This window comes from Eucyclogobius newberryi, unplaced genomic scaffold, assembly GCF_026437365.1.
Source record: "Eucyclogobius newberryi isolate DKJ021-1_F unplaced genomic scaffold, fEucNew1.0.hap1 SCAF_22, whole genome shotgun sequence".
Taxonomy (NCBI): Eukaryota; Metazoa; Chordata; class Actinopteri; order Gobiiformes; family Gobiidae; genus Eucyclogobius; species Eucyclogobius newberryi.
Genome location: NW_027315857.1, coordinates 22,607,996 through 22,678,903, shown reverse-complemented (window position 1 = coordinate 22,678,903; position 70,908 = coordinate 22,607,996). Strand labels below are relative to the sequence as shown.

The 70,908-nt window shown below is 43.4% G+C and overlaps 5 protein-coding genes across 6 annotated transcripts; 2 read left to right on the top strand and 3 right to left on the bottom strand.

Annotated features, from left to right (window-relative positions):
• The first annotated feature begins 34,722 nt into the window (after positions 1–34,722).
• LOC140371543 (myelin-oligodendrocyte glycoprotein-like) lies at positions 34,723–37,377 on the top strand. Its single transcript, XM_072458714.1, has 3 exons — positions 34,723–34,798; positions 35,662–35,994; positions 37,214–37,377. The coding sequence occupies exons 1-3, from the start codon at positions 34,723–34,725 to the stop codon at positions 37,375–37,377; spliced, it is 573 nt and encodes a 190-aa protein (XP_072314815.1).
• A 1,844-nt stretch (positions 37,378–39,221) lies between these two features.
• LOC140371880 (uncharacterized) lies at positions 39,222–46,877 on the top strand. The gene is made up of 5 exons (XM_072459106.1): positions 39,222–39,312; positions 44,338–44,658; positions 45,372–45,504; positions 45,619–45,830; positions 46,111–46,877. Exons 1-5 carry the CDS (start codon positions 39,240–39,242, stop codon positions 46,392–46,394), a joined length of 1,023 nt encoding a protein of 340 aa, XP_072315207.1. The 5' UTR covers positions 39,222–39,239; the 3' UTR covers positions 46,395–46,877.
• Positions 46,878–50,454: 3,577 nt separating this feature from the next.
• On the bottom strand, positions 50,455–53,249 carry LOC140371746 (ICOS ligand-like). The gene is made up of 3 exons (XM_072458954.1): positions 53,108–53,249; positions 52,447–52,782; positions 50,455–52,374 (listed from the first exon to the last, which is right to left on the bottom strand). Exons 1-3 carry the CDS (start codon positions 53,175–53,177, stop codon positions 52,082–52,084), a joined length of 699 nt encoding a protein of 232 aa, XP_072315055.1. The 5' UTR covers positions 53,178–53,249; the 3' UTR covers positions 50,455–52,081.
• Positions 53,250–57,596: 4,347 nt separating this feature from the next.
• On the bottom strand, positions 57,597–62,635 carry LOC140371463 (stonustoxin subunit beta-like). Its single transcript, XM_072458616.1, has 2 exons — positions 62,571–62,635; positions 57,597–58,616 (listed from the first exon to the last, which is right to left on the bottom strand). The coding sequence occupies exons 1-2, from the start codon at positions 62,590–62,592 to the stop codon at positions 58,033–58,035; spliced, it is 606 nt and encodes a 201-aa protein (XP_072314717.1). The 5' UTR covers positions 62,593–62,635; the 3' UTR covers positions 57,597–58,032.
• An 80-nt stretch (positions 62,636–62,715) lies between these two features.
• On the bottom strand, positions 62,716–68,646 carry LOC140371459 (protein NLRC3-like). Of its 2 annotated transcripts, XM_072458610.1 has the most exons (5): positions 68,552–68,646; positions 63,961–65,782; positions 63,492–63,659; positions 63,139–63,306; positions 62,720–63,072 (listed from the first exon to the last, which is right to left on the bottom strand). In XM_072458610.1, exons 1-5 carry the CDS (start codon positions 68,586–68,588, stop codon positions 62,898–62,900), a joined length of 2,370 nt encoding a protein of 789 aa, XP_072314711.1. In that variant the 5' UTR covers positions 68,589–68,646; the 3' UTR covers positions 62,720–62,897. The 2 variants fall into 2 exon arrangements, with proteins under 2 accessions (XP_072314712.1, XP_072314711.1); XM_072458611.1 differs by lacking the exon at positions 63,139–63,306 and having other exon boundaries at positions 62,716–63,072.
• Positions 68,647–70,908: the final 2,262 nt, after the last annotated feature.

Sequence of the window (70,908 nt, the reverse complement as noted above, 5' to 3'; positions counted from 1 at the left end):
TTATTTCTTATATTTTTAATAGTTTTATGTTTTACGTTATGTTCGGCCCGCGACCCAAATGAGTTTGACACCCCTGTTTTAAAATGTCACATAAACACTTTTCAAAAATAAAAACGCAGAAATGACAATCACTATGAAGAGGCGGGGCTTATCAGTTCTGCTGTTTTGAACACAATGGACCTGTTTCAGATCAATATTGAGGTTTTACAATGAACAATGGAAAATGATGATCTGCTGACAGTTTATTACCAAGTGCCTGGAAAAGCTTAATACATCTCCTTTAATTCCTTCTGCCTCGTGGACACTTAAAGGTGCACTGCGTAACTTTTCTGGTGGAGCGTTTTCCACACGCTCGTCGTCATGGAGATGTTGCTTTGTTTCCTCCGGTTTCCCCTGGCAACCAACGTCAACAAAAACAATAAAATAATAAAATTGCAATCTATTAAATTTTTTAAAAAGTTCTTTCAAATGAGAACACCCGTAGATACAAAAACAACAACAACAATAAATTATTAATAAACAATAGAATATAATAATAAAATGAAAAAAGAATATGAATAAACAGTAAAATAACAAAATAAAACAAAATAATAAAATAAAACACTAAAATATAAATAATGAAATAAAAATAAATAATTCAATTAAAATAAACAATATAATTTAAATAATAGAATAAAAATAAAACAATGTATATTTTATTATCTAATATAATTAAATCAATCAAATAAAAATGAAACAAAGAAATATAAATAATACAATTAAAATAAAAACAATAAAATATAAATTATTTAGTATAAATAAAACAGTACGATATAAATAATAAAAATAAAATAAAACTATAAAATATAAATAAAAGTGAGCTTAAACCACCCTTTTTTGCCGGGTGAAATATCCATCCATTTATTTAGTTCGTGTTTTTAAATAATATCTTAAATGACAAAACAATAAAACCCTCCACTAGAAAAGTCCCATGGTGCACCTTTAACCAAACCCTGAATGAATTATCTTGTTGTCTTGACTACGGCGCTGTTTACTTCCACACTGTTGATGCGTTTGGGTTCTTTTATCCGCTCTCTTTCTCTCAAATATCACTCAGGGAAAACTTTATGACTTTTTCTGTTGCCATGGCAGAAGTCTCAGTCCTTTTGAAACTCTTTGTTTAGGATATAAAAAACAACTTAAAACGGCTTTCTGACCAATATTTGTACAGAAATATTGAGCTTCTTGATTGTATTTGATGTAGATTCATTCATATTTTGGATTTTTTTTACTGTAAAATGTGTCAATTTTTCGACTGTTTTGTGACAATTACATTATTATTATTATTGCACTATTTTTTATTTACCAGGTTTCTTTGTTGAATTTGGAATGAGCTCAACTTCAACACAAAACCAAAGGATTCTGGGAGATTGCTTTTCAAATTGTGACACATTAAGCTCAGTTAATGCTGCGTTTGTGATCATTTTCAGGACTTTTAATTTGTATTTTACTGTAATGAAAGTGTAGCAGGTTGTAAAATGGTGAATACATTCAAAAATTATAATATATTTTTAAAAATGATCCGAGCTGTGTTGTAGCTGAATGTAAATATGAACAAAATAAAATACAATGTTTAATGAAGTTGTCTTATTTATTTTTATAGACATTAAGAACATTTTTTACAATTGTAAAAATATAGCAACATCATCCAAATTGTGGGTTAGAGAAAAAAACAACATACTCATTAATTCAACAATCAAGTATGAAATGGAACAGTGTAAATGGCGATAGCAGCGCCACAGCTGGTAATTATGTGAATTTTTTGAGGGTAATACTAATGATAATAAATAACACAAGAAAATAATGACATTATTCCATTACTCAAATGAGATGCGACTGCTCAGGGCCACCAACGTGAAATCTGATGATGGTTCAGTAGCACTCGGCCGCCTATGACAGGCGAAAGCCACGAAAACTGCAATTACAATCACAAAAAACACGAAAGACCCGATAACCCCGTAACGGCCACGAGCAGAAGGGGTGACCGCAGAAGGGGTGACTGGAGGAGGGGTGACCGCAGAAGGGGTGATCGCAGAATCGGTGACTGCAGGAGGGGTGACTGCAGGAGGGGTGACTGCAGGAGGAGTGACCGCAGGAGGAGTGACCGCAGGAGGGGTGACTGCAGGAGGGGTGATCGCAGAATCGGTGACTGCAGGAGGAGTGACTGGAGGAGGGGTGACTGGAGGAGGGGTGACTGCAGGAGGGGTGACCGCAGCAGTGACCGCCTCCCCACGGATCTTCTCGTCAGGTCCATTGTTCTCTGGAAAACAGTTACAAGTCCACATTAGAAGTGCATCATGAAACTTTTCTAGAGGAGATTTTGCCATCCCCTCTGCTCCTGGAAATGTTATTGTATCACTTGGAATGTTCCACAGTCTGGCATTACATATACTACAGGTAAGATCTGTGGAGAGGCGATACTGAGGATACTAACGTGATCAATGATACACTGCCCAACCGAGCAGAAGGCATTTTTACACATGGATTTTTAGATCCTCCTGCACCCTGTGATTTAAAACAGAAAATGACAAATAAACAGTGTTCTCACCTGGCTCTGTGACGATCACATCGAAGGTTCTTTTAGGCGGCACGTCAAAGATGTTTCCATTTTGACCTCCGCCCTGGATCAGCTTCAACTCGAACGTTCCACTGTCGATAACACTGGAGTTTTTGATGATCATTGAGATGGTGTCAGTAAAATGAACAAATTCTACTCGCCCCGTGTATCTGGGGTCCTGGTTGGAGGAGTCTGAACGGCCGTCCCGGTAAAACAGAACATAATTCCCCTTCAGATCCGTTCTGTTATATAAGATTCCAGTGTTGTCCGTGATCCTCAAGTCTTCAGACGAATAAGTCAAAGTGATGTTCTGCCCGATGTTGGCATGGATCACAACTTTGTCTGGAAAAACAACAGCAGAAAGACGTTTCAGCCTCTCAACAGTAAATAAGGGAAGAATCCTCCAGCTCAGATCGTCCTGACAAAGCTTATGTTATATATATGTCTGTTTAGTCATTCTTTGCTCGATTGCTGACAAGTCATGAGAGACACTCAAGCTCTGCATTTATATCGGAGCTTCTGCCTTTGAATTTGAAATCTGATTCTGCTTTACTCCCTGTTTCTGAATGTTTTTCCCGTCTGATTTTCGTTTTTGAGATTTTCCCAATTTTTTGATGATATTTAAGTTGTGTCATAAAGGAGTATTTACCTGGCTTCTTTGTCATCTTTAAGGCTTTTCTGTTTAAATGACACTTACTGTTTTACTTAAAAAGGATTTACGTTTGGCTCATTCTCTGTGATGTATGTGAGTTCAGGTTTATACTTCTGTGATAAACGGCACTGAAACAGTCAAATGTGACACATTTCACCACAGGGACAATATCTTTTACTTTAATCATTCTAAGAAAGTCTGATTTCAATTTCAACGCTCAGGCTGGCTCCTGAGCCGAACATAACGTAAAAATAAAATGACAAGAAATAAATAGCTAAATATAAAACTATAAGAAATAAATGGCTATATATATTTAGTAATAGTTATATGTGGACACTGCTGCAGATTGAACAGGAATATGAACTTATGACTTGGGTCTTGACTATTCTATTTTAAAATTCAATGGTAAATTCTCCTCTTGAACGGGGCCGAGTTAGAGCCGGAATGGAGCTGCGCCCGCGAGTAGTTCAGGAAGCAGAGCCTTAGCTTAGCTTAGCTTAGCTTAGTTAGCTGAGCTTAGTTTAGCTTATCTGTAGCAGTTTTTGCAATCTCGGTGCAACTTTCCTGCTTAATGAAAAGTCACATAATGGAAATATACAAACTTTTGGAGTGGCCTAGTATTTTAAGTCACTTCTGGCTGATGCAAACACAGAAGACTTACCGACGCTCTGCCACATGTTGCTCGCTGCGCGTTGCAGCCGGAAAGTTTGTTGTGCAGCAGGCAACAGTACAGACTTGTGTAGTGAGTATTCAAAGTACCTGCAGTATACTGCATGTAAGTATACAAATTATCCTTACCTGCCTGGGCTCTTCCCTGGATAGATATCCAAATAAAGGGAAATAACCCGCAGAGAAAGAACTTCGCCATGGTGAAGTTCGCCATTTTTTTTACCGGGGTAACTCTTCCGGCTCACTGTGCGTCACTATAAGAGCCACTCTCGCGTGATTTTAGTCCCCGGATCTAATACCAGCGATGTCCGGTTAGTGCTTTGTAACACCGCATGGTCATTTATGCTGTTGTTTGTTTGTTATTGCAGATCCTTGCGCCTCTTTTCACATTTGGCTAGCTCTGTGACGCGGGTCAAACTATTATTATTTTTGCATGTCATTTTATATCTCATTTACAAGTCAACGTGGCACTTTCCAATCTCTTTACATATGCATAAATTACACATCTCAATAAACTATCACATTCCAGTTCATGAAACTAATACATTTTACTTTTACTGATAAAACAATATTATAAATGGTAAGTGTCTGGTATGTTAACGTAACATATGAACAGTTATTCAGATAACTATAGCATAAAGAACATGCTAACAAGTTTACCAAAGCATCAGTTTTACCACAAATCACTAAATCCATTGAATTCTTCTTCCTCTGTGTCACTTCTAAACAACTCCACAAACTCCAGAGGAAGAGGAAGTGCTGATTCTTCTTCTGCGTCGCTTAGAGCCTAGAGTCTATTATCACATAAGTCGCTCCGGAGTATAAGTATAAATATATATATATATAAGTCGCACCCCGGCAAAAACTTTGACAAAAGGTGCAACTTATAGTCCGGAAAATACGGTATATAGAAGTTCTGACTCACAAGTTTTGAATCTAGCACATTTGTAGCTCGTTTCAAACTATTTTATTTGCATTTCATGGCTAAATTTGATTAATCTGGGGTACACGGTGGCAAAGGCGGTTAGCGCTCTTGCCTCCCAAGAAAGAGATCGTGGGTTCGATTCCCGGACCAGACCAACATCACATGATCTCTCTGGGTGGAGTCAGCATGTCCTCAGGTTCTCCGGCTTCTTCCCACCATCCAAAGATATGCATGTGTTAGGAAAAATTGGTAACTCTAAATTGAGTTAATGTAATGTCTGTAATGTGGGACAAGTTGGCCACTGTCCAGGGTGTACCCCGCCTAAGGCCCGAAGTCACTGGGATAGGCTCCAGTCACCCGCGACCCCGAAAGGGAACAAGCGGTAGAAAATGGATGGATGGATCAATGGAATCTCTAATTTTAAGTAACGATTAAAAAAACCACTAATACTATGAATTAAACTGAAGGAATTTCTGATTATGCATTTTCTTTCTCAATCTACTTTAAATAAATCAATATTTTAATGAATGCAGCTAGACAATAAATAATCAAATAATTGTGACTACTCAACTATGACATTTTTTTTTATATTTTGATGATTGTAATTGTTTTTAGACTGATTAAAAAGCACCAAAAGAGCTTTTTTTTTTTTTTTTTTTAACTAAGACGGCGGTAATTGTAAATCAAAATGTCCAAAAAAAATGCCCTTTCTCTGTAAATATTCTCTTTCTAGAATCCTTCAAACACCATATTTCAACATCTGTTCTTTCATTTCCTGTTCAGAAAAGGAGCCGCACAGCGAGACCATCGTCAAAGAGGAAGAGCCCGACCCGTGGAGCATCTCCGAGGCGCAGACTCTGCCCGCCAAACCCGCCCCGGGCCCAAAGAGCGCACCGCCGCCCTCGCCGCCGCCGCCCACAACCGCCCAGCCCCTCCCCCACGAGCAGAGCCACGGGAAGCTGCCCGGCAACCACAAAACCGAGTCCGAGGACAGCGACGAGGAGTGTCCCATCTGCCGGCGGCTCGAGCAGAAAGAAGAGCTGGAATCAGGTCAAACTTAACTCCGAAAATCAGATAAAATGACGTTCATAACTTTCCTTTCATGAATGTTTGTGTTGATCCCGTTTACTTCACTCTCTTTATGTCAAACTGGCTTTTTCACTCCCATTTTGTGTTAAGATATCACTCATCGTCTAATCTTGCATCCTCTTCCGCCGCCTCAGGGACAGGAAGTGAGATCAGCCGATAAGCGACACGCCAACGCTTCTGAAGACGCTTCAGCGGCCGAAACATGTCAGCAAAGGGGAAAAGAACCGAACTTTGTGGCGTTTTTGAGGTCTTAAACTGCGATCCCTCGTCAAAAACAATACGCGGAGCCGTTTTTAGCTTCATCTACGCTTGTTTCTTTAATCCGGGTCCTCAGAAAACCCTCCGTTTCAAAACTCACCCCTATCGGCGGCGCGACATCGTTCAAACGCCGAGATCTCCCGCTATTCTGTCTCCACTAGTGTTTAGGAACTAGCTTTACGGATAGTTAACAGTTGCTCCAATAAACACCAGGAAGCCTCTTGCCGTTTTGGTTATTTACTGAAGCTTTGACTGTAAAACTGTAACATACAAAAATAGCAGCATATTACAATCATGTTACAACATTTTAATGAACACAACACATGCTCAGCTAGATAAAGATATACATTTTAGGTAAATATGATGTAGAAAAGAACAACATTGGCTTAAATACCCCAATAAAAACGTGTGTCAAATTAGCGCTTAGCTTGATGCTAACATGTATTGAAAATGCCATAGACATGCTAATGCTAATAGCGTCATGTATTTTATCGCAAATTTCACCAATATTCACAACTTTTAGATGATATACAGTAAATAGGTCTACTCCTAACAGTACAATACTTACAGACAGATATATCAAAGGGCCAAATGACAGTTTAGAGGCTCAAACAATCTGGCACGTGACTGTAGACAAGTCAATGAGGAAACTACGGAAGCTCTGAGCAGACAAAAACACATGAACTCAAAACAGATCTTTTACCACTGGGGGCAGCGCACCCGCCCTCGGACTCGAATCGCGTTCATCGCAGCCGCGCGCTTATTACGTTAGTGCGTCGGGGCAAGCTAGCTTTTGTTGTTTTTCCCCGCGGTGACTCCCTCTGCTGCCAGTAGACGGAGCGCTAACACAAATCCCGAGACGTGAACACGAGAGCAATGTGTTCTTTTCAGTAGATTCGTTGTTTTCAAACATGAGATTTCAAAGTAAAGTCACTAAAGAGCAAGTTTAAAGGCAAATAACGCATATTTCTCCTTTTAAATCATCGTTTATCTCTATATATTAAATTGTATCGTTCGAAAAAGTACAAATTGCCTCCACAATATGTATTTCAACTAGAACTTTCCACCAGAAAAGTATAATAACTCACAATATCATCACATTCAATCCAAAAAATCTTGATTGAAGTGTTTTTAAAAAGTCAAAAATATTTATTCATCTAGTTTTTTTAATTTAAGTAACGTCTACGTCTGTTTCGTTTTCCGCAGCTGCGATCGCCGACTCGACCGGCGCCGGATGCGACGGCGGCGAATGCGCTCGAACGTCCGACCACAAAGAGCAACTCGCCCCTCAAGAGTTCGAAACCATGCAGGTGAAGAGCGAAGAGGAGGACCACACTTTCGCCGACGGTGCGGACAAACCGCTCGACGTGGAACGCAAGGAGGAAGGGGAACGTTCAACGGAAGCGGCGACGAATCGAGACCGGGAGACGTCTTCGGAAGCGAAAGACGAAACTGCGGAATCGGAAAAAGAGATCAGCTCAAGTTTAGGCGACGATTTGACGAGGGCAACGGACGGTTCAACTTTAGAAACAACGAGGAACGAAGCCCCAAAAGAAAATGCACTACCTTCCAGTTCGCTTTCGAATCCTGAAGAAGAAGAACGGTCTTTAAGTATCGTATCAAAACTCAACGACGTTTCCGACGTCGCCGATTGTTCCGACGTCGCCAACAAACCGCTCGAGAATGTCAGCGGCCGAGAGCGAGGAGAAACGGAGGAGGGACGAGCGCGAAAGGATTTGAAAAGATCAGCGGCGACGGATCCGGGCGAAGAGACGGCGCCGAAGTGCCAAAAAACCTCTTCGGAAACGCGCGAAGAAACCGCAGAGTCTGAAAACTTGGTAGACGCAAGTTCAGGGAAGGATTCGGAAGACGCGACGGAGCGAGAAATCGCAGCACCGGGCGATGTACTGCCTCGGCCCCACCCACGAGCGAGTCCTCGCCCACGAGCGAGACCGCGCCCTCAAGCGAGACCGCGCCCTCGAGCCAGGCCGCGCCCTTGAGCCAGACGGCGCCCACGTCAAGACCCGGAGCTCTGCGCACGACCAAGACCGCGCCCACGCCAAGACCCGGAGCTCTGCGCACGACACAGACCCACATCAAGACACGCACCCCGGCCCCGCCCACGAGCAAGACCGCGCCCCTGTCAATATACAAAGCCCCTCCCACGACCGAGATCACGGTCACGTGAATACACCGAGCCCCGCCGGTGACCACGCCCTCAGTAAAACACAAAGCCCCGCCCTCGAGCAAGACCGCACCCCCGTCAATATACAAAGCCCCTCCCACGACCAAGATCACGGTCACGTCAAGACACCGAGCCCCACCCATGAGCAAGACCACGCCCACAGACAGGGTAAAGAGGCGGAGACAGAGGAGGGACAAAACGGCTCCAGTTTGAATATTTAAAACATAGGTGTCAAACTCTGGCCCGCGGGCCAAATGCGGCCCGCCAGATGTTTTAATCCGGCCCGTCGAACATTTCAAATTTATATTTAAAAAAATATATATATTATTATTAATTTATCGATTCATAGAACCGTAATTACATCCGTAACCGTTTTTATCGCTAAAACTACGCGTCCCACAATGCCGCCGGTGGGCGCCCCTCCCCCACAGGGCTCTGCTGCACTGCTGTGTGAGCTGTGAGGGAGAAGTGCACTTTAAGCACTTTTGAGCAGAAGTTTAGTGGTGAGTCAGTTCAGGTGAACAGAGAACTACACACACGTGGAAATGTTAGTTAGAACATTTAAAAGCTTTTTTAGAACTTGAGAAGTTTATTTTGTTATAAAGTCAAATGTTTATCTGTAGATCAACTCTGAAGTTGTGATGACATAAACTGAAGCACAGTATTGGTGAAATTACACTTGTTTTTCTAAATACATTTCAGTTTTTGAGAACAAACGTTTTGTAATTTTTTTTTATCGATCCAGTAATTGCTTCAAAACAGCGTAGGCTTTATAAAGCTATTTATTTCTTATATTTTTAATAGTTTTATGTTTTACGTTATGTTCGGCCCGCGACCCAAATGAGTTTGACACCCCTGTTTTAAAATGTCACATAAACACTTTTCAAAAATAAAAACGCAGAAATGACAATCACTATGAAGAGGCGGGGCTTATCAGTTCTGCTGTTTTGAACACAATGGACCTGTTTCAGATCAATATTGAGGTTTTACAATGAACAATGGAAAATGATGATCTGCTGACAGTTTATTACCAAGTGCCTGGAAAAGCTTAATACATCTCCTTTAATTCCTTCTGCCTCGTGGACACTTAAAGGTGCACTGCGTAACTTTTCTGGTGGAGCGTTTTCCACACGCTCGTCGTCATGGAGATGTTGCTTTGTTTCCTCCGGTTTCCCCTGGCAACCAACGTCAACAAAAACAATAAAATAATAAAATTGCAATCTATTAAATTTTTTAAAAAGTTCTTTCAAATGAGAACACCCGTAGATACAAAAACAACAACAACAATAAATTATTAATAAACAATAGAATATAATAATAAAATGAAAAAAGAATATGAATAAACAGTAAAATAACAAAATAAAACAAAATAATAAAATAAAACACTAAAATATAAATAATGAAATAAAAATAAATAATTCAATTAAAATAAACAATATAATTTAAATAATAGAATAAAAATAAAACAATGTATATTTTATTATCTAATATAATTAAATCAATCAAATAAAAATGAAACAAAGAAATATAAATAATACAATTAAAATAAAAACAATAAAATATAAATTATTTAGTATAAATAAAACAGTACGATATAAATAATAAAAATAAAATAAAACTATAAAATATAAATAAAAGTGAGCTTAAACCACCCTTTTTTGCCGGGTGAAATATCCATCCATTTATTTAGTTCGTGTTTTTAAATAATATCTTAAATGACAAAACAATAAAACCCTCCACTAGAAAAGTCCCATGGTGCACCTTTAACCAAACCCTGAATGAATTATCTTGTTGTCTTGACTACGGCGCTGTTTACTTCCACACTGTTGATGCGTTTGGGTTCTTTTATCCGCTCTCTTTCTCTCAAATATCACTCAGGGAAAACTTTATGACTTTTTCTGTTGCCATGGCAGAAGTCTCAGTCCTTTTGAAACTCTTTGTTTAGGATATAAAAAACAACTTAAAACGGCTTTCTGACCAATATTTGTACAGAAATATTGAGCTTCTTGATTGTATTTGATGTAGATTCATTCATATTTTGGATTTTTTTTACTGTAAAATGTGTCAATTTTTCGACTGTTTTGTGACAATTACATTATTATTATTATTATTGCACTATTTTTTATTTACCAGGTTTCTTTGTTGAATTTGGAATGAGCTCAACTTCAACACAAAACCAAAGGATTCTGGGAGATTGCTTTTCAAATTGTGACACATTAAGCTCAGTTAATGCTGCGTTTGTGATCATTTTCAGGACTTTTAATTTGTATTTTACTGTAATGAAAGTGTAGCAGGTTGTAAAATGGTGAATACATTCAAAAATTATAATATATTTTTAAAAATGATCCGAGCTGTGTTGTAGCTGAATGTAAATATGAACAAAATAAAATACAATGTTTAATGAAGTTGTCTTATTTATTTTTATAGACATTAAGAACATTTTTTACAATTGTAAAAATATAGCAATATCATCCAAATTGTGGGTTAGAGAAAAAAACAACATACTCATTAATTCAACAATCAAGTATGAAATGGAACAGTGTAAATGGCGATAGCAGCGCCACAGCTGGTAATTATGTGATTTTTTTGAGGGTAATACTAATGATAATAAATAACACAAGAAAATAATGACATTATTCCATTACTCAAATGAGATGCGACTGCTCAGGGCCACCAACGTGAAATCTGATGATGGTTCAGTAGCACTCGGCCGCCTATGACAGGCGAAAGCCACGGAAACTGCAATTACAATCACAAACACGAAAGACCCGATAACCCCGTAACGGCCACGAGCAGAAGGGGTGACCGCAGAAGGGGTGACTGGAGGAGGGGTGACCGCAGAAGGGGTGATCGCAGAATCGGTGACTGCAGGAGGGGTGACTGCAGGAGGGGTGACTGCAGGAGGAGTGACCGCAGGAGGAGTGACCGCAGGAGGGGTGACTGCAGGAGGGGTGATCGCAGAATCGGTGACTGCAGGAGGAGTGACTGGAGGAGGGGTGACTGGAGGAGGGGTGACTGCAGGAGGGGTGACCGCAGCAGTGACCGCCTCCCCACGGATCTTCTCGTCAGGTCCATTGTTCTCTGGAAAACAGTTACAAGTCCACATTAGAAGTGCATCATGAAACTTTTCTAGAGGAGATTTTGCCATCCCCTCTGCTCCTGGAAATGTTAATGTATCACCTGGAATGTTCCACAGTCTGGCATTACATATACTACAGGTAAGATCTGTGGAGAGGCGATACTGAGGATACTAACGTGATCAATGATACACTGCCCAACCGAGCAGAAGGCATTTTTACACATGGATTTTTAGATCCTCCTGCACCCTGTGATTTAAAACAGAAAATGACAAATAAACAGTGTTCTCACCTGGCTCTGTGACGATCACATCGAAGGTTCTTTTAGGCGGCACGTCAAAGATGTTTCCATTTTGACCTCCGCCCTGGATCAGCTTCAACTCGAACGTTCCACTGTCGATAACACTGGAGTTTTTGATGATCATTGAGATGGTGTCAGTAAAATGAACAAATTCTACTCGCCCCGTGTATCTGGGGTCCTGGTTGGAGGAGTCTGAACGGCCGTCCCGGTAAAACAGAACATAATTCCCCTTCAGATCCGTTCTGTTATATAAGATTCCAGTGTTGTCCGTGATCCTCAAGTCTTCAGACGAATAAGTCAAAGTGATGTTCTGCCCGATGTTGGCATGGATCACAACTTTGTCTGGAAAAACAACAGCAGAAAGACGTTTCAGCCTCTCAACAGTAAATAAGGGAAGAATCCTCCAGCTCAGATCGTCCTGACAAAGCTTATGTTATATATATGTCTGTTTAGTCATTCTTTGCTCGATTGCTGACAAGTCATGAGAGACACTCAAGCTCTGCATTTATATCGGAGCTTCTGCCTTTGAATTTGAAATCTGATTCTGCTTTACTCCCTGTTTCTGAATGTTTTTCCCGTCTGATTTTCGTTTTTGAGATTTTCCCAATTTTTTGATGATATTTAAGTTGTGTCATAAAGGAGTATTTACCTGGCTTCTTTGTCATCTTTAAGGCTTTTCTGTTTAAATGACACTTACTGTTTTACTTAAAAAGGATTTACGTTTGGCTCATTCTCTGTGATGTATGTGAGTTCAGGTTTATACTTCTGTGATAAACGGCACTGAAACAGTCAAATGTGACACATTTCACCACAGGGACAATATCTTTTACTTTAATCATTCTAAGAAAGTCTGATTTCAATTTCAACGCTCAGGCTGGCTCCTGAGCCGAACATAACGTAAAAATAAAATGACAAGAAATAAATAGCTAAATATAAAACTATAAGAAATAAATGGCTATATATATTTAGTAATAGTTATATGTAGACACTGCTGCAGATTGAACAGGAATATGAACTTATGACTTGGGTCTTGACTATTCTATTTTAAAATTCAATGGTAAATTCTCCTCTTGAACGGGGCCGAGTTAGAGCCGGAATGGAGCTGCGCCCGCGAGTAGTTCAGGAAGCAGAGCCTTAGCTTAGCTTAGCTTAGCTTAGTTAGCTGAGCTTAGTTTAGCTTATCTGTAGCAGTTTTTGCAATCTCGGTGCAACTTTCCTGCTTAATGAAAAGTCACATAATGGAAATATACAAACTTTTGGAGTGGCCTAGTATTTTAAGTCACTTCTGGCTGATGCAAACACAGAAGACTTACCGACGCTCTGCCACATGTTGCTCGCTGCGCGTTGCAGCCGGAAAGTTTGTTGTGCAGCAGGCAACAGTACAGACTTGTGTAGTGAGTATTCAAAGTACCTGCAGTATACTGCATGTAAGTATACAAATTATCCTTACCTGCCTGGGCTCTTCCCTGGATAGATATCCAAATAAAGGGAAATAACCCGCAGAGAAAGAACTTCGCCATGGTGAAGTTCGCCATTTTTTTTACCGGGGTAACTCTTCCGGCTCACTGTGCGTCACTATAAGAGCCACTCTCGCGTGATTTTAGTCCCCGGATCTAATACCAGCGATGTCCGGTTAGTGCTTTGTAACACCGCATGGTCATTTATGCTGTTGTTTGTTTGTTATTGCAGATCCTTGCGCCTCTTTTCACATTTGGCTAGCTCTGTGACGCGGGTCAAACTATTATTATTTTTGCATGTCATTTTATATCTCATTTACAAGTCAACGTGGCACTTTCCAATCTCTTTACATATGCATAAATTACACATCTCAATAAACTATCACATTCCAGTTCATGAAACTAATACATTTTACTTTTACTGATAAAACAATATTATAAATGGGGCATTTATAAGTGCATATTTATACAAAATAATAAAACACATTAATCTCACCAGTACATTTTTCCAGTGCTAATAAAAACATGTTTGTTCTCAGCTCTGTTTTTCTTTCATTTATAAAACTCTGCAATGTCATATTAAAAGTCTAAATTAGGCTGTTCACGCTCCTAAATAAATGGGAATCTAATGTCATGTGGTGCGTTGTGTTCTCTGGTGTTCAAGCCCGAATGACATCCCACTGTCAGCGCTGTAGATCCTGGTGGTGTGGATCAGAGTGAATGTCCCGCTCGCTCTTAGCATACAGCATGATGTCATCCATGTAGAGGAGGTGACTGATGGAGGTCCCATCCCTGAGTCGGGTTCCAGAGCCAGTCTTGTTGATTCTTTGGCTGAGGGGTTCAGGCCTGTGCAGAACAGTAGAGGGGACCGAGCGTCTCCTTGGGTAAATGCCACATCTGGTGGTTTTCCACAGTCACTATGTGACCACTGGACGGAGATTCAAACAACGTTGTTCAAAAAGCCACGTGAAACCAAATAATTCACAGGCATCTATTTAGATAATACTCAGAGAGAAACTTTACAGAACAGTTTAACATGTTTATATGACATGTGTTTACCAAATACTTTGTGCAGAAATACTGTGATTTTTTAAAATTTGTATTTATGTAGAATAATATTTGTATTTTTATTTTATATGTTGATTGTGTATGTCTTTTGTTACTTTACATTTATTTAAAAAAAAATTTAAACACTTTTCACAGGTTTTTATTTCGCATGGAATTAGCTCCAAAACAAGATTTAGTTTTGACTCAAAAAACAAGTATTTTGAGACTGACTTTGTCAATTTAAGGCCTGTTAAACTTACTTAATGCTGGAAATGAAGAAGTTCAGCAGATTGTAAACGTTGAATAAAGCTATAAAACTGCGTACAGGATACATTAAAGTAAAATGATACACGTTTGAAAAGGTTTTTATTCAGTTGTCAGTTACATTTGTAAGACAAAAGAAACAGTAAACGTAACAACGGAGTACAAGACACAAAATATTACAGATTACGAACGGCTGAAAATTCATCCATGATTTGAAATGCGGATGTGAAATGTCAAATGTTTCCTTATTGTCTGAGGAACTCTATGTCCTGAAAGTTTAGGTCTGGCTCCAACTGGGAAATGGCTTTAAACATTTACATTGAACTAAATGACTTACACTAGTTTCAAATTTTTACTCAGCCTACGGAAATTCTCCTTGAAAATTAAAGGATGAAATGAAAATGTTACATGAACGCAATCGGACGCAAGAAGTGACAGCACAACATTCAAAACAGCCCATACTTGGAGCTGGAGGGCAGGGCAGCTAATGCTATTAAAATATATATATATCACAAAGCTTAATGGTTAAAAGAACTTATTAAAGCAACGCTTATATAGACCCTTCCAGGAATAACATATGTACCAGGATGTGCACGCAAATTATTGATTAATTTCAAACAAAGCTGCAAATAAAACAAGATATTTTATAGTTTCCAGACACAATGTTCACAGGAAATGAATAAATGAATAAATGTCCTAAAACAAAACAAAACATTCCTGTAACTGTTGTCGCCTGCTATGTTTTTGGGGCATTATTGTCCAGGATAACGGTAGATTTAAGAAAAGTTGCTTGTATGCTAATTTCGGCGCTAATCGCTAACGCTAACAATCTGCACAAAACACTTTGACATGTAGTGATATTCTGTAATGCTGCACTGGTGTTAGTCGCGTGCGGTCGAGTGGTTTCAGTCACCAAAACAGCCCCTGTTTTTTCAGAGTTTGGGACGTTTGGAGGCTAACGCTAATGCTACCATTGAAATGCATTGAAGCTAACTCATGAAATGGGACCAGACTTTGGAACGCAGTGTTTGTTTGTTTTGTTCTGGAAGTGACAATAGGGCAAATATTTACTGACTCCCACAATGTAAAAGTTTCACTCTCCTATAGTTACACAGGCCCCTGCCCTACTAAATTGTGACGGATCTTAAAGCTCTGCGAGGGCCATTTCAGATGAACCCTGCCTGCGATTGATGAACACGAACACGCCAAGAGCCACCATCGCCGCCAGGAAGACAACACCAATGACCGCCAGTTTGACCGTCATCCAAAGCTTCTTCTCATCGGGGTCCTGGTCCAGCTCTGAAATTAGATTGAAGATTACGTTTATTGTTGCGATCTCGTTTTGCGGCTACGTTCCTGACCAACACTGCGAGATCTGGAGCTGGGGCCCGGGTGAGCTGCGGCCACCACTGCTCCTGACCGCATGAAGGACGGGTCAAATGCAGAGGAGGAATTTTGCGACACAAAAACACCGTAATAACTTCAATTTTCTTAATCTTAACGGGGCATATCACAGGCGCATCAAAACAGACAGGAATCACATCAAAACATGGCGCTGTTTATGCCCCGCCCCCCAACTGTGGTTGGTCTCCACTAAGCAAAAATCTTAATGGAGTGAAACCAACAAACGTTTTGAAAAGAAAAGTTATTTCATGAAAGACATATCCTACATAGGGAAAAAAGCATTATTTTATCAGGCTAAATGTAAACAAAGATCCTGTTCAACTTGTGTGTAAGCGCCAATTATACAGCATCAAAACACTGATAGTTAACAGGTGGAACCATGGTTAATATGTTTGAATTGTGACTCTTTTAAGGCTGTCCGCCATAGTGAGAGGTCAAAGGTTATCTCGTCTCACTAACGTCAAACATTTTCCCCAATTTCTCGGTCAAAATTACGAGAGGATGTGCATTTTCCACTTGTTAAGCAGTATTTACTGTAGATAGCTCTGCATGCTCCTTCTATGCGGTTTGGGGGATTTATTAAGAAACCGTTTTGAAACTAAACTGAACTCACCTGGTTCAGTGACGCTCAGTTTGACGACGTTGATCGTGCGCTTATCAAACCCCTGCATCAGCCAGCACTCGTATGTTCCACTGTCGTTCTTGCTCACGTTTTGCACGATCAGTGAGAAGTTATTGTCCTTGGGATCAGCAAACTTGGTGCGGTTCAAGTACCGAGCGTCCGGGTTGTAAGTGTCTACACGTCCTCGGTAGAACATGATGTAGTCGGGCCACTCCAGACCATCTCTCGTCCAGTAGACACCGGAGTTGTCCGTCAAACTCGCGTCTCCGATGTCACACTCTAACGTGACGTCTTTCCCCACCGTCACAGCTTTGTCTGGAAAACATGAGAACAAGACTCAGGCCTCTAAGTGACGATCCATCAATCAAAGAGGCAGAAAGAACGCTCTGCTTTTGACATCTTTAACAAAGATCTGCACAAGCAAAACTTTACAATCTCAAACTTCACATCATTTTTCAAAGGTTGTACGGAGCAGTCGAGATCGACACTAACATTTAAACTAAATATTTTGCAGCTGTAGGAGCCAAAAAAAGGACATTTTGCTTTAACTGTCTCATTCATATTTGAGTTGTCTCCATCTAGTGGGCGACTGAAGGATGGCTCTAAAAGGTCTGTACCTGGAGGTGTGGCTACAGTCTTTGACCTCCACCCACTCCTCCATCTTAGCCCTGCTGTCTTGTATTTTAACACCTTTTGTCTCCTAGATGATTGTTATTGTAATTTTGACAGAATCTTTAGTGTGGACATTCATGATTCTAAAGTGGAGGGTCAGGCCTATCACCAGGAGGAACAGGATTAAACACATGACATGCCCTGATGAAGAGGTTGCGACACACTTTTTGATACATAAGTAAACTACAGAAGAATTTCAAACATCTCACATTTATTTTTACAATTTAAAGATGTTTTTCCTGTTCACCTTCAGGGCCCCGCCTTACACACCTGGCCTTCAGAAATGCAGTTTGAGCTGTTGTTCCAGAAACGTCGTTAAAAGTCAAAAACATCATACTAATATAAAAAACATTACAATATTAAATGTTGTTTGATAGAGACTCTGCAAATAAGAGTTTATACAGTTCTTGTTGTTTAGCGTTGTGAATTGTTGCTGCGTCACACCCCGAGCGGTGTCAACTCGCGAACAGAACTTCGCGTATGCAGAGTATTCAGAATATTCAGACTATTTAAACTATCTAAAGTATTTAAACGATATAAAAACACAAAGGTTGCTTACCTGGCTGATCGGCGTGCGCTGACAAAAGACACATCGTTACTAAAGGAACAAACATGTCGTGCGCCATATCGCGTGACTGTTTTTCACGGAACGTCATTTCCGTCAGGACCGTCGTCACGTGATGACCATTCCCTAAATTTGATTGGCTTAAACCTGGTTGAAAAGTAAATATAGGTCATTTATAAAGCCCAATTTAGTTTGACTCAAAAATGCAGGTGCTTCCACAAACGTGCTAAAAACAAACCCTCCAGACGGTGAAGTAAGAAGTATCCACTGTAAAAATGACTTAAGTATAATACTATTACTTTGCATTTTGTTACTTTCCACCACTGACTTTGAAAGAATATTTTAACCTTCTTACAGTGCCATTGGTGCCTCATATATGTGCCCAAAGTGGTTTTTGATTGATTCCTGCCGTTTTTAGCCAGAGAACAGTCTTCATCCTTCCCCTCGGATGAGCAGAAGAACAGGTGCTACCCTGCGTAACTCACCCTGTTACGCAGCACGCTGTTTCAGCCCATCCTCCAGGAAGTACTCACACACGAGGGTGGGGGCGAATCTCAAACTACTACTCTGCATTTCTGGGTTTGTGAGCGGGGTCCAAGATATGGGTGAAATTATATAACTATTATGTTATGGGTGTTGCACAACATTTATTATGATCAATTATTCCCTTAGGGTAGACTACAAAAAGGGAAAAATTGCTTGACATCGGACCTTTAACACTTTACTAAGTTTTCACAAATAGGTTAAAAACTGATTGTTTGTTCTGCATTGATTAGACATGGAAAAGTCACACCACGAGGACACTGTAGGAAAGTAACTGTGTTTTACTACTGTTTTAACCCGGCTCTGCTAGGGTCGGGGGAAGTAACAAAAACTAAAATGGTAATGTAGTGGCCAAACTGAACCTCTAGAACCACTGAGACCGGTCGCTGTGGCTGACGTGCTTTAAATGGCTATTGTGTCCCACGATACAGCACAACAATCCCACAAGACGTCTTGGATGCAGATAAAAAGGTCACTTTATTTCCATCACATTAAAAAGGGAAAAAGACCAACAAAACTCCATTGTACCATGTGGTCAAAAGCCATTGACCTACCGGGCTGCACACCTGACAGCATAATCAGAAGACAAACCTTTATACCCGACCCAGACATAACACGAGGGGGCGCCACCTGCAGGCCACACAGTAGTTAATCAGATTGAATATGTTTCTTTAGTTACTTCCCAACACTGTTAATATATCTGAAATTAATTGACTTATCTTCACAAAACCAAACTGGATAATGTCATGAAATGTATGTTATCTTTTTCTCTATCTTCGAAAAGAAGTGGCAACTGTGACATTATTCCATTACACAGGAGAAATGTGACTCTGGTCAGGGGGAACGGCTTGATATTTGATGAAGGTTCAGATGTAGCCCTCTGCCATCCAAGACGGACAACACAAGGACGCCACGAACAGCCACGAAAAGCCCCGATAGCCACGATGGCCCCGAAAGCCCTGATAGTCACCGAAGCCATGAAAGCCACCAAAACAACGAAAGCCAGGAAGGCCACGGAAGCTCCGATAGCGATGGAAGCCACGGAAGCCACCAAAGCCTCCAAAGCCACAAAAGCCATCAAAGCCAGTAAAGCCCCGATAGCCACGATGGCCCCGAAAGCCCTGATAGTCACCGAAGCCATGAAAGCCACCAAAACAACGAAAGCCAGGAAGGCCACGGAAGCTCCGATAGCCGTGGAAGCCATGGAAGCCACCAAAGCCACAAAAGCCACCAAAGCCAGTAAAGCCCCGATAGCCACAATAGCCACGAAAGCCACAAAGACGGCAGCAGCGACCGCCTCCCCACGGATCTTCTCGTCAGGTCCATTGTTCTCTGGAAACAGTTACAAGTCCACATTAGAAGAGAACCATGAAACTTTTCTAGAGGAGATTACGCCACGCGCTTGAATCCTGCAAATGTTTTGTATCGCCTGGAATGTTCCACAGTATGGCACTAGATATACTAGAGGTAAGATCTGTGGAGAGGCGAGCCCCCTTTCAGTTTTTCAAGGATACTGCGGAAACTAACGAGATAAATGTTACACTGCCCAACCCAAAAAAATTAAGAGAAGTCACCACCTGGTTTCGATTAAGAAATCCACAAATCCTTCAAGGAAGTGGCCAAGGAATGAGATCAACAGACTGAATTACCAAGTTAATAATTTCTTATTCCCTGATGGAACGGGCCTATTCCAAGATGACAATGCCAGGATTCATAGGGCTTCATGAGTGGTTCAGGATTGATTAGAATGTTTTGGTTCTTAGATCCTCCTGCACCACGTGGTGTAAAACTGAAAATGACAAATAAACAGTGTTCTCACCTGGCTCTGTGACGATCACATCGAATGTTCTTTTTGGCGGCACGTCAAAGATGTTTCCATTTTGGCCTCCGCCCTGGATCAGCTTCAACTTGAAAGTTCCACTGTCGATAACGCTGAACATTTGATGATCATTAAGATGGTGTCGTTAAAATGAACAAATTCTGCACAATCCGTGTATCTGGGGTCCTGGGAGTGGGTAGTGGGAGACTGACTTTGTCAATTTAAGGCCTGTTAAACTAATTTAATTCTGGAAATGAGGAATATTGACTAATGTGTGTATAGTGTTGCAGATTGTAAACGGTGAATACATTTTTAAAAATAAACTGACCAAGCTGTGAAACTGCATACAGGATACATTAAAGTAAAATGATACACGTTAGGAAAATGTATTTATTCAGTTGTCAGTTACATTTGTAAGACTAAAGAAACAGTAAACGTAACAAAAGAGTACAAGACACAAAATAATACAAATACAAGACAACAAGGAACAATAATGGACTGAGCGGCGAAAATTCATCCATGATTTGAAATGCGGATGTGAAATGTCAAATGTTTCCTTATTGTCTGAGGAACTCTATGTCCTGAAAGTTTAGGTCTGGCTCCAACTGGGAAATGGCTTTAAACATTTACATTGAACTAAATGACTTACACTAGTTTCAAATTTTTACTCAGCCTACGGAAATTCTCCTTGAAAATTAAAGGATGAAATGAAAATGTTACATGAACGCAATCGGACGCAAGAAGTGACAGCACAACATTCAAAACAGCCCATACTTGGAGCTGGAGGGCAGGGCAGCTAATGCTATTAAAATATATATATATCACAAAGCTTAATGGTTAAAAGTACTTATTAAAGCAACGCTTATATAGACCCTTCCAGGAATAACATATGTACCAGGATGTGCACGCAAATTATTGATTAATTTCAAACAAAGCTGCAAATAAAACAAGATATTTTATAGTTTCCAGACACAATGTTCACAGGAAATGATTAAATGAATAAATGTCCTAAAACAAAACAAAACATTTCTGTTTAACTCTTGTCGCCTGCTATGTTTTTGGGGCATTATTGTCCAGGATAACGGTAGATTTAAGAAACGTTGCTTGTATGCTAGTTTTGGCGCTAATCGCTAACGCTAACAATCTGCACAAAACACTTTGACATGTAGTGATATTCTGTAATGCTGCACTGGTGTTAGTCGCGTGCGGTCGAGTGGTTTCAGTCACCAAAACAGCCCCTGTTTTTTCAGAGTTTGGGACGTTTGGAGGCTAACGCTAATGCTACCATTGAAATGCATTGAGGCTAACTCATGAAATGGGACCAGACTTTGGAACGCAGTGTTTTTTTTGTTTACTGACTCACTCCCACAATGTAGAAGGTTCACTCTCCTATAGTTCCTTTTCTCCATCTGAAATCATGTGAATACAACCAACTAAACTGGGACTGCTCTTGGGACGGTAAATACTACTGTACGCGTGGAAATCGCACATCATCTTGTAATTTTGACCGGGAAATTCTGGAAAAAGTTTGATGTTAGCGAGATGAGATAACCTTTGACCTCTCACTATGGCGGACAGCTGGAAAAGAATCACAATTTATGAAGCCCAATTTAGTTTGACTCAAAAAGGCAGGTGCTTCCATGAACGTGCTAAAAATAAACCCTCCGTTTCAGACGGTGAAATAAAGAAGTATCCTCTGTAAAATTGACTTAAGATAATATTATTACTTTGTATTTTGTTACTTTCCACCACTGACTTTGAAAGAATATTTAAAGGTCACATATCATGCAAAATCGACTTTTCAGAGCTTTTAGCCTTCTTACAGTGCTATTGGTGCCTCATACATGTGCCCAAAGTGGTTTTTGATTGATTCCTGCCGTTTTTAGCAAGAAACAGTCTCTATCCTTCCCCTCGGATGAGCAGACGAACAGGGAGTACTCTGCATGCACACTTCTCTATTTCAGCCCATCCTCCAGGAAGCACTCTGTACCCGTACGTATTCTGAATACTACTGTTTTAACCTGGCTCTGCAAGGGTCGGGGAAGTAACAAAAAAACAAAATGGTACTAACCACAAAATGAAAGAGTAACTACTCTGAAATACTAACAACGTGTCTCTTGAATACATATCTTTAGTTTCTTCCCAAAACTGTTAATATATCTGAAATTAATTGAATTATCTTCACAAAACCAAACTGATAATGTCATGAAATGTATGCTATCTATTTCTCTAGCTTCGAAAACTAGTAGCAACCGTGACATTATTCCATTACACTGCTGAGATGTGACTCTGGTCAGGGGCAACGACTTGATATCTGATGACGGGTTCATATGAAGCCCTCTGCCATCTAAGACGGACAAGAGCCATGAAAACTACAATAGTCACGAGAGCCACACGAGCCACACGAGCCACTAAAACCACAAAAGCCACGCAAGCCACAACAGCCACGAAAGCCACAAGGACCTCAGGAGGGGTGACTGCAGGAGGGGTGGCCGTGGTTGGGGTGGCTGTGGTAGGGGTGACCGCAGCAGCGACCGCCTCCACACGGATCTTCTCGTCAGGTCCATTGTTCTCTGGAAAACAGTTACAAGTCCACATTAGAAGTGCATCATGAAACTTTTCTAGAGGAGATTTTGCCATCCCCTCTGCTCCTGGAAATGTTATTGTATCACTTGGAATGTTCCACAGTCTGGCATTACATATACTACAGGTAAGATCTGTGGAGAGGCGAGACCCCTCTCAGTAATAACTGCCCAACCGAGCAGGAGAAGTCATTTTCACACATGGATTGATTAGAATGTTTTTGTTCTTAGATCCTCCTGCACCCCGTGATTTAAAACAGAAAATGACAAATAAACAGTGTTCTCACCTGGCTCTGTGACGATCACATCGAATGTTCTTTTAGGCGGCACGTCAAAGATGTTTCCATTTTGACCTCCGCCCTGGATCAGCTTCAACTCGAATGTTCCACTGTCGATAACACTGGAGTTTTTGATGATCATTGAGATGGTGTCAGTAAAATGAACAAATTCTACACGACCCGTGTATCTGGGGTCCTGGTAGGAGGAGTCTGAACGGCCGTCCCGGTAAAACAGAACATAATTCCCCTTCAGATCCGTTCTGTTATATAAGATTCCAGTGTTTTCCGTGATCCTCAAGTCTTCAGACGAATAAGTCAAAGTGATGTTCTGCCCGATGTTCGCATGGATCACAACTTTGTCTGGAAAAACAACAGAAGAAAGACGTTTCAGCCTCTCAACAGTAAATAAGGGAAGAATCCTCCAGCTCAGATCATCCTAAGCTCAGTTCAAGGGTCTCTAGGTTTGGCACTGCTGTTTCTGACGGATTTAACAGCAGCGCCACTGAAAATGGTCAAATGTAGAGGACAAATGTCACTTCAGGGACAATGCCTTTTACTTGAATCATTCTGTGTAAGTCTCACAATAAGAAGGTTGGATTCATTCATGGGTCAGGTGAGAAAAGGCCCCACCCGGTCGCTGAAGCATGTTTACCTTTGAATATTCTTCCCTGACTTCCCTGGTTCATGAAATGTCACATCATTGAAAAATACAGACTTTTGGACTTCTGGCCGATGCAAACACAGCTGACTTTCTGACCCTGTTATTGCAGATCCTTGTGCCTCTTTTAACACGTGACTCTTATTATTTTTGCATGTAAGGTTTTTCTTAACCAATAAAGACACATCTGGTCTGTCCAAACGAGCTGTAAAACAGCTGCAGTACATCCAGAACGCTGCTGCTCGGGTCCTGACTAGAACCAGGAAGTACCATCACATTAGTCCTGTTCTCAGGTCTCTGCACTGCCCCCTGTGGCTCAGAGAAGAGACTTTAAAGCAGCTCTGCTTGTGTACAAGTCTCTCCATGGCCTAGCACCAAAGTACATCTTGGATATGTTAGTGCCATATGAACCATCTCAGACTCTGAGGATCTCAGGGACCGGCCTCCTGCTGGTGCCAGAGTCAGGACTAAACATGGACCGGCCTCCTGCTGGTGCTGAGTCAGGACTAAACATGGACCGGCCTCCTGCTGGTGCCAGAGTCAGGACTAAACATGGACCGGCCTCCTGCTGGTGCTGAGTCAGGACTAAACATGGACCAGCCTCCTGCTGGTGCCAGAGTCAGGACTAAACATGGACCGGCCTCCTGCTGGTGCTAGAGTCAGGACTAAACATGGACCGGCCTCCTGCTGGTGCTAGAGTCAGGACTAAACATGGACCGGCCTCCTGCTGGTGCCAGAGTCAGGACTAAACATGGACCGGCCTCCTGCTGGTGCCAGAGTCAGGACTAAACATGGACCGGCTTCCTGCTGGTGCTAGAGTCAGGACTAAACATGGACCGGCCTCCTGCTGGTGCCAGAGTCAGGACTAAACATGGACCGGCCTCCTGCTGGTGCCAGAGTCAGGACTAAACATGGAGCGGCCTCCTGCTGGTGCCAGAGTCAGGACTAAACATGGACCGGCCTCCTGCTGGTGCCAGAGTCAGGACTAAACATGGGCCGGCCTCCTGCTGGTGCCAGAGTCAGGACTAAACATGGACCGGCCTCCTGCTGGTGCCAGAGTCAGGACTAAACATGGACCGGCCTCCTGCTGGTGCCAGAGTCAGGACTAAACATGGACCGGCCTCCTGCTGGTGCCAGAGTCAGGACTAAACATGGACCGGCCTCCTGCTGGTGCCACAGTCAGGACTAAACATGGACCGGCCTCCTGCTGGTGCCAGAGTCAGGACTAAACATGGACCGGCCTCCTGCTGGTGCCAGAGTCAGGACTAAACATGGACCGGCCTCCTGCTGGTGCCAGAGTCAGGACTAAACATGGACCGGCCTCCTGCTGGTGCCAGAGTCAGGACTAAACATGGACCGGCCTCCTGCTGGTGCCAGAGTCAGGACTAAACATGGACCGGCCTCCTGCTGGTGCCAGAGTCAGGACTAAACATGGACCGGCCTCCTGCTGGTGCCAGAGTCAGGACTAAACATGGACCGGCCTCCTGCTGGTGCCAGAGTCAGGACTAAACATGGACCGGCCTCCTGCTGGTGCCAGAGTCAGGACTAAACATGGGGAATCTGTGTTTCAGTTTTATGCAGCTAAAATCTGGAACATTCTTCCTGAAGATGTGAGACAGGTTCTACTCTGACAATGTTCAAATCTAAGCTAAAAACAGTTGTGTTTAGCTGTGCATATGAATGAAAGGATTTTTCTTTGCACTCTTTTCTTTTATGTTTGTGATTTAATTAGTTTAGACAATCAGTTGGACTGATTTAAAAATGATTTAAAGAGGAGTTGGACTCCAAAAACACGTTACCCTTTGTGGCTAGGAGTTCTTTTTATTTTTTATTTCGTTAATTTTATTGTATTTCTGTTTCTGTCATTTCTTTGTGATTTGAATGCATTCATCCTGCTGTGAAGCACTTTGATTTGCCCTGTGTATGAAATGTGCTCTACAAATAAACTTGCCTTGCCTTAATTCTGAAAGTAAATTCTCTAAAGTTTTAGGGACTTGTAATAAAGCAACAATGTCAAGGCAAAATTTTAGATTCATTTCTACTTGTGGTTTTGGAGAACAAACTGAGCCTGATGCTTCCAGAATGATTGATTTGACTGGAATTGATTGGATTACAGCTTTATTTTTATGTACAGTATATTAAGCAGCTTTAACTGTTTAATTTAATTTTGAGTAGTCTCCATCTAGTGGGCGACCAAAGGATAGCTATAAAATGTAACTAAGGCTACAATCTTTGACCTCCTCCTTCATCTTTATACATCCCTTTGTTTAATCAAATGTTTAAAAATGTACTTTTAACTCATTTTGGTCTCCTAGATGATTGTAATTGTAATTTTGAGAGAATCTTTAGTGTGGACATTCATGATTCTAAAGTGGAGGGTCAGGCCTATCACCAGGAGAACAGGATTAAACACATGACATGCCCTGATGAAGAGGTTGCGACACACTTTTTGATACATAAGTAAACTACAGAAGAATTTCAAACATCTCACATTTATTTTTACAATTTAAAGATGTTTTTCCTGTTCACCTTCAGGGCCCCGCCTTACACACCTGGCCTTCAGAAATGCAGTTTGAGCTGTTGTTCCAGAAACTAATATAAAAAACATAACAATATTAAATGTTGTTTGATAGAGACTCTGCAAATAAGAGTTTATACAGTTCTTGTTGTTTAGCGTTGTGAATTGTTGCTGCGTCACACCCCGAGCGGTGTCAACTCGCGAACAGAACTTCGCGTATGCAGAGTATTCAGAAAATTCAGAATGTTCAGACTATTTAAACTATCCAAAGTATTTAAACGATATAAAAACACAAAGGTTGCTTACCTGGCTGATCAGCGTGCGCTGACAAAAGAAACATCGTGACTAAAGGAACGAACACGTTGTGCGCCATATCGCCTGACTGTTCTTCACGGAACGTCATTTCCGTCAGGACCGTCGTCACGTGATGACCATTCCCTAAATTTGATTGGCTTAAACCTGGTTGAAAAATAAAATTAGGTCATTTATAAAGCCCAATTTAGTTTGACTCAAAAATACAGGTGCTTCCACAAACGTGCTAAAAACAAACCCTCCAGACGGTGAAGTAAGAAGTATCCACTGTAAAAATGACTTAAGTATAATACTATTACTTTGCATTTTGTTACTTTCCACCACTGACTTTGAGAGAATATTTAAAGGTCACATATCATGCAAAATCGACTTTTCCGAGCTTTAACCTTCTTACAGTGCTATTGGTGCCTCATATATGTGCCCAAAGTGGTTTTTGATTGATTCCTGTCGTTTTTAGCCAGAGAACAGTCTTCATCCTTCCCCTCGGATGAGCAGAAGAACAGGTGCTACCCTGCATAACTCACCCTGTTACGCAGCACGCTGTTTCAGCCCATCCTCCAGGAAGCACTCTGTACCTGGAACACTTCGAGGACAAATGTCACTTCAGGGACAATACCTTTTACTTGAATCATTCTGTGTAAGTCTCACAATAAGAAGGTTGGATTCATTCATGGATCAGATGAGAAAAGGCCCCACCCGGTCGCTGAAACATGTTTACCTTTGAATATTCTTCCCTGACTTCCCTGGTTCATGAAATGTCCCATCATTGAAAAATACAGACTTTTGGACATCTGGCCGATGCAAATTTGGCCTTAATTCTGAAAGTAAATTCACTAAAAAAATAAGTTTCACAATGTCAAGGCAAATTTTGTCAAGGCATTTTAAGTTACGTTAAGTGTTGGCCCTGCGACAAGTTGGCCACTGTCCAGGGTGTACCCCGCCTAAGGCCCGAAGTCACTGGGATAGGCTCCAGTCACCCGCGACCCCGAAAGGGACCAAGCGGTAGAAAATGGATGGATGGATGGATTTTAAGTTACTTTTTTACTTGTGGGTTTGGTGTACAAACTGAACCTGATGCTTCCAGAATGATTGATTTGACTGGAATTATGTGGATTACATCTGTATTTGTATGTACAGTATATTAAGCAGCTGCGCTTTAACGGTCTCATTCATATTAGAGTTGTCTCCATCTAGTGGGCGACCGAAGGATGACTATAAAAGGTCTGTACCTGGAGGTGTGGCTACAACAGAGTCTTTGACCTCCACCCGCTCCTCCATCTTAGCCCTGCTGTCTTTCATTTTTATTCATCCTCCGAATCCTTTGCTCTATCAATTGTATTAAAATGTAGTTTTAACACATTTTGGCATGGAAAACATGACATGCCCTGATGAAGAAATAGCAATAGACGTTTTGATACATATAAGTAAACTACAGAAGAATTTCAAACAATATCTCTGATTTTTCAACATAATTTTTTCCTGTTCACCTTCAGGGCCTCGCCTTATGCACCTGGCGTTCGGAAATGCAGTTTGAGCTGTTGTTCCAGAAACGTCATTAAATGTCAAAACATCAGACTAAACATTACAATATTAAATGTCGTTTGATACAGATTCTGCAAAGACAAATTATACAGTTCTTGTTGATTTGTTTTGCGTTGTGAATGTTGCTGCGTCACATTTCAACTCGCAAACATAACTCCACGTATGCAGAAACCAACCATTAAACCATCCTAAGTATTACCTGGTTGATCGGCGTGCACTGACAACGGACAAATCGCCGCAAAAGTAACAAACTCGATCAACGCCATAGCCCCGATGCACCTCTGAAATGGCGACTGGATCTACCTCTAGACGTCGTTCCGATCAGGGCAGTCGTTATGTGACATTCATTGTTCCCTAAATGTTATTGGCTTAAACCTCGTAGAAAATAGCCATTAGGAAGGACGGCGCCGCGATGTACAGTGTGACTCAAACATGTGCTGATGTGTTGGTGTTTTCAAGGTTTGTAAGATTAAAACGGAATTTGGTCAAACAAACACGAGGAGAAAAGAAAGTATTTTATTTGAAATTCAAACACTATTTAAACAATTGAGGATTTGGCTGAGCAAGTGCATTTTCTGCTCCGTCCACTCCTCACCGTCACCAGCAGAGGGCGTCACAAACCATGTAAAAGGGCTTTACCCAATAGTTTTCAAGTAACAGTGTAAAAGTAGCTCTTAGGTCTAAATAAGACTGCTGTGTGCTGTCTGAAAGTGATGAAAAGCACATATAAACTCCTCACGGTGAATAATTTAGATGCTCAGAAGGCCGTAGGTAACCAAACAATACATTCTGACCAGTTAAAACTGTTTAAAATTAATCAGTTATGTTTTCCCCATTTGTAATACTGTAACAATCAGGTACAGCTCTTTTTAAAAGTCTGGAAATACCAAATTATTCCAAAATAAAACAAAGCCTGTAAAAAATGCATGAACATCAGAAGCGGTGCTCTGTTGTGACCGCTGTGATGTCATCAGCCCGCTCGTCCAATCCCAGCGCTGCTCCTGTTGGCGAAGAAAAGAAATAAATCATGTAAACATCCAGGAAATATCTATTTATTAAAAAACTTTATCCACAAGGTTTTTGGTGTAACAGGAAAATTGACCCTGAAAGGACCCACCCCCTCAAACGTGAGCCCCGCCCCTAACACAAAGCCACGCCTCCCTGCACCCCTGGCCCCGCCCTCTCACCTGAGCGTGTCTGTCTCCAGAGAGAGAGCATGAGGACAGTGGACAGCACATAGGGACACAGCACCAGCAGGTGGCAGAGCACAGCCACAGCCGGGGGGCGCTGTGAGGGGGGCGGGGTCTCTGCAGCAGGGGGCGGGGTCTCTGTAGAAGGGGGCGGGGTCTCTGTGTCGAGGGGTGGGGTATATTCTGTTGCATGCGGCATCTCTGCTGGTGGACCAAAAACCCCTGTGGAAAGGAAAATACAAATATATTTAAGGGACGAAACTGAGGTGAAACCAGGACTAGACCTAAACCAGGACTAAACCAGGACTAGACCTAAACCAGGACTAAACCAGGACCAGACCTAAACCAGGACGAAACCAGGACTAGACCTAAACCAGGACTAAACCAGGACCAGACCTAAACCAGGACGAAACCAGGACTAGACCTAAACCAGGACTAAACCAGGACCAGACCTAAACCAGGACTAAACCAGGACCAGACCTAAACCAGGACGAAACCAGGACTAGACCTAAACCAGGACTAAACCAGGACCAGACCTAAACCAGGACGAAACCAGGACTAGACCTAAACCAGGATGAAACCAGGACTAGACCTAAACCAGGACTAAACCAGGACCAGACCTAAACCAGGACGAAACCAGGACCAGACCTAAACCAGGATGAAACCAGGACTAGACCTAAACCAGGACTAAACCAGGACCAGACCTAAACCAGGATGAAACCAGGACTAGACCGAAACCAGGACGAAATCAGGACTAGACCTAAACCAGGACTAAACCAGGACCAGACCTAAACCAGGATGAAACCAGGACTAGACCGAAACCAGGACGAAATCAGGACTAGACCTAAACCAGGACTAAACCAGGACCAGACCTAAACCAGGATGAAACCAGGACCAGACCTAAACCAGGACGATACCAGGACTAGACCTAAACCAGGACTAAACCTAAACCAGGACAAAACCAGGACTAGACCTAAACCAGGACTAAACCAGGACTAGACCTAAACCAGAATGAAACCAGGACTAGACCTAAACCAGGACGAAACCAGGACCAGACCTAAACCAGGACTAAACCTAAACCAGGACAAAACCAGGACTAGACCTAAACCAGGACTAGACCTAAACCAGGATGAAACCAGGACTAGACCTAAACCAGGACAAAACCAGGACTAGACCCAAACCAGAACTAGACCTAAACAAGGACTAGACCTAAACCAGGACTAAACCAGGATGAAACCAGGACTAGACCTAAACCAGGACGAAACCAGGACTAGACACAAACCAGGACGAAACCAGGACTAGACTTAAACCAGGACAGAACCAGGACGAAACCGGAACAAAACCTAAACTTTCAACAGAAACGCAAGGAATTAGGCCCAACTTCTCTCTTGACTTCAACACTGGAGTCCAAACTAGGTCTGAACTGGCTCTAAACCAGGACTACGCCAAGTCCCAACAAGGTTTCTAAAACAGATCTGAACCAGATATAGCTTAGAATCTGTGATAATGATGTTGAGCCACGAGCAGAACAAAAACAGAACAAAACAAAGGCTAGAACCGAGCCTAAACCGCGACCAACCAGAACCAAACCAAGCTGTTGAGTCCCTCTTTGTCCCTCTCAAACCTGGTCTTGAACGCGTCCAAACCAGGTCTGACCCAGGACTGACCTCTGACCGTGATGTTGCGTCCCCCTTGGCTCTGGCCCTCTCGGCTCTCACACCAGTACCAGCCGCTGTCCATGGGGTCGATGAACTGGATCAAACACCGGACCCCTCGCTGTTCACCCCAGCCCTGTCCACAGCGCGTCCCAGAGTCCCGGTGCGTGGTCCTGAGCAGGATCAGGTCCGGGGTCTCGCAGTCCAAGACCACTGAGTCCCAACGGAAGAACTGAGACTGGTCTGGACTCACCTTGAGGCCTGGAAACAGAAATACTGGGTTTGAGACAAGCCATAAACAGAGAAAGAACCATGACTGAACCGGAACTGGACAAAGACCGACCTGGACGAAGACCGAAGTGGACGAAGATCGAACTGGACAAAGACTGAACTGGACGAAGACCGAACTAGACGAAGACCCAACTGGACAAAACTGGACAAAGACCGAACTGGACAAAGACCGAACTGGACAAAGACCGAACTGGACGAAGACCGAACTGGACAATGACCGAACTGGACGAAGACCCAACTGGACAAAACTGGGCAAAGACCGAACTGGACAAAGACCGAACTGGACAAAGACCGAACTGGACAAAGACCGATCTGGACTAAGACCGAACTGGACAAAGACTTCAACTGGACAACGACTTTAACTGGACAAAGACCGAACTGGACGAAGACCCTACTGGACAAAACTGGACAATGACCGAACTGGACGAAGACCCAACTGGACAAAACTGGACAAAGACCGAACTGGACAAAGACTGATCTGGACTAAGACTGATCTGGACAAAGACTTCAACTGGACAAAGACTTCAACTGGACAACGACTTTAACTGGACAAAAGCTGAACAGGACGAAGACCCTACTGGACAAAACTGGACAAAGACTGAATTGGACGAAGACTGAACTGGACGAAGACTGAACTGGACAACGACCGCACTGGACCTTGTCATGGGCCAACAAGAGTCAATCAAGAAGGAACATGGACTAAATGCTCTTGATGAAAACATGACGAAGCGAAAGACCACGTTTGTCTGACCTCAGAATGCTTAATAATAAACTGTTCATACAAATATTCGGACTCTTTACAACGATAAATGTATTTACTACTCAGACAGTCATCGTGTTGTTCGGTGGCTTTAAAAAATAAAAAAATACAAATGTTTTTTTGGTTTTATGCCATGTACTGCCAGGCGTAAGGATAACATGGTGACGTGGCCGTCATCAGGCCGAGTTACAAATCAGGTCTGCGGAGAGGGCAAGCCCACTCACGGTTAGTAAGTTTGGTACAGCATATGGAGGATAATGTAGAGCATGTCTCACCTTCACTTTTGATCCACAGAATCATCAGAAGTGAAGAGAACAGAAACATCTTCAATCACGTCGATGTCCCTGAACCAGGACCCAACCAGGACCGAACCAGGACCCAACCAGGACCGAATCAGGACCCAACCAGGACCCAACCAGGACCCAACCAGGACCCAACCAGGACCCAACCAGGACCCAACCAGGACTGAACCAGGACCGAACCAGGACCGAATCAGGACCGAATCAGGACCGAACCAGGACCGAAGCAGGACAAAAACAGCAATGAACTGAATGGACTCAGAGCAGGTCTGGTCCGTCTCTCCATCGCGAGGCGTTGATTGCGACAGTTTCCTGTGCGACAGGAGGCTGTGGTTTACTGACGCCTGTGAACGCGTCATGTCTTTTCTCTGCGAAAGACCACAGTGACAAAAAAAGCACATTTCATGCGCGCTCGGAGGCACTGAAGTCCAAACCAAACCACAGCGTCACATAGTTTTATACATACTGCACACAAGAAGAGAGGTTTCACTGTTCCAGAAACTATAGCAACATCTAACGCACACATCCGCCCGGGCAAACAAACAAGACAACAGACCGTTTTGTTTGACCCGCCATTTTGTCTTTGTCAGATCTCCATACAAGCAGGGGAAAACATCACGATTATTCACGATTATCGAGACCGAACGGCGGCAAAATCGTTCGTTCCCTTTCGTTCCCTTTCGACGTGTCACTGTTCCTCAAGTTTGTAACTGACTTTGCAAAATGACACTTTCAGAGAGACGACATGACGTTAACTGTGACAAACACAACCAGATTAAGCTTCAGTTGTTTCATCTGGACTCTGGACGTTTCGACTCTCATCCAAGAGTCATTGTCAATAAGCGAATTTAGGTCGAGAACTCAGATATTTATACTTTTCTGTGGTAAGTCCAACCCATTGGGCGGAGCCTCCTGAAGTGGGAAGAGTTGTTTGTTTCAACAGAAAGTTACCCTCTTTGTTTCTAACGAGCCTTTTGTTTACAATCAGTCCTTTAATGGGCTATTAGGCTCCCCTTTGTCTTTGTGTGTCCCTGGCATCTAAATGTCCTGGTCCTGGTCCTCTACCTCTCCAGGGGTTCAATATTCCATTTTAGACTACAGGAAGGTTGAATCTTAACCCTCCATTTCTGTTTAAAGAAGGTCTTTCTTTTTTAACAAAAATAGCTTCCTTAACTCCTCTTTCAAACCATCTTTTCTCCCTGCTTAAAACCTTCACCTCACCGTCTTCAAACGAGTGATTAGAGGCTTCAAGGTGGAGATGCACGGCGCTCTGAGGTCCTGAACTTGTATTTCTTCTGTGCCGAGTTCCCGGCCTAAATTCGCTTATTGACAATGACTCTTGGATGAGAGTCCAGATGAAACAACTGAAGCTTTTTCTACAATGGAACACTCCTGGACGAATGAGGGATTACACCCACACAACCAGATCAACACAAGTTCTTCACATTTAAGTCTATTTTTTTCGTTATTTATTACACAAAAAAATACATGATTTTGCTTGTAAAATTGTCCCGATTGTTATTCTTTGGTTCTTATGATTATTTTGTGACTTGAATAATCACAATGATCAATTAATAATCTTGACAAATCAACATACTGCACAGATACTACAAATAAAGTAGCGCTGAGCCCTGAACTGTTTGTTTCTGTTGCTGTTGAGTTTTCTTTTCTGCTGCAGTAATAAAGCGTGTGATAAGACCGTAATCAGACTCCAGCGTCACCTTTATTGTCTATAATTAGTCCCAAAGTTCTTATAAATGAGCAATAAAACAGACTCAGCACATTCATCTCTCAATCTAAAAATATATATCTCACTTTAAACATTACAAAAAGGCTTGGATTCATAATGATCCTGGTTTTACAGCTTTGATTAAATCAGTGGTGGAAGTGACAAAGTACAAATGTTAACGTGCTGTACATGCTTTGAGTATTCTTTTGTACTGTACACTTTTTACTTCATTTGAGGACAGGAATCTGTACTTTAAACTCCACCACATTATTACATTTGACGCTTCAGTAAGTTTCAACGTTTGCATGAAATACTTTAACTTTTTACTCCAAAAGTACATTTTCAAACTGATACTTCAATACTTCTAGTTATTTTATGAGGTGTTTTTACTCATTTACTTATTGACTTTACTTTTACTTGACAGAAAAATGACAGAAATGTACTTCTACTATAATTTACAGGTCAGATCTGTGGAGAGGCGGCCACGCCCGCTGTATGAATGCATGTTTTTCCAAGGTATTTTTACACCTTCTATTCGTTTAAAGACATTTGTTAGTTTTGTAGGTCCATGAAATACACACAAGCGCCGCCTCTTTCCGCCTGTAACTCCGCCCATGTTCACCTGAAACCCCGCCCCTTCCCGGCAGCTATAAAATGCTGTGTGTTTCTGTGTCGCGTTGCTTCATATCTTTATTTACAACGCGTTTTTGCGAGAGCAGCGAATCCTCAACGTTCTGTTCGGTTTGAGTTCCAAGAGTCCGTCATGGTCCGGTCCAGACACCTCAGACTGCTGCTTCTCCCGGTTTTATGGAGCCACGCGCTGGAAAACACCACTAACGGTCAGTCACGGTCTAACTAAAGCAGGACTAAACCAGGACTAAACAAGGACCTAACCAGGACTAAACCAGGACGTAACCAGGACTAAACCAGGACTAAACCGGGACTAAACCGGGACTAAACCAGGACTAAATCAGTGGTAGCAAGTATGAGGTGCTAAAGAGCTTGTTGACAGAAGTCGTGAAATATCTCATCTCTTTTGTGCTTCAGTCCTGGTTCCGACTAATAATATAAACCTGGTTTACTTCAAAATACTCAAAAAGTTGGACCAATCATATTCATCTTTAAGCCGGAAGCTCGGGAAAAGATCCTGGTGTTCGTCAGGGCAACGTTTCAGACAACAAAGCAATAAACGAATAAAACAATTCAACTCGAACAAAGGTTGAGTCTGAGATTAGGACTAAACCAGGACGGAACCAGGACTAAACCAGGTCAAAACCAGGACTAAACCAGGACTGAACCAGGTCAAAACCAGGACTAAACCAGGACTGAACCAGGACTAAACCAGGACTGAACCAGGTCAAAACCAGGCCTGAACCAGGACTGAACCAGGACTGAACCAGGACTAAACCAGGTCAAAACCAGTTCAAAACCAGGACTAAGCCAGGGCTGAACCAGGACTGAACCAGGACTAAAGCAGGTCTAAACCGGGACTAAACCAGGTCAAAACCAGGTCAAAACCAGGACTAAACCAGGACTGAACCAGGACTGAACCAGGACTAAACCAGGTCAAAACCAGGTCAAAACCAGGACTAAACCAGGGCTGAACCAGGACTGAACCAGGACTAAACCAGGTCTAAACCGGGACTAAACCAGGACTAAACCAGGACTAAACCAGGGCTTAGGTGTTGTGTTTGTCTTTCAGTGTCTCACAGGCAGGTGGCGCCGTTGGTGGGCGAGGACTGTGAGTTGCCCTGTTTGATCGACTCCAGCGCCAAAGTCCTGGTCCTTCAGTGGAGTCGACCCGACCTGGACGACATTGGGTACCTCCTGTTCTACCGACACCCGCGGGTCCGGACCCACTACCAGCACCCGGACTTCAGGGCCAGAGTCCAGCTTCAAGACCCAGGACTGGACCACGGAGACCTCAGCCTGGTCCTGAAGAACGTGACGCGCAACGACACCGCGACTTACGAGTGTCGACTGCTGCTGGAGAACGAGGTCTCGAGGACGACGACGGTCCAGCTAACGGTCAGGGGTAAGAGGGACTAAACCAGGACTAAACCAGGGCTAAACCAGGGCTAAACCAGGGCTAAACCAGGGCTAAACCAGGGCTAAACCAGGGCTAAAGCAGGACTAAACCAGAGCTAAACCAGGACTAAACCAGGACTAAACCAGGGCTAAACCAGGGCTAAACCAGGGCTAAACCAGGGCTAAACCAGGGCTAAAGCAGGACTAAACCAGGGCTAAACCAGGGCTAAACCAGGGCTAAACCAGGGCTAAAGCAGGACTAAACCAGGGCTAAACCAGGGCTAAACCAGGGCTAAAGCAGGACTAAACCAGAGCTAAACCAGGGCTAAAGCAGGACTAAACCAGAGCTAAACCAGGGCTAAACCAGGGCTAAACCAGGTCTAAACCAGGACTAAACCAGATCTAAACCAGAGCTAAACCAGGACTAAACCAGGGCTAAACCAGGGCTAAACCAGGACTAAACCAGAGCTAAACCAGGGCTAAACCAGGGCTAAACCAGGACTAAACCAGGGCTAAACCAGGACTAAACCAGGACTAAACCAGGACTAAACCAGGGCTAAACCAGGGCTAAACCAGGACTAAACCAGAGCTAAACCAGGGCTAAACCAGGGCCAAAACAGGACTAAACCAGGGCTAAACCAGGACTAAACCAGGGCTAAACCAGGGCTAAACCAGGACTAAACCAGGGCTAAACCAGGGCTAAACCAGGACTAAAGCAGGACAAAACCAGGCCTAAACCAGGTCTAAACCAGGACTAAACCAGGGCTACACCAGGTCTAAACCAGGACTAAACCAGGCCTGAACTAGGACTACACCAGGGCTAAATTAGGGCTAAACCAGGACTAAATCAGGACTAAACCAGGACCACGCCAGGACTAAACCGGACTAAACCAGGACTAAACCAGGGCTAAACCAGGTCTAAACTAAGACTAAACCAGGGCTAAACCAGGGCTACACCAGGTCTAAACCAGGACTAAACCAGGTCTGAACTAGGACTACTCCAGGGCTAAATTAGGGCTAAACCAGGACTATACCAGGTCTGAACCAAGGCTAAACCAGGACTAAACCAGGACTACGCCAGGACTAAACCAGGACTAAACCAGGACTACGCCAGGACTACGCCAGGACTAAACCAGGACTAAACCGGGTCTAAACCAGGACTAAACCGGGCCTAAATCAGGACTAAAATAATGCAGTCATAACCCCTTGTTTTTTGTGTTTTGCAGATGTAAAGAGGTGGAGTGAGGAGGCAGTGAGCGGGGTCAGAGGTCATCTTTTACTTCCTGTCACTGCTTTACTTCTTCCTCTTCTGATAATGATGATGATGATTGTGCGCGTCGTGGTTTTAAAACGCCACTTGACACAACCAGGGCTTGGACTGAGACATTAAGATGGATTTTTTTTTTTTTTTATCGGCTTAAGAGCCTTTTTTGTTTCGGCTTTAGCCAATAGCCAACAGCTAGAATAATGTTTTGATTCGGCTTTAGCCAATAGCCAACAGCTAGAATAATGTTTTGATTCGGCTTTAGCCAATAGCCAACAGCTAGAATAATGTTTTGTTTCGGCTTTAGCCAATAGCCAAAGGCTACAATAGTGTTGTAAATATTATATATATATTAACCCCCCCTCCTGGAGTTGCCACCTTATCGTGGTGGAGGGGTTTGAAGGCTCAGAATCTGAAGATCTGAGCCAGACCAAGGGCAATTCAACATAAACTAAACCAGGACTGAAGTAAGGTCGTAACCAGGACTGAACCAGGACTGAACCAGGACCAAACCAGGACTAAACCAGGACTAAACCAGGAGTAAACCAGGACTAAACCAGGTCTAAACCAGGAGTAAACCAGGTCTAAACCAGGACCAAACCAGGACTAAACCAGGTCTAAACCAGGACCAAACCAGGACTAAACCAGGACTAAACCAGGTCTAAACCAGGACCAAACCAGGTCTAAACCAGGACCAAACCAGGTCTAAACCAGGACCAAACCAGGACCAAACCAGGACCAAACCAGGACCAAACCAGGACTAAACCAGGTCTAAACCAGGACTAAACTTGTCCCAGACTAAACCAGCTGCAAAATGAGTTCTTAAACAGGACCAAATGAAACAGGTCTTGATCAGAACTGGACAAAGCCTAAATTTCAGAATTAAGATCTGAAACTAAATGAGGTCAAAACCACAAACGAGGCTCCTGCCGAAAAGTTACATAATGCATCTTTAAGTATTACGAGTGTTGAATGCATTTCTGACCTTATTTTAAATGTAAATGTTACTATGTGTTGTTATTTATTGAATTACAGTATTTATTGAGTCACGTGTCAGTATTATTATATAAAAGAATATTCATTTTAAGAAATAGACTAAACATGAAAATATTAGAGCTTAATATTCATACAATTGTTTGGACATAGTGGATTTTTATTGATTTATTTTTGTACAATTTTACCAAAACCTTTACTCAAGTGTGAAAAATGTGAAAAATGGGTAAAAGTATTTGAAAAAGTAAAGTTGATGCACATGTTACAGTGAAAAGACGTTGCACATTTTGTATTGTTGTTTATTGATGTTTCTGTTCTATTTTTACTGACAAATAAAGACATAAACTGTGCCGTTCCCAAACACTGAAAGTAAACGGGAGATAATTGAATAATTTTTTTTTAATAAATACTACATTTTGTGTCTACACCTGTGACAAGCGTAGTTTAAAAAATATGAACGCCATATATTGGCAGGACATGTTAGGAATAGAGTTGCCTTGCATTTTGTTAACTTAAGTAGAAATAAAACTGCATTCAATGTTTTTTATGTCATGTATGTGTCATGGTCAAGTCCCACGCACACGCAGCCAACAAATCTAAATGTAACAGTGAAAACCCAGTAATAATGTATCTAAAATGACAAAAGACAAAACTGTTTCCACCATTTATTTTAGTCCTCATTTGTTTAAATCCGCTTTGATCGGCAGAAAAACTGTTAAAATGGTGAAACTCACATTTCCACGTGTAAAATCCCTTCAAACTCCACCGCGTAAAAGATAGACACAGTGTCTGTTCGTACGAAAGACAAAATATGTGTAAAAAGTTGAGTGACATTTTAGTGGAGCTGTACAAACTGGCCTCTGGCAGACCGGTGTGAGTCACGGCTCTCGGGTTACAGCGCGATCGGACTGACGGCCTGTGATTGGTCTGACGGAGGAGGAAGAGGAAGTGGACTTGGCTCCAGGCATGAACACTGATCACAGACAGAGTGGAACATGGCTGTGGGCTTCACGTTCATTCCTCTCTCGTTTGCTTTGATTTCCATCGTTGCCGTCGACTGTCCTCCAGGTGAGACGCGCCGAGGCTTTTAAACGAGATCTTAAAGGGAAATGTATGTTGTTTGTGTGCAATGTTGTTTGTGTGCAATGTTGTTTGTGTGCAATGTTGTTTGTGTGCAATACTCTGCGCGCTAAGCGACACAGACCCAGGAATGTGCAGCATCAGAATGAACGAACGTACTAAGTGGCTTTGGCGAACGATGAACGATGATAAAAACAAGACGTATCGAGTCACAAAGGGCATGCGTCGTCGCTGAGCTTGTCGCTATTTGCAAACGGGTTTTTTAAAGGCTTCTAACGCGGGGATTGCGCAACGTTAAAATGAATGACTGTCGAAAGCGCTCCACTCCTATGACGGTGTCGCAGAGCAGTTCTGAACACTTAAAAAACCTCGAAAAACGTTTTATCAATGAACCGGTCGCTGGATTTGTGGACCTCTGCCACAGCTTTTGCACGTTGTCGTTGCACATGGCTTTACGGCTCCCCATCCGCGCCATGGAAACGCTCCAGCACGCACGCACTCACCGCTCTCACTGCAATAGTGAATAGTGACAGTATCGTGGTAAATCATGGATCAGATTGATAAGACTGTATTGTTCATTACTATTGCTATGCTTTGGTTCTGCTTTTTCTTCTTCTTCTTTTTGATCAACATTCAGGGGCCCCAAAACACAAACAAACAACTCACAAACTTGACAATAACTCTGACAAGACGAGATACGATGTGTGGTGGGCGGGTCTCTAGATTGAATTAACGACACGGGTATTGTTAGTTCTCAGTGCATACCACAGACTGCACCGAGTTAAATCTAATACTTTGTTATCCCCGGTCCACAGTGTCTCCAGAGTGAAAGTTTGTCTGTGTTTATGTCTTTGTGTTATCCCAGTGACCCCCGCCTAACGCCCAAAGTCACTGGGATAAGCTCCAGTCACCCGCGACCTCTGACGGGAACAAGTGGTAGAAAATGTATTTTATTTTTCAAAATGCAAACGCTTAAAGCTTTTTTTTAAACATTGTGTTTAAATTAAAGGATAACTTTTTTTGATTTGGTTCTGCTGAGTAGTAGTAGTAGTAGTAGTAGTAGTAGTAGTAGTAGTAGTAGTAGTAGTAGTAGTAGTAGTAGTAGTAGTAGTAGTAGTAGTAGTAGTAGTAGTAGTAGTAGTAGTAGTAGTAGTAGATGACGATAGAAAACGCTGTATATTACTAAATGTATGTACTACACTGAAAAGTACTATTCATAAAAAATTTATTAAAAATAGATGTGGAATTTGGATGACTAAAACGAGACTCTGATAAATACTTTAATTGCGTTACGAATCAAAGGATTGGCAAAGGGGCGCGGTCCGAGTTGGGGAACATTTTGAAGTGTTTATCTCCGCGATGCGCAAAGTCACCCACCTCGGCCCCGGAAAGTTGCGGAACCTGTTCGTACATGAAGAGTCTTGGACGGCGGCCCAACGTTTACAACCGTCCGTTGCCGTGGTTACTGGGTCCTGCCCCCTGTAACCCTGGATGTGTTACGCTGCAGTTTTCAAATAAATAGACACGTTTTACGGAGCAATTTCATGTTTTAATAGAGGATCGTTTTGACATTATTCACACTTTGGCGCCGTATTCAAGACAAAATGCGGGATTTGTTTCATCAAGATTAGACTTTGAACGATAAATACTTGTGATAATGACGTATTTAGACCGTTATTAACCGCGGCGCGACAGAAGCGGGCAAAGCCAAGCCGGTCCATCAGAAGAGCTAGCAAACATGATTTTGTCTTTCTAAAAACGGACAAACAATAATGGATCCATCGAGAGTCGAGCGGTGACCGAGAAGGCTTCTGGGTAATAGGGGCGTGGTCTGCAGAAGGCGGCGGAGGCGTGGTCCGGCTCGGGTCAGAAGTCGTGTTCGGTGGCCATCGCTGTGACGTCGTGATCCCGCGTCACAGGGGGAGGGGCCTCTTCTGCAGAGAGTAAAAACGTGTGAGGTCATTTCTCGAGGCTTTTACTCCAGAGGCCCTCCCACAAACCTGCACCTTATTCTACATTTGTCAAGTTGTATGTGTGTGAAAACCAGCAGAGACGCCAAAGTAATGCGTTCGCTTTCCTTTTAAAGCTGTTCCGCTTAGAATCCACAATCTATCAGGAAACTTGAGGCAAAAAAGTGACATTTCTAATTGGATTTATTGGCCTCCACCTCGAGGTGCTGGGAGCTCGTGACCGATCGTATGAGTTAACGATCATGAGGCCGTATGAGGATCCTGGTGGAGCACATTCATGGACCAAAGAGACGTTTCATCCAATACACTCAATTTACACATTATCCTTGTCATTTTCATGCAATTGTGAGTCATAAACAATTATTTCCTCAGCATTATTTCCACCCGTTAATGATCATTCGATTACTAAATGAGCTGATGATTATGTTTGCGATTGATTGACGCGTTGCAGTCTTAGAGCGTTCCTCTGGCTCCTCGCTGCGTCCTTCGTGCGGCGGGTGGAGCGGTGTGTGCAGAGCTTAAAGATGCAAATGTCAAATCGAAGATGTAAAGAGGTTGCCCCGCCCCCTTCACAGGGCCCCACCCCCCTCGCCTGCCTCCGCCCCCCTCACCTGAGCGCGTCCGTCTGCAGATGGAGAGCATGAGGACAGTGGACAGCACATAGGGACACAGCACCAGCAGGTGGCAGAGCACAGCCACAGCCGGGGGGCGCTGTGAGAACAGTGGGGTCTCCGCTGAGGTGGGCGTGGTCCAAGTGGATGGGGGTGGGGTCCCAGTGGATGGGGGTGGGGTCCCAGTGGATGTGGGCGGGGTCCCAGTGGATGTGGGCGGGGTCCTTGTGGATGGGGGCGGGGTTAAATCAGTGGAGGTCTTAAACTCTGTGAAGAAAAACATGAGTCAGACGCCGTCGCGAGCTTGTCAAACTCAAAAGGTCTAAACCAGACTTTACAGACTCGTCCGTGCATTTGTCTCCAGCAGGTGGCAGCAGAGGGTCTCAACCATTTTCTCTTTGTGTACAGCCACAGTATGAAACGAGCCCCGGGGAACATACCTGTGTGTTCGTGGACGCTGATGCTGACGGGTGCAGAGCGGCGCCCGTCACCCTGGCACCAGTACAGACCGCTGTCCCCGGGGAGAAGCGCTCCGATCGTACACACGGAGCCCCTCAGTCCGCCCCAGCCCTCTCCACAGCGCCCCCCGCTGTCCGTGCTGGTGTTCCTGTGCACGGCCCAGGCTCCGGAGTCTCCAGAGGAACAGCTCAGAGACACGGAGTCCCATCTGGAGAACTGGGTCGTGTCTGGACTCAGAGTCAGGGCTGTGGCTGTGGGAGTGACAGGACCAACAGTTCAGGACAGGAGCGAGGCACGGATAAGATAAGATTCATCACAAATCAAGGAAGGAAAACGCAGACACACTATTAAAGCTCCATTTGATCATTTTCTCACTGATACTGTGCAGTTGGAAGCCCACATTTCCTGATCAAATACCACAATATGTTCTACGACTATAAACAACACAACTATATTCTGAACACCACCAAATCACTAACTGTAGGGTTTTACATTTATCTTTGCATTAACCTTTCTTTAACTAGGTGAGACCCCACTGAGACCTCTATTTTCAGCCCTTTTCTAACGGCGTCCGCCCTCGACTGGTCCAGGAAGTTCATTTCACAAAACGTTTCCACGCGAAGTCGCATTCAAAACACGACGAAAGAGGTTAAAATGTCAAAAACACTGACCTTGGAGCGCGAAGCAGGGCAGCAGCCAAGTCAAAACTACGAAAAAACAACGTTCTGCCATTATTTTAAGACTGTGCGAAGGGAGAGGCGCGTGCGATTGGTTTCACTCACCGAGCAGAGCGGGGGCCGCCATCGCTGCAGGGGCCCGGGGGGTCTGTGCTGGTGATGGTGAAGCCGCTGTCGTGTCGCGGCTCTTCCTGTCTGACGTTTGTTTGAGTCAAAACCACAAATGCAACACCTCGCTTTGCAAAAAAACCCAAAAAAAACAACAGTCCCTTTGTTCATTTACACGGCCGGACAAATCAGACAAACCAAGAAGCCCGACATCAGATGAACAACAAACTCTTTAGATCTGATAAACGTCTGGTTGTTCAGCTCAGTGCATCATTATAATGTGAATTTTCTCTCATTTTCTCTTTCATTTGTGTTTTTTCCAGTCGTTTTCCTGTTTTTGCGCCATTTTTCCACTAAAACCATCCACAGGTGTGAACTGTTGGAAAAGAAATCCAATCTTTCTCATGCATCCCTCAACATTTCAATCATCCGAAGACTCAAAAGCTCATATTTTCTGCCTGCGTGTGAACGTATACCGCATTATCCAGACTATAAGTGGCACCAGCCAAAAAATGCATAATAGCGAAGATTTTTTTTTTTCTTCATATATACGTCGCACTGGAGTATAAGTCGCATTTTTCGGGGGGAAATTATTTGATAAATTGAAAACCAAGAACAGACATTTCACCTTGAAATGCAGTTTAAAATAATAACAGATGAGAGAACATGGTGAATAGGTGTACGTATGCTAACGCTAACACCTTCAGCTACATGACGTATGCTAACGCTAACACCTTCAGCAACATGACGTATGCTAACGCTAACACCTTCAGCTACATGAGGCACAGACAGAACTGTGGTAAGTGTCTGGTATGTTAGCGTAACATATGAACAGTTATTCAGATAACTATAGCATAAAGAACATGCTAACAAGTTTACCAAAGCATCAGTTTTACCCCAAATCACTAAATCCTTTGAATTCTTCTTCCTCTGTGTCACTTCTAAACAACTCCACAAACTCCAGAGGAAGAGGAAGTGCAGATTCTTCTTCTGCGTCGCTTAGAGCCTAGAGCGCCCGCTTGTGAAATGCGGTTGTCAGTGTGGAAATAACGAATAATATCACATAAAAGTCGCAAAAACGAACAAAAGTGAAAAAAGGTGCGACTTATAGTCCAGAAAATACGGTAGCCCCCGGCAGGCACATCATGTTGTTGGCATTTCTAACGGCGTAAACTGTGTCTGTTTCAGTGCCGCAGAGGACCACGCCTCTGTCCGGACTGGAGCTGCGATGTCCGGCTGTTAAGGGCAAAGTTAGGATCTTGGAGTGGAGGCGAGTTGGTGTCGACCGACATGTCCTCTTGTTCAGAGACGGTCGAGTGTGGGACAACCAACAAAACCAACTTTTCTCTCAGCGAGTAGAGCTCCGAGATCCACGTTTAGAGTCTGGCGACCTGAGTGTGATCCTGAAGAACGTGACCCGAGAGGACAGTGGGGTTTACACGTGCGAGGCTCTGATTGACGGAAAAGTGATGGTGGCACATAAAATCACTCTGACTCTGACAGACGCAGGTGAGAACAGTTTGTTATGTAGAATTATAATAACATACATTTTTCCAGAGTTCATTGAATGTTATTGCAGAATTGTAGGTGAATTGTCATATCATAAAACTGCAGTTGCTCACAGACTTTGGAAATAGGGGTAAGGCAGGGTTGTGCTTGGTCCCCCCTTTTGTTCCCTCTGTACTCGGAACCATTGGCTCAACATATGAGACGATCAGAAATGAACGCGTCTCAACCGATGGGACGGGACATAAAATTGCCAATATATTTGACCAAACCAGACATTTCCATGATATCGGTCCAATGTTAGGACCAAGGTTTTGTACCAAATTGAACAGACCTGAGATTACAAAAGGTATAAAAGGTTTTTCACCAGATTGTTGAAGATAATCACATGAATGGAATGACATAATAACAGATATCATACATGTATCGAAAAAATGACATCGGAAATGGACCGACTGTGGACCAAAATGGAACTTTAGTGTAGTTGATTTCTATTTGTATTTGTTGTAAGTTTAATCCAAAAAATAATTCAAAAATAAATAAAACTGCAGTTGCATTTGGCCTCCGTGTGTGGTGGTTAAAGTTTGTGCCACATAAAATGGAGGCAAACACTCGCGTTTTGTTTATTAGTAGATCAAAATGAACCCTTCTCCAGACCGTCCGTGACGATTGTAGCGTGAGACTAACGACGTGAACCTCCTGTGCCTCTGTCAAAGATGAGCCCATTGTGAAAGAGTCCGGAGAGGACGTGGAGCTGCCGTGTTCGTCCCCAGAGGGCGCCAGAGTGAACGAGCTAAAGTGGATTCTGCAGGAGCCGACGGGAAGAGATCACGTCATCTTCCGCTTCAGGTGAGACTAACCAAAAAATCAATGTCTAAAATTCACTTCACAAGATTATTCACGATTTAGAGTGCGTGAAAGACGAAGAAAAAGTGAAGCATTTATCTGTTTTCTGTCCTGCAGCGACGGCAGAGTGGAGAATGAGGCCCAAAGCTCGGCCTTCTCAAACCGAGTGGAGCTCAAGGACCCGGCGCTCAAGTCCGGAGACCTGACGGTGCTGGTGAAGACGCTGGTGACGGAGGACAGCGGCACCTACTTCTGCTCGGCTTCGTATGGACGGACCGCGAAAGACAAAACGCTGGTCGTACGTCGGATCCCTCTGACGGTGAAAGGAGGTGAGTGTCAGGAAGGTGGCAGTATTTTCATCACAAATGGATTCAAATGGGAGATAAATGGGTAAGAGAGTGTGCGGATGCCCCAAAAAAAGGGACCAACAGTCACTTGAGTTCTCAAAATCCTCCATTATTCCTTTTAAATATGCAGTTTATTCAAAGCAATGCCATCTTTGTCTCTCTTGTCCTCTGTCTCTGTCTCTCTGTGGCCTCTAAATGTAACATCTGCTTAATCATGATCAATTATTATAGTTATTGTGTCCCTTTTTTCATGTTTTAACAGGCAATCAGGACTGGTGGATCGCAGCGCTAGTGTTGGGGGTTGTAGGGCTGGTTGTTGTTGTTGTTGTTGGTGTTGTTGTTTATAGAAAGCGTATTGAAATATGTCCGGTCCGAGTTGAGCCTACACGAGCCGACACGACGCCACGAGCGGCGGAGGACTCTGCTAGTTCTGATTCTGATGAGGAGAGTCCGTTTGAAACCAAGAAGCAGCTGAAGGGTCCTCTCATGTCTTCATCCTCACAGCAAATACAGCCAATAAGACTGCCTGGACCGTCCACAATGTGATCCCTCCTTTTCACTGTTTGGATCAGGGCTGGTTCGCTGGCGGGCCTATCATAACGTATAAAATAAACTATAAAAACTGTTCTCTCTATCTCTCTCTCTCTCTCTATCTGTCTGTTATTTGTGGACACTGTTGTACAAAACAGCAACAGGAATATTGACCTATGACTTGGGTTTTGACACTCCTGGTTTGGATCCTCTTTCTCTGTGAGGAGCAGCTTTGTTTATAACAGACACAGAGAAAGCACTTTAAAGAAAGAAAATGTGTCAAAAGGGGTCGATAAATACTGTATTATGTAGCAATAAAAGAATGTGCACATGGTTATTGCTTTATTGCTGTGGAGAGCGTGTAGAATGTATGTTTTAATATTTGTTTTTTATTTTCAAACGATATATCTGAAAAAATATTGAATGTCTTGTGATGTCAAGTAGTCTGTTGTCTGAAAGTTTAGTTTTTAGTTTTTTTTACCTGTCTTAGGACAAACATTGTGCCATATTTATAATATTTGCTGAATTGAATAAATTACATTGAATATTTTATCTGCTGTGATGAGATTAAATTGTGTTTATTTTGTACAAAAAACACTTTAAATAATAAAAGGTAGAGCAACATGAATGTGAAATGTAAATGTTTAGATAAATAAACAGTTGGTTGCACTTGAACCTTCCGAGCAGCAGGTGGTGCTGTGTGACAGTCTGTCAGTGTTAGAAGACTCAATTATTGATATAAATGATTATATATTTAGCCCATAGAATTTCAGTGCGAGTGTGGAAACTGTAGCTGTTTTAGAGGGTAAGTTTCACTAACCAGGGCTAAACCAGGACTAAACCAGAACTAAACCAGGGCTAAACCAGGTCAAAACCAGGACTAAACCAGGACTAAACCAGGGCTAAACCAGGTCAAAACCAGGACTAAACCAGGACTAAACCAGGGCTAAACCAGGACCAAACCAGGTCAAAACCAGGTCAAAACCAGGACTAAACCAGGTCAAAACCAGGACTAAACCAGGGCTAAACCAGGATAAACCAGGACTAAACCAGGTCTAAACCAGGACTAAACCAGGACTAAACCGGGACTAAACCAGGACTAAACCAGTGGTAGCAAGTATGAAGTGCTAAAGAGCTTGTTGACAGAAGTCGTGAAATATCTCATCTCTTTTGTGCTTCAGTCCTGGTTCCGACTAATAATATAAACCTGGTTTACTTCGAAATACTCAAAAAGTTGGACCAATCATATTAATCTTTAATCCGGAAGCTCGGGAAAAGATCCTGGTGTTCGTCAGGGCAACGTTTCAGACAACAAAGCAATAAACGAATAAAACAATTCAACTCGAACAAAGGTTGAGTCTGAGATTAGGACTAAACCAGGACTAAACCAGGACTAAACCAGGTCAAAACCAGGACTAAACCAGGACTAAACCAGGACTGAACCAGGACTAAACCAGGACTAAACCAGGACTGAACCAGGACTAAACCAGGTCTAAACCAGGTCTAAGCTAGAACTAAACCAGGACTAAACCAGGACTAAACCAGGACTAAACCAGGACTAAACCAGGACTAAACCGGGTCTAAACAAGTTCTAAACCAGGTCAAAACCAGGCCAAAACTTGGTCTAAACCAGGACTAAACCGGGACTATACCAGGTCTAAACCAGGACTAAACCAGGTCTAAACCAGGACTAAACCAGGACTAAACCAGGTCTGAACCAGGTCTAAACCAGGTCTAAACCAGGTCTGAACCAGGTCTAAATCAGGGGAAAGAAAAGTCTAATCCAGGTCTTAACTTGGACATGGTCTAAACCAGGACCACTTCTCTAAACTTGGACTAGGATCTGGCTCTAATAGGACTATTAAAGGACCATAAATAAGGTCTACATAAGGTCTACCCAGGCCATATTCTGTCCTCAAAAACTCTGATATCACAGGTTTAGGTTCCGGAGAGTTTAGACTTGGCCTAGTTCTGGCTCGAACTTGGTTTACAACAAATAATATGATCACACCAGATTCAATGGTTGTGCTATGCCTTTGTGAGTGTTTTGATGGCGTTGTCGTTGCCGCTCGAGTTAATGTGTAATAAGACCCTGGAGGGAGCCAATCAGGAGCCAGGGGAGTCCACAGCCGTCTTCTCAAATGCTCGGTTCATGTTTCTGTCTTCTGGCGTCCAAACGTGTTCACACGCGTCTGTTGTTTTCGTTTGAACAGAACGTGTTATCAAAATCAGATCGGAACGGTACCAAAGGTTCAGCCAACAATCCAACCACGCCTCAACCTGCTGGAGAGACTTTTATTTCAGTATTCAGCACTTTGTATGCTTCTGTTTACCAAGAGGTTGTGGACAATGTTGAAATCCGGACTGACAAATGACATGTATTAAAGAATAAAGAAGTGTGAAACTCGTAAAACACAAACGACGCGAGAAGGAAGTCGAACGAAAGGTCACAATGCTGAAACGTCCAGGGCGCTTCTTCTTCTTCTTCTTTGGTGTTTTATGGTGGTTGGTATCCAAGTGACTTTTGCGTTCTGACCGTATGTTGCAGCCCTAGTTGTGGCAAAAAGCAATTTAAATCAGACACTTTCAAACACGCCCAAGCGAGCATTGAATAACCCAAGACCTTTGGTAACCTCTTCACAGCCGCTCCGGATCAGGATCTGGGGCTGGTCAGACTTAACCGCGTTCAGCCCCACATCTTGACCACGAAAGCCGCGGGCGGGTCGGCGAAACGTCCGACCGGCGACTCGAGAGGCTCCTGCGCCGGCGTGACCGTTAGAATCTGTCGTCTGTGGCCTCATTTTTGCGACTTGCTTCCCCTGGTACACTTCTTAAGCCGTTCGGAGCCCAGACTTCATGGAAGTAGAATCTGCCCTGGGGGAGTACGAGTTGACATAAGAGTATAACATGTTCTAGGCTGAAATATACCCTGGTATAATCAAGCCCGGGCCCCTTTAACCCCACGTACACTCCAGCTTGTTACGTCGGCATGAAAATTGCCTCGATTACCACCAAAAAAAGAGAGTTTACAGCCACCAAACACAGATGTTCTTCTCACTGCTGGAGCCCACGTTTGGAAGAACGAAGCGACGCGCAAAAAACACTGGCTTGATGATGAGAGCACTATTATTTATCATATTATCATTAGCATTATTAGCATCAGCACAACATTTTAAGGAGGTTTCCCCCGCCCATCCCCCGTACAAATATCGTTTTGAGTCGTTAAAGGCTACGGCAACGGTCCTGATTCCTCTTGACGAAGCTGGACACGACAACAAACCAGAACAAAGTAAAAAGGACGTGACCAAACATGACCAAAGCTACTAAATCAGGACACAAACGGGAACATGAAACATAAACTCTGAATAGTGCCATTGTGTGCGTCCTCGGGCACTTCCCCCACGTTGCCTGAATGTGTCGTTGTCGCTGACATCTTGTGTTCTGTTGACAGTCAATAGTCCCAATGTGGTCGGACCGGTTTCCTTTTCACAGGTGTAACAAGGAGTAACTGCAAATTCACTGTAAACACTTTTAAATTCCCCCCAGTATTAGTAGCACAGTGATTTGGCGCCGAGCCGCAGTGTCCGTCTCAGGGTCACGGGTGAGATTTGAACTGGCAACCCTCTCATTAAACGGTAACCGCGCCACTCGTCTCGTCATCAATTCAAGACCAGACAAACGTGCACAAAAATAGACGTTCCTTTAATCGATTGGAGTGGTGGCAAAAGCAAGTCGTTGTCGTTGGGGCCGCGACATTTTAACCGATTAATCGCAACTATCTCAGTTATCGAACGGTCATTTACTGGTCTGTAGGTTCCAGAACGTCCCCCGAGCGGAGAAAAGAAGCTTCACGACCCAAATCGGGCCGTGAGTCGGTGAAAATGACCATCAATGTGCTCCGTCCTCAAACGGCTTCACTCCAGCTTCATCCGGGTCAAATTTACCAGAACAAAAACGTGACTTTTGCGTTCTGAACGACAAACTAATCGAAAGAATAATCGCTCGACTAATCGATTAGCGAAGTGAGCGTTGGTTGCAGCCCTAGTTGTAGCAAAAAGCGATTTAAATCAGACAATTTCATCACAAAGTTGCTCTTTATGTAAAACAATCAAAACAAAAATTTAAAGTGCGTTGTTGCTGAAGCAAAAGAGACATTTACAGTGTTTCATAAAATATACATAAAATACATAAAAAATACACGTGGTTCCAAACATCTGCATTTACGTATCACATTACACTCACGTTGCATCTCGTTAATCCTAAGACACGATGACAGCGCTGATTAGAGAAATATGAGAAATGCTCGTTACCATAACAACCTAGCGTACTTAAAGCGGTAAAGTGCAAACATGCCGCGTTTTTACACTGTGTTTGCCGGGGTACAACCTGTGGTCAATATCTATTGTAGTTTTACATCAGTCCAGTTGCCGTTTTTGAAGTAAAAATTTCAAAATAAAAGCACAAAACGAGAAAAGGTAGGGCTGAAATGGAATCCCGCTGTGATGTCATCAAGGTGCGACAGTCCATCTGAAGCGCGGAGACGATTTAAACGCAACTGACGCTTTAAACAATCATTTCACAAAATAAAAGTTGTATTTTTCGTAGAATCATAACCGTTGTGCAATTTTAAACGATTCCGGCCCTCGTTTATGATGTGGTTGCTAGGTAACGGCTGCGGAAACACCTCGACGTGGCACCCGCGCCTGTCCAACCACAACCGACATCGTAAACGCCAACTAAATGGTCGAACTGGGGAAGAAATAGTCAAAATGTTTCGTGCGATCTTAATCACGTCCGCTGCGTTTTCAGGAAACGTTGTTGAACATGTGACTTTATCTGATCGAACGCGGAACTGTCGAACCACGATAAGTTTTATCAGTCACAGCAGAGACGATCCACGTGACGACGGAGACATCTCTGCTCGAAGAAATGTCTTTTACCCTGGATACGAGCAAAATGGAGCTTATGCATTTTGCACGTTTAATAGTGGACCTTAACATGGACTTAACTTAAAATCGATTTTGATGACGATTGACAAATTTGATGGACTTTGGACTCATTTGGAGCGTTTGTTTTGGAGTTTGTGTGACTTAGTTTTAATTTTGACGTCTCGGTTTGATTTTATTTTGTCTATTTTCTCTCCGGTCCTGTTTTGTGTGGTTTATGTTGTATTGTATAAAGTGTTCACATTCAAAAAACAAAATCAAATATAAAAAAAGGAGTGTTCCTTTTGTCTTTTTTAGTTCTTCCAGTGTATTAACAGTTATCTAAGGAGGTTGGGCCCAGAGGGAACTTTAAGTGTTTGTCGTAGTTATTGAAAATCCGGAAAGAAACCGAGACAAACTCCACACGGACACGCCCAAACGAGCAAGGAGGACCTTTGCTACCCACTTCACACCCGCTCCGGATCAGGATCTGGGGCTGGTCCAACTCAACCGGGTCCAGCCCCACACCTTGACCGCGAACGCCGTCGGCGAATCGTCCGACCGGCGCACGCCACGCTGCCGTTAGTGGCCTCATCTTCGCGTCTTGCTTCCCCCCCCCTTCCCCGTCGATCGTTTGGGCCTGTGCCGCTCCTCCGTCGCCGTTGGAAAGTTCGGCGGGAGCGGCCGTTGGGTCTGGACCAGAACCTGGGGCTGGTCGTGTTTTAAACAGGTTGAACTTTGTCACTGCGAAGCGGCGAAAGCTGCGGGAGGGGAGAGTCACGGCAAACATTCAGGCTCAAGAGGGTTCTTTTCGCACAGGTCCGGGTTCGGTTCTTTTTTCTGCAGCCACGGTTTGAGTTGCTCTCTTTTTTTAAATACAATTCCAAAAACAACGAACACGATTAAAGCTACAACACCAACACCGACCGCCAGTGCTGTAAAATTAAAGTTGTCTTCATCTGCTTCAGCACGACTAATACTTTTGGCGATTTTTCCGTTGACCGTGTTGTCTTCTCTCATCGTTTCGTCGTTGTTTTGAGCTTCCAGAGGCTGGTAGACTGGAGATTTCTCTGTGGACCGAAGCAGAAGAAGGTTATCGAGAGGAACGCAGTGATCAGAACTCGGGACAGGACGATCGTTACCTTCCGGCTCCGACACGGACAGCTGAACGATGCGCGTGAAGTCTCGTCTCTCGCCTCCCGACGTCTGGACTAAAACCTTGCAGGTGTAGTCGCCAGAGTCCTCCGGCGTCACGTTCTGAAGGATCACGCCCAGATTCCCGCTCGTCATCTGAGGGTCCTGCAGCCGGACTCGGTCGGCGAAGCGCTCGTCTCGGTACCGCTTCACGTTTTTGCCGTCTCTGTAGAACAAGAGGTATCTGTTCGACTGCTTCCACTCCAACACCACGACCGTCCCCTCTGGCACCAAGCACCCGAGCTCCACGTCCTCTCCGGGTGTTCCGACCTGCTCTGTAAAGACTGAAGAGATCATTGAAATCCCATGAGAACGAATTCCAAATGGAGGTTTTTCCCATTACTCAGCACTAAACCCACCCCAGTGCCTGAAGTGAAACGGCAAGACTTTCTGGAAATCACATGACTCTGTTCAACCAATCGGTGTCCGTGAAGAAGAGATCAACAACAGCAATGCCCTCATACATCAGCTTCTGCAAGTCTTTCACTCGCATTTACAAGTCGGTACGTGATAAATATGTTGGAGAAATGAATAACACGAGCAAACAGTCTTATTATTCCTACAAACACAGACACTTGTTTGGATTGTCTTATCATATTTTCCACCCACCTGAGTCATCGGCTGAAACTGTCGGGAAGAACAGCAGGAAAATGTGTAAATAAAGTAAATGAGCCTCCATTGTCAGCTACAAACGGTCAACAAACGGTCTAAAAACAGTCTACAAACGGTCTACAACAGTCCAAAGCGAGGAGAAGAGCCACAGTGTAGACGTTAGGGAGTGGGGGAAAAGCTTCAGCCAATCAGAGGAGTGCAGAGGGAGGACGGAGAAGGCTCATTGGGCGACTGAGGATAGAAATGGTCGGGGGTTGTGTCTGCAGTAATGGATCCATGCTGGAAAAATGCTTCCCCCTGGTGGCAAGAATCTGAATGTCAGTGAGACGTGGCTAAATAAAGAAGAGTGCAGTTCTTTAAAGAAACTAGTTCTTGATCTGTTACCAAAAAAAAAAAAAGGAACTATTTGTTCACAGATTGTATTAAAAGACCTCTGACTTTTTTTTTCTTTCTTTTTTTTCTTAAATTTTTGTTTGTGTCCAGCCTCTAATAAAAGGAATCATCTGCTATCGAGCTGTTTGACATTCAAAAAACATTCTTATTTCCATTCTGGGATCATCAGTCTCAGCTCAAGAGACACAAAGAGTCCAGACATTTGTGTTCCAAAGGGTTCAGAGGCAGATTCAGTTTAAACTGGGGCTCATTTTGGTCAGAGTTTTGGACTGAATGACATAATTAGCTCTTTGTGCAGCAGCTGTACTGTTCTTTTACAGATAAACAAGGAGTATTCAGAAGGCACAGTCTGTCTTTAGTTCTTTATTGTTTTAAAGACTCAAAGTGTCGCCGCTCTCGTCATTTGAAGTTTGAGACGCGCAGCCATAAAACACCAAAGAAGAACCAGAATAAGGTTTATTGTCATTGTCAATGAACAAAATTCACAAACATAGGAACTTGTCCTGGTGATTCGATGCAACACAGGGGGGCTGTGACTTTCCTGAAGTCCACAATCATCTCCACTGTCTTCTGGGCATTGAACTCCAGGTTGTTACGGCTGCACCAGGACACCAGCCGCTCCACCTCCTGTAGACAGACTCATCCCCGTCCCAGATGAGCCCGATGAGGGTGATGTCGTCATGGTGATGAGGGATGTGTCGTCCGCAAACTTGATTAGTTTTACATAGTCATAAAAGAAGAAAAAGAAAAAGAAAAAGAAAAAGAAAAAGAAGAAAAAGAAAAAGAAAAAGAAAAAGAAAAAGAAAAAGAAAAAGAAAAAGAAAAAGAAGAAGAAGAAGAAGAAGAAGAAGAAGAAGAAGAAGAAGAAGAAGAAGAAGAAGAAGAAGAAGAAGAAGAAGAAGAAGAAGAAGAAGAAGAAGAAGAAGAAGAAGAAGAAGAAGAAGAAGAAGAAGAAGAAGAAGAAGAAGAAGAAGAAGAAGAAGAAGAAGAAGAAGAAGAAGAAGAAGAAGAAGAAGAAGAAGAAGAAGAAGAAGAAGAAGAAGAAGAAGAAGAAGAAGAAGAAGAAGAAGAAGAAGAAGAAGAAGAAGAAGAAGAAGAAGAAGAAGAAGAAGAAGAAGAAGAAGAAGAAGAAGAAGAAGAAGAAGAAGAAGAAGAAGAAGAAGAAGAAGAGGATCTCATGTGCTTTGAACTCGTGGGCTTTGAAACGCCAAAGAAGAAGAAGAAGAACGGAGTTTAAGGGATAAAGTCTAAAGAATACGACTACGAAAAGTCTGAGGAATAAAGTCTGGCGGTAATGCAACAATTGGATGCCAACCGCCATAAAACAACAACAACAACAACAACAATATCTGGCGGTAATGTAACCCTTGGTTACCAGCCGCCATAAAACACCAAAGAAGAAGATCACCACGCCGCACGAAGACGAGACGAAGAAGATCCGATCGATCCGTTCAGAGAAGACTCAAACTGTGTGTGCACCTGCGAGATCCAATAAAGCTCTTGACCCGTCGCTCATTCTCTTCACTCGCCTGAACACAACGCTGTCCTGACCCGACACCAGTGTCCAAATCTTCACGTTATTACAGTCCTCGCATCAATTTATGGTCCATCGAGCTGGATCCGAGCCACCGCTGCAGTCAATATGTCCAGGCCACATGAGAGAGAACCTGTCGAGGAACGCCCACAGAGAGCCACGCAGCTCCCGCCATATCTCCAGGACAACGAGCAACAGGAAGAAGCGTCTGCCGCACCAGCACCTACGGCGCCGGACAGTCCTCTTCGTGATAATGTGGTGATGATCCTGGTGTTGGTGGTGCCTGTGTCTATTTATATATCTTTGTGGTATCTGTTGTTGAAGTGGGGTGAGACGTTTTACGCGTCTTGGACGTATACAACCATGGTGATATTGATGATTTTGATGATAATAATGGCGTTTGGAATGGCACTGTGTGTGTCGCAGTTGGTGAAGTCTCTGTGTTTGGTGATGTCGATGGTGTTGGCGGGGTTGGCGAAGTTTGTGAAGTCGGTGATGAAGACCAAAATCACAGACCAACCTCCTCTTGCAGATGTCTGAATCACATTAATAAATGGAACAGAAAGAGTCAATAGTTTGCAGCCCGTGTTTTTTATGTGCCTTGATCTGTTCTGCAGAAGAGCAGGAGAAGGGGCGGGGCAAGGATATGCAGGGGCCGTGGGGGGATGATGATAACAATAATAATAATTAAAGCCGCAAGCGGCAATGATCGGCCCTCGCCACGCTGCCAAGCCGCAAGAGGAGGGGGCGCTAACGCGCCCCGATGGTCCTTTTATTACGCCTACTGCTGAATCTGTGACGCTGTCACATCTTCTCCCCTTTGTTTTACCATCAAAAAGCAATTTTATTTTGAATTCTTGGCAAAATGTGCGGCTTTGCCGCACAGAGACCGTGACTTTTTGAATAAAAATGTGGATACCTTTTGATGGTCCACCCCTGAAGATGAGTCTCACCAAATTTCAGGTTAATAGGGCTGACGCCCTGGGAGGAGTTTGTGAAAGTCTAAAGTGTAAACATGTTCTGGTGATTTCCCCATTCGAATAACATGGGAGGTTTTGGTCATCACTACGGCAACGCCATAACAATTATGACATGGGTCTCATTGACTTTTTTGATGGGTATGCCAAAATTGAGTTGTGTGTCAAATTTCATATAATTTCGCAAAACTAAACATTTAACCTCCATATAAAATCTGTAGGGGGCGCTGTGGTGCCAAAATAATAAATTTCACTTCAAGTAGGTTTAGGGCAAAGAGTTCAACAACTGATTCTAATTTGACGCAATTCGGACTTTATCTGCGCAAATGGCAGAAATTTTAAATTTTTGGAGATTTCTGAAATTCTAGCTAAAGTTTGCGGCTTCGCCGCACAGAGACCGTGACAGGTATCAATGTAATTTGAATAACTTTTGATGTCCCACTCCTCAGTACCATTGTCACCAAATTTCAGCTTTTTAGGGCCAAAGCCCTGGGAGGAGTTCATAAAAGTAAGACGTTTGGAAAAACTCCCGAGTCATGCTTAGCCATTTTTTAACCAATATGGCCGACATTTGGTTGGGTGGACGGCGTTGCCGTAATATTTTTTACTTCTCTTGTCATCATCTACCTCTGCGCCAAATTTCATGATTCTACGATCAGATTTTTTTTGGGTCATATCCTATCTCTCAATGCATTTTTGGTACATTTGGGGGCGCTGACGCGCCAATTTTATTAATTTTAGAAAAAGGAAATAGCCAGAATGTAGAGAGGCACGATTTTTAGAGGTTTGCAAATTTTCGTGACTTTTCGTCAATGTTCACTGGGTGAAAAATAGAGGGGTTGGTTCCGAGAAGAAGAAAGAAAAATATTCTGATGCGAAAACAATGTTTCCCATTTTTCAAATTTCATAAACTATACATTTTCGGTGGGTCTCTAGTCACTTTCGTTAATTTTGACTGTTTTTGGCCCTCTATACAGTAATAATGTTCAATTCTTGCATTACATGCTTATATGCATGGAACATGCAAGAGATGGGGAACGTATTCGTGAGCTACTTAGCGCAAATGAGTGCTTTGATGTAAAGCGCTAGTTTAGTGCGCACTTCGCCCGTTTACAACGGTAATGTTGCATTTTCCTAATATTAATTAGAATGCACGGGGCGTGCATGAGGGAGGAGTGCGTTAGTGTGTTATGATCCCGGTGGCAAAAACCCAAAAGCAGTCCAAATCAAGGCAAATTAGAATTTATTAACAAAAGTTCAAAATGTCCTAAAGTCCAAAAAAACGAAAAGCCAGAACTGAAGAGTACAAACTTGCTCAGGTAGACAGAATACAAGGCAGGCGCAGGACAGGGCAGGAGTACAAGCAGGACAGACATGAAGTGACGAACAGACCCAGAACAAAGGGGAGACAGAAGTTAAATACACACAGAGAAGCAGGTGATTGGTGGGAAACAAACAAGTGGCAGGAGAAACTAATTAAGGTAACGAGACGACTGACAGCAGGTGTGGTGGGAGGTGACTGGGAAATCCAGGAAGTAACAGACAGCAGGTGAGGGGCGGAAGTAACAGACAGCAGGTGAGGGGCGGAGACACAGAAACAACCAGGAGCACATGACAAACACAAGGGGCACATGGGAAATGGAGTCTCTGCAGCGCGGATACCAACAGAGTGTTTGGATGTGGGCGAGCGCTACGCGCTCGATTTCCTGCGCACTACATGCGCACGGCCTTACGGAACTAATAGGCCTCTCGCCAGTTTGTGGCGCTCGGGCCTAATAATAATAATAATGCAAAAATGTTTGAGAAAGAGTGACAGTTTCTGACTCCATGAGAGTTTAGTCAGATTTGACATTCCTTTTTGAAGCGTTCCAATGTAAAACAGAAATAATTGTGATTCGTCAAACACTAAAATAACCTTTGTTGCAGCTCGACAAATATGAATAATAAAATGCTCATTGAAGTTAAACGTTTTTTCTAAATGTGTTTGGAGTGAGACCAGACTAACAGGACCTGAAGTGTCAGTCCTCCAGGGGGCGCTGTGTCCTCGGCTTCACCAGAGACACTGAACTGAAAGGCCTCCACAGTCCAAACCCAGGAAACAGAGGCTCAGTGAAGGAGGAGCTGAAGGTGTGGAGGTGGGACAGTTCTCCACCAGAGAGGACCTTATAGAAGGACAGAGCTCCAGCCTCAGAGTCCAGGAACACGCCCACTCTGGAGGTGTATGGAAAAAACTGATTTGACAGCAAACGTTTTAGATAACTAAACTCATATCTTTCTTTCTCATTGTGCATAAAATCATATTCTCCTCTCAGGATCCTCAGAGTCCAGGACTGATCATTGAGTCCAAACACACTCTCCTCACTCTTTCCTCTCCGTCTGATTCCTCTGTAACTCACTGCTACATCAACGTCCCCCTCGCACTTCACCTCCCAGTAACAGCGCCCCCTCAGGCCGGAGGAGGCCAGGACCTGACGCCAGTGTGTGAATCTGTCCTCATGATCTGGAACTTGTTCTGACTCAGAGACTCTCACAGTCCGTTTGTCCTCAGACAGATGGAGGTCTCTGTTTGCCGTGTTTGGATCCAGAGTGAGCTCACAGTGATCTGAAACACAAAGTCACATTTAAAATGTGATGATTTAAACAGGTTAGTGAGAGTAAATATGAAGTGTGAACGTGCTGTTTCTTCTCAAAGGTAAATCAATGATAATGAGGTGTTGGAGGCTCAGCTCATGTGTGATCAGCTTCAACATGTTTAGTTTGGCTCAAAACCTCATCAGTGTTTTGAACTGGGACGTTCAGTTTGTGTGGCTCCAGATCCAATACTGATCTTTAATGTTTGTTCTTTACAATACTGATCCGATACCAATCTGATCTTCTTATATTTCATGTTTTTGACCCTTAGTTTAGTCTGATCTTGTGCCTTTATAAAACATGAAGAACACAAAGCTGAATTTGGCTCCAGTTTAATTCCATGCCGACAGTTTAAATATGAATATTGCAAAATAGTGTTTTAAAGTGGTCCACAGCTTCAGAGCGTTACAATCACTGTGACAGACACATTGATGGATTGATGCAGGTCAAATGAGATGTGCATTTATATATTTGTGAATAAATCATTGGTGGACGACCTAAACTGTGCTTTCTTCACCTGTGAATGTGGATGTTTTTGAGACGTTCCACATTCTGCTTTGGAGCCTCTCAAAATCCACATTTATTCAAAGGCAGATTTGTTCTCATCAATTCTCATTTATAAACATGAACGTTGAAATGACATGATTGACAGTTTCTTTAAAAGTGGGCGTGGTGTTCAGGGGAGATGTCCGTGGACACAGTGTGGATATTTGCTCCAACTAAAAGACTCTTTAGGCCCTTTTTACTTTAGTTTTTGGACTTGTTTTAGACCGGAGCGCCAAGGCACACGCATTTCCCGAGGCCTCACGGAGCGAGACGAGCCGGTCGTGACACACGGCTGTAAAAACACAAGATTATATCAAGTAAAAGTACAGGACATTTACTATGTTGTGGAGACACCAGATTGTTGAACTTTAGCCTTCTTCTTTCACCAATAAGTGATTTTTGACTCCTTTGACTCGTCTACTGCCTCTTAAGTCTCTCACACACATGGAGTGTATAAGAACAATCAAAATACACAACTTTATTGATTAGGATCAGATTTATATTTATGTCAAACACTGCCCCCAGTGGTCACCACAGGAACTCTGAATGTGACAAAAAGATCAAACTCACATGCAAAACTACAGATTTAAAAAGAAAATGTCAATCATGTCAAGTCATTTCAACGTTCATGTTTATAAATGAGAATTGATGTGAAAAAATCTGCCAAAACATTTATAATTTATATGTATTACCTTCCGATAGATTTGTAGTGATTTTTCACTAGAACTAGAGTCTCAATAACAAAACTGCTGAATATGGCTGAGAATTAATATAATTTATAATGAAAAGTGATCAGATCATCTTTAATTATTACAAAGGGTTATTAGGGATATTAGTGTGATTCTTCCCACTATTTATTTATTCTGCCCTAAAGCTGTTTGGACCTTTTAATTCATATTAAACAGTGGTGGGTCGTGAGGGCCAGCAAGGCCTTCTCTGCTAGCCTAAACATAGTCAGAATATAATTAAAAAAAAAAAAAAAAAAAAAAAAAAAAAATATATATATATATATATATATATATATATATATATATATATATATATATATATAAATAATAATGTAATAAATATTGATTACATTATTCCCCAGAGTAAGAGTTTTACTCTTCATTTCGTGGCTTTCCTCTTGTTGCTTCTGCCCCAGGTTCAGATTTGGAGTCTTTATGTTAGATCTTTGATCCAATCATATTCAGCCTCATGTGTTGCCAGGTCTAAAATCTGCCGAGGCCTTCATCTGACCTCTGACCTTCAGACTCAGAGCTGGTGCTTGTAGCTTAAAGTGAATGGAAATGAAAAGGATGTGTCGACCAATCAGCTTCAGAGTTGTCTCTTGTGCGTCTGCTGCTGTTGCTCAGGAGCAGCAGGTGCAGCAGGTGCAGCACCTGCACGTCTTTTGATTGGATCACACATATTGAGAAGCAGGTCTTATGGGCGGGGCTATGCGGAACATCAGAAACTGGATTTGACAGACACATTAATCCTGTATTACTAAGCTGTTTTTTCAACCCACAATCGTGGAAGGAGGAAAAGATATCGATTTGGTCGTGGATATAATTATAACGACTTTCTCAAGACGAACTTTTCAAGAAAAGTTAGACATTGTAAGAAGAGGTCGTCCGACACCGACGCCGCAAAGCCTGTTAAAGGCGGGTTTGTTCCCACTTTCAAAGTTTCAAAGAACGGCGCGGAAAATGAGCGGACAACGGGCAGACACCGGCGTGGAGAACAGCGTGGAGAACGCGCGGATACCGGCGTGGAGATTGCACGGAGAACGGCACGAAGAACGCGCGGACATCGGCGCAGAGAATGGGCGGGGAACCACGCAGAGAACCGCGGACACCAGCGTGGAGAGCGGCGCGGAGAACACGCGGACACCGACAGGACAAGGTGAGGCAACACCTGGTTGAACTGCGTTTCTTTCTAAATGTATAGTGTCTAGAGCCATGGCATCATAATGATGTAATAAGAGGTGGATTCATTCGGATGGGACTGTGTATGACCTCACTCAGGCCCAAGACCCAGACCCACGGCCGACACTGATATTAAATGATATATTGATATATCTTGAGTAACAGTTAATATGTAAAACGGAGCCTAATTGTGTCTCAGACATAAACATATCAGAGTTTATTTGTGTCTGATGTCTGTGTCTTACGTTCATATTAAATAATGATTGAAGAGACACGTCAATATCTCTTTGTAATATGAATCCATTATTATTTGTAGAAAGGATGAACAAAAACAAGTCAAAGACATTTCTTACATTAATACATGACATGTCCTCTGAGTGCGCCATCTAGTGGTGAAATCAGCCTTATTCAATAGTGACTCGTATTTTTTTATTTCTTCTTTATTTTCAGCTTTAATTTGCATAAAAACACAATAAACAGTAATAAACGTGTACTTTGGAAGAGAAAAAGAGCATAGATCATGTGACGTCTGCAGAGCTGAGCCGATGGTGCCCAGGCACATTGTACTCACAGCTCCTCAGTGTTTCTGCTGCTCTGGACTTCAGCCTTAACATTAGCAGTGACCGCTGCGTGTGGACCACGTGAGGACCATATGCACTTGTATGGAGCCCATCTAGTCACAGGTTCTGATCCCATAGTCAAACATACATGTGTCTGTGTGACGGGGGAAAGGGTGGAGTCTGTGGGAGCTGTGGTGGAGGAGGACCAGGGCATCAGGAGTAACTCAACAATGTGGGCTCAGGAGTAACCGCAGCAACAGCCTCCTCTCACTGCCACCAAGAACACAACCTTTTAAGACATCGTTTGTCCCGTCTGCCGTGTCCAGGGCCCAAGCCTTCAGGGGCTTTTTCATGTTATACATGTTGTTTTATCATTGTTCATCGTTTGATGTTGCACCGAATCACCAAAGCAAGTTCCTATTTTATGAATTATGTCCATTGACAATAAACCTTTTCTGATTCTAATTCTGATTCTGACTTCACTTCTGACTTCTTTTGCTTTTACCCCTTGACTACAGATGCCACAAACTGTGGCACAAACAGACGGCAAAGTGTGAGCGGCGGCCGAGGCGTCGGAGCAGGACAATATGTTTCCAAGTCCAATTCATTACGACAAGCGAGTACGAGGGCGAAAGCTCAGGATAAAGAAGACACAATCATAAATCTGTCTTATAATAATAAGATATTATATTTACCTGTAAGATTAGGAGAATAAAGATTAATGTAAAGATCGCCCTAGTTCAAATGTAAAGTTGGACAGTTCCTCCAGTGAAACAGTTTCAGTCTGATGTTTGTGGAAGTTGCTGCTTGTCAAACTTCTAAATGTGTCGATAAGTTGAAATAAAAACATCAGATCTACATTTGTAAGTCTTCTACATGTGAAGTTGTACCAAATAAAATACTACTCACATTTTCTAGGACCTGGAACCATCCAGCGCTTTCCAGAAGGATCCAACCTGGAAAACACAAGTCTAGTTTAGACCAGAACCTGGACCAACCCCTGAACCAGGACCCACACCTGACAGACTGTAGGGGGCAGTGTGGTCTCACCTGACAGACTGTAGGGGGCAGTGTGGTTTCACCTGACAGACTGTAGGGGGCAGTGTGGTTTCACCTGACAGACTGTAGGGGGCAGTGTGGTTCCACCTGACAGACTGTAGGGGGCAGTGTGGTCTCACCTGACAGACTGTAGGGGGCAGTGTGGTTCCACCTGACAGACTGTAGGAGGCAGTGGTCTCACCTGACAGACTGTAGGGGGCAGTGTGGATCGTCCCGTAGTGCGGTCAGTCTCTCTGCTGAGGGTCCTGGATGGTTGTAGCTCAGGTCTAACTCTCTTAGATGGCAGTGGGTGGAGCTTAGAGCTGAGGCCAGATCAGCCCCGCCCCTTTCTGAGACCAGACATCCAGACAGCCTAAAGACACACAGCCTTACACACATGTGGACACAAAGGGCAGAGTGCATGATGGGAGTGTCTCACCTGAGAGTCTCCAGTCTGCAGGGGGCGCTCTTCAGTCCATCACACAGCAGCTCCACTCCTGAGTCCTGGAGGTCATTTTGACCGAGGTCAAGGTGTGTGAGACTGGAGGAGCTGAGGACTGAGGCCAGAGGACCACAGCTGAGAGAGGACAGGCCACAAGTACTCAATCTGGGGAAAATAAACTGTTATTTATTATGACCCGAAATAGTAAAAAATACTATTGCAGTAGTACACAAACTTCGTAACTAAAAATAACTTTAAATGAAAGTTATTCAGATGAATAGAATAGAAATGTAAATAGACTAACAAAAAAAAAAAAACACTGAAAGAGCTGAAAGTGTAGCTGATCTAACCTGAGCGTCTCCAGTCTGCAGGGGGCGCTCTTCAGTCCATCACACAGCAGCTCCACTCCTGAGTCCCGGAGGTCATTTTGACTCAGGTCGAGGTGTGTGAGACTGGAGGAGCTGAGGACTGAGGCCAGAGGACCACATATGCTGTTTGTCAGGTTACAGCCGGACAGACTGAGGACAGAGAGGGATATTAGAGCGCACTCACACCTGATCGTGAACAAAGTGTTAACTGTGAGGTCCGTTTGGCCGATCTGATCTGTGCCTCTGTGACGCCGCTGGAGGAAGTGGACCAAAGCTCATGAGAATCTTATGTACGTCTGTGTGTAGTTGAGAACATGTTTTTGTACCAGTGTTTTCACATTTTAGCTGCTCTTATTGAACACATCACCCTGGAATGTTCTGCTATTTGGATTTAGGGTACACTTTGAATCGAGAGTGCGAACCACTCTGCCACAGTGTAGTTTGTACTCACATGGCTTTGGTGGAGGCCTTGACGACCGGCAGCAGATTCAGCAGAGCCTTCTCTGAGCGACAGTATTTCCTCAGGTCAAACTCCTCCATGTCTGAGTCTGTGGACAATAAGAGAAAGGCCAAAGCTGACCACTGAGCAGGAGACAGTTTATCTGCCTTCAGGCGTCCTTCTCTCAGGGTGTTTTGGATGTCCTGCACCAGACTGCGGTCGTTCAGCTCGTTCAGACAGTGGAACAGGTTCAGGTTTCTCTCTGTAGACAGACCCTCATCATTGAGCTTCTGTTTGATGTATTTTACTGTCTCTTGATTGGTCTGAGAGCCACTTCCTGTGTTAGTCAGCAGACCCTGCAGCCACCTCTGAATGGTCTGAGAGCCACTTCCTGTGTGAGTCAGCAGACCCTGCAGCAGCCTCTGATTGGTCGGCAGAGACAGGCCCAGGAAGAAGCGCAGGAACAGGTCCAGGTGTCCGTTTGGACTTTGTAAGGCCTGGTCCACAGCAGAGCTGTAGAAGGTTTTTTCAGAGGAGTTTGATGGTGACAGCAGGTTCTCTCCAGAGCTGAAGAAGGTCTGATGGACGTGAAGAGCAGCCAGAAACTCCTGCACACTCAGATGGATGTAGCAGTAGACCTTGTCCTGGTACAGGCCTGGCTCCTCTCTAAAGACCTGTGTGAACACTCCGGAGTACACTGAGGCCACTGCAGCGTCCAGCCCACACTCGCTCAGGTCACTCTCGTAGAAGATCAGGTTTCCTTTCTGCAGCTGCTCAAAGGCCACTTTTCCCAGAGACTGCACCATCTCCCTGGTCTCTGGAGTCCAGTGAAGGTCTGTCCCTGATCCTTGGTGATACTTGATGTTCTTTACTTTGGCCTGCACCACAAGGAAGTGGACGTACATCTGTGTGAGAGTCCGAGGCAGCTCTGGTTCCTCTGTTTGTTCCAGAAGCTTCTGTATAACTGTGGAGAGGATCCAGCAGAAGACCGGGATGTGGCACATTATGTGGAGGCTGTGGATGCTCTTGATGTGGGAGAGAACAAGTGTGACCTGCCGCTCGTCTCTGAACCTCTTCCTGAAGTACTCCTCCTTCTGCGGGTCGGCGAACCCTTGCACCTCTGTCACCATGGAGATGCACTCAGCAGGGATCTGATTGGCCGCTGCGGGGCGCGTGGTTATCCAGAGGTGAGCGGAGGGAAGCAGGCTCCCCCTGATGAGGTTCACCAGCAGCACGTCCACTGAGACGGACTGTGTGGGGTCGCTCAGGACCCGGGTTTGGCTGAAGTCCAGAGGAAGTCTGCACTCGTCCAGACCGTCAAAGATGAAGAGCACCTGGAGCTGTTGGAAGCTGCAGAGAGCGTTGGATGGACTGAAGAAGTGGTGCAGCAGCTCCACCAGGCTGAACTGTGTGTCTCTGAGCACATTGAGCTCTCTGAAAGAGAACGGGAACAGCAGCTGGAGCTCCTGGTTGGTCCTACCTTCAGCCCAGTCCAGACTGAACTTCTGAGTCAGCACTGTTTTCCCCACGCCGGCCACGCCCTTCGTCAGCACGACTCTGATTGGTCCCTTTGTCTGTTCTCTCATTGGTTCTTCTCTGATTGGGAGTTTAAACATGTCTTCACACTTGATGGCGGTCTCTGGAGAGGGCGGTTTCCTGGTCTCGATGTGTCTGATCTCATGTTGCTCTGTGACCTCTCCCTCTGTGATGTACAGCTCTGTGAAGATCTGCTTCAGTTCAGAGGAGTTTCCTTCTTTAGCGATGCCCTCACACACACGGCTGAACTTCTGTACCAGACAAGTCTTCACTTCTCTCTTAACCTTAGAACACAGACCTGTAAAAAGAGAAATCTGCATCAGACGTGTAACTGGACACACTAGGTTCAGTTAGAGCAGAGAGAGCTCTGGAGATTTTCTGAAATTAAACTGCCTATTACGGCCCCCGTCCTCCCTGTTGTGTGTTTGACTGTAATGTTCCCTTCCCAACACGGCTGTAACGAGGGACATGTTGGTTTCCTGTTTCTACTTCCTGTTTCCTGTTTCTTCACCTGCAGCCACTCCCAGTATTTAAGGACACGTGTTGCAGCTGCACAAGGCCATTTGTCTTCTCGTTCATCAGGGCTGTGGTGGTAGCGCCTGACTTTCTGTTTTGAGACATTTGTTCGTTTGTTATATGTCTCCTTTTAAGTTGTCACTTTGATTCTGTTCATGGGCCTTTGTTTTGTTTGTCCTGTGTGACTCGTACCTTTTAGAGACACTTAACTTGTTTTCTTAGTCATGTTTGTGTTTGTTCATTTACCTTTGCGTTCCTGTTTATTGAACAAACTTTATTTCACCATTGAACATCTTGGTTTTGTTACTTCTTTTACCCTCGCAGTTGTAACACGCACACTTTGAAACAGCAGAAACATTTGAATCCAGATAATCTTTTCTGATCAGTCGTTTTCAGCCAATAGGAGCTGTAGCTAATGAAATTAAATTGAATGCTGATATGCAAGTATAATTTAAGTAATACATATGCTTACAATAGACTAGTTCAGTCAGTAAAAAGGTGTTTAGATTTGTGCTTTAGCAGCACATCTTCCTTGTTCCTGTACCTAAAAAACCTGGAGCATCTGAACTGAATGATTTTCACCCAATAGCACTTACCTTCATTTTATGTAAGAGTATGGAGCAAACTGCGAGTAAAAACATCATGTCGTCTATATCCAACTGTTTAGACATCTAACAGTTTGCATATGAAAGTCAGAAGTACAGAAGATGCAGCTATCACTCTATATAACACCTTAGCAAAGCACCTTCAGGCCCCTGACCATTATGCTAGAATCTTCTTTGTGGACTTTACATCAGCTTTCAGTTCTATGTGTGTACATATTTTACTGAACAGGCTCATGGACCTCAATGTTAATGGAGGCATTATCAAATGGGTCAGAGACTTTTTGTCTAATCGTTCCAAAGATATATTTATCCTACTCTGGGTAGGTCCTGCCCACTGGGCGGGACCTCCTAATGGAAAGGTGTTATTGGTTTCAACAGAAACCAAACCTCTTTGTTTTCTCTCAAACAAGCCTCTTTGTTTACTATCAGTCCTTTAATGGACTATCAGCCTCCTATTGTCCCTGGCTCACTCTCTTTCTCTTCCTTGAGGACCTGATCAGCATCTGAATGCTCTGGGCGTCGACCTCTCCAGGGATTCAAGATTCCATTATATATTATAAAACAGGAAGGTTGAATCTTAAACCCTCGTTCCTATTTATTGATGGTCTTTCTTTATAACAAAGATTGTCTCTTTAACTCTTTCAAACCATCTTTTCTCCTGCTCATAATCTTCTCCTCAATGTCTTTGATAGAGTGGTTTGTGTCTTTAAGATGAAGATGCACGGCGCTCTGTGGTCCTGAACTCCAGTGTCTTCTGTGCTGATAAAGCCTCTTGTGAAGTGGCTGTTTAGTCTCACTATGTAACGCTCTTCACACTTTTCTTCACTGCATTGGACAGAATATTCTATCCACTGCAGTGCACAGAAGACAGGCGAAACGTCTCGTTTTTTCAACAAAAACAACAGGCCCGATGACTACAACTGAATCTTTTTCTACAATGGAACACTCCAGGATGAATGAGGAATAACACCGACAAGTTATTACTTGTGGTGCATTCTTTTATGTAACAAATCATAATTTATACGTTGCATTATGAAATGTTGAGTGTGACATGTAAATCGTGTATATTTCTAATTGTTTTGGTGAAACCAAAGGTAAATGTCCACATCTGTGGACAATAGTTTTCATATTCGTATTACAACAGAAGAATGGTGGAGCTCCGCCCCTCTGGTCACCTGACTGTCCAACACACAGAGGGTCCTGATGCCTCTGGTGGACTGTTCGGCTGCCTAATACCTAACATCTAAAGCTAGTTTGTCTCACGACACGTGCTGCTTCAGGTGAGTGAAGTCCACGCTCTGAGGGATTTTATACACTTCAAACACCACAGGGACTAGAATAGTGTTTGATTTAGGTTAGCTCCACTTTAAAGGAGCTTTAACTATGAGGGGCTGCCACACTCTGTTGTAGCTGGACCCAAGACCCTCACACCTTCACAGAGTTCTTAAGCCACATTTGGACTGGCCCCGGCCCCTCAGACCTGTTTAGAGTGTTTGTTTCATGGCGGAGTGCGTCTCCATGCTCAAGGCGCTGAGCAGCAGACGTTACACAAATATAACAAATAAAAAAATCTAATCTAAAACCTGAATCATACATTTTAAAAGACGTTTACAGGGCTCGAAACAGCAAATGAGCTGAAAGCCAAGTGCAAAAGCCACTCTCAGTAGGTGGGTACTCAACCCCCAAAATGTAGAGTTTGACTTCTGTGCAAAGCCTCTACGCCGCGTCTGTACCTCTCTTTATGTCATGGTAATGCTAATGCTAATGTTAGACGCACCTGGAAATACCATATTTTGGCTCTTGACAAAGCAAGCGCCGTACGGCGATAAACAGGAAATAGCTGTTGCTAACGTGCTTTGCTAGCTTTGTGTTGCTAACGTGCTTTGCTAGCTTTGTGTTGCTAAGGCTCCATATATAAGTTAGCATCAGTGTAAACGTGGCTTTACTGTTCTGCAGACGCTGGACCAGCTGCTCCTGGTCCATCCTCCTCAGGAAGTCCAGGGTGATGTTCAGAACCGCCTCTCTGCTCGGCTCCTCCTCCTCACTCCCAGAGCATTCTGGGTAATCTGAGGCCAGGAGCCTGTGGAGCCTCTGCAACTGCTGTTTGACATAATCCAGGAGCTGCTCCTCCAGACGCTGAAACACAGAGAACACAGAGGAGCAGGTCAGGCCCTGGGATCCACTCTGCAGGTGGGATCTCCTCGAAATGTTTCTGACCATGTGACGCTTTTGGTACAAACCTTGAAAACAGAGTCCAGGTCACAGTCTCCTCTGGGGCCCTCTGCGCTCTCCTCTCTGTGGGACAAACAAACCAAAGATACAACATTACACTCTGTCCACTGCAGAACATCAGAGCGAACAAACCCCCGACGGGAGCGACGGGAACGACGGGAGCGACAGGAGCAGAATGACAAATCCTCTGAGAAAAACGTCTTTAAAGAAACAGGATATGGAGAAGGTTCTTGACGGACTTAATCTGAATCTGGTCCTGGTTCTTTAAACTCTGGAGGTTCACGTCTGGAGCGGTCACTCTTTAAGGACAGGTGGCTCTGTCTGGACCTGGAAACATCAGCTCAGTCACAGAATAAACGGCAGAAGGTTCTAACCATCCAGTCCATCCACCAGAGCTTCTCAAACTGTTTCTGCTGCGATCCCTTTAGGGGATTGTTCACGCCCCCCACAGCCTCCAGAGATTATAAACTGATCAAATAAAACACATGCACTTTTACTATAAATGCCTAAATTAACATAAAATACACAACAATAATGAAAGTTTGATATAAATTACATTCATGTTTAGTAAAAGTGTCACTGTTTCTCCTCCACTCTCTCTCTCTCATGGTTATAGGAACTCTGAACTGCACATGAGAAGGTTCTGGGGTCTTACTCTGAATCTGGTCCTGGTTCTTTAAACTCTGGAGGTAGACTTTTGGAGCGGTCACTCTTTAAGGACAGATTCCTGGGTCTGGACCTGTAAAACACAGTCACAGCTGTTGTTAAACCTGCTGCTGCTTCACTGAACTGTAACTGTCTAAAGTGTGAAGAGTCAGACTCACGGTGGATCAGTGCTGCCCCCTGAAGGCGGCTCCTTCACAGAGTCACTCATCATGGACCTGAGGAAAAGCACAGGAAACAGTGACTGAGACTGAGCTCACTTTACTCACACTAAAGTTTCCTTTATTCATGGGAAACACAGTGGTCACATATAGAAATAAGTCATTTAAATACAACGTAAAGTGCCTTTAATCTGGCTGTTTGTGTCACATTAAATCATAACATAACATAAATCATCAAATCTAGAATAAATTGACTCTGATGAGGATAATTCTGTCTCAATGGATTTAAACGCTCTAATATATTTGGAGAGGCTCTTAGAAAAATGATCAAACTGAACAAGAGACGTCCATAAGAAAAACCCAGACTGTGGCATTAAAGCTCTTTAAATTAAAGCTCTTACATTTGTGTTTTAGAACACGAGATCTGTCGAGTGTCAGTTTGTTTACTCACATTTCTCTTCTTCACTTTCCTGCAAAAGCACGCACACGACTAAAACCGGATTAAAAGATATAAAAGAGATATAAAAGAGGCGGTGAATTAAAGTCACTCACGTTGTGTCGCTTCTTGGTCTCACTTCTCAGTCCGAGGAGGTTTTTCTGCTCCTTAAAATTCCATAAATGTCTCTGAAATGTGAAATAAAAGCTGAGCAGAATCTGTGTCACACCCATAGACCAGAAAAACAAGTGGACTGTGCTGTTCAAAGGCCACACCTCCAAATACTCACACAGGTATATAAATACACACGTGGTACATTCTGTCAGTCAAACTCTGAAACAGTAACTCTTCTGCTCATGTCCCAACACAGCCACCTTCTGGAAATGTTGTGTCAGGTTCATTCATAAATCTAACGCCCAAACTTTACTTTTCCGTTTCAAGTCGTGCTCTTTGGTTTTTTACAACAATCTGAACAAACGTTACATTATAAACCTTCTGGTCATTCTGGAAAAATGTCATATTCACACATCAAAATTCAGAAAAAAAGAAAAGAACTAAAAAGAAATGGACCTGGAGCGACTAAAGTCCAGTGTGCTCTCTCTGCTACTATATTCACAGTTTAATATTGAAAAAGTTGTGTGGTCTTGACTTCCTCTTGAGACGTGAGACATTTTCATCTGCAGGTCCTTCTTGATGAAAAACTCCTCTTCAAACACAAGTTCAAGCGCACAACTCTCCCACGTGGAATAACAGATATGTACTTGTGAACAGGAGATGGACCTTTCTCCACCAGAGCTTTTCTAACGCTGTT

Excerpts from the sequence above, each read along its gene's own strand:
- LOC140371543 (XM_072458714.1), top strand. The coding sequence starts at position 34,723 with ATGGTCCGGTCCAGACACCTCAGACTGCTGCTTCTCCCGGTTTTATGG. Across the intron at positions 34,799-35,661 it reads GCTGGAAAACACCACTAACG|TGTCTCACAGGCAGGTGGCG; the intron begins GTCAGTCACGGT and ends TTTGTCTTTCAG. Across the intron at positions 35,995-37,213 it reads GGTCCAGCTAACGGTCAGGG|ATGTAAAGAGGTGGAGTGAG; the intron begins GTAAGAGGGACT and ends TGTGTTTTGCAG.
- LOC140371880 (XM_072459106.1), top strand. The coding sequence starts at position 39,240 with ATGGCTGTGGGCTTCACGTTCATTCCTCTCTCGTTTGCTTTGATTTCC. Across the intron at positions 39,313-44,337 it reads TGCCGTCGACTGTCCTCCAG|TGCCGCAGAGGACCACGCCT; the intron begins GTGAGACGCGCC and ends TGTCTGTTTCAG. Across the intron at positions 44,659-45,371 it reads TCTGACTCTGACAGACGCAG|ATGAGCCCATTGTGAAAGAG; the intron begins GTGAGAACAGTT and ends CCTCTGTCAAAG.
- LOC140371746 (XM_072458954.1), bottom strand. The coding sequence starts at position 53,177 with ATGGAGGCTCATTTACTTTATTTACACATTTTCCTGCTGTTCTTCCCG. Across the intron at positions 52,783-53,107 it reads AGTTTCAGCCGATGACTCAG|TCTTTACAGAGCAGGTCGGA; the intron begins GTGGGTGGAAAA and ends TGATCTCTTCAG. Across the intron at positions 52,375-52,446 it reads GTCCGTGTCGGAGCCGGAAG|AGAAATCTCCAGTCTACCAG; the intron begins GTAACGATCGTC and ends TTCGGTCCACAG.
- LOC140371463 (XM_072458616.1), bottom strand. The coding sequence starts at position 62,592 with ATGGTTCCAGGTCCTAGAAAAT. Across the intron at positions 58,617-62,570 it reads GGTTCCAGGTCCTAGAAAAT|ATCACTGTGAGCTCACTCTG; the intron begins GTGAGTAGTATT and ends TTTGTGTTTCAG.
- LOC140371459 (XM_072458610.1), bottom strand. The coding sequence starts at position 68,588 with ATGGACCAGGAGCAGCTGGTCCAGCGTCTGCAGAACA. Across the intron at positions 63,307-63,491 it reads TGCAGACTGGAGACGCTCAG|ATTGAGTACTTGTGGCCTGT; the intron begins GTTAGATCAGCT and ends TATTTTCCCCAG. Across the intron at positions 63,073-63,138 it reads TGCAGACTGGAGACTCTCAG|GCTGTCTGGATGTCTGGTCT; the intron begins GTGAGACACTCC and ends GTGTGTCTTTAG.